Source organism: Chiloscyllium plagiosum, unplaced genomic scaffold (assembly GCF_037043375.1).
Source record: "Chiloscyllium plagiosum isolate Xiang-an unplaced genomic scaffold, Cpla_swu_hap1 HiC_scaffold_44, whole genome shotgun sequence".
Lineage (NCBI taxonomy): Eukaryota > Metazoa > Chordata > Chondrichthyes > Orectolobiformes > Hemiscylliidae > Chiloscyllium > Chiloscyllium plagiosum.
In genome coordinates this window covers 26,720,466-26,792,554 of record NW_028270182.1, presented here as the reverse complement: position 1 = coordinate 26,792,554, position 72,089 = coordinate 26,720,466, and the positions used below count along the sequence as shown (strand labels likewise).

Below are 72,089 nucleotides of genomic sequence, written 5' to 3'. Positions count from 1 at the left end.
GGCGGTCGATCCTTGTTGTGGTAGGAAGGGTGGGGTTCAAGCACAGAGGCTTGGGAAGTTGAGGAGAATCGGTGGAGCACCTTTCTGCAAGCTCTCCACCTCTTCGATGCTACCTGACCCTCTTCATATCTTAGTTTTGTCTGTACATCAGTCTGTCAGTGGCACGGTGGTTTAGTGTTTAGTACAGTACCAGGGACCAAGGTTCGTTTCCCACTTCGGCTGACTGCCAGTTTGGAATTTGCACATTCTCTCCATATCTGCCTGCAGTCCAACCATTTGCAGATTAGATGAAATAAGCATGCTAAATTGCCCAGATATTACGTTATTTTTCAGCAGCAAATGGGTCTGCTTGGATTACTCTTCGGAGGGTTGGTGTAGGACTTATTTTACCAAAAGATCTGTTTCCACACTCTCGTGATTCTAATACTAAAATTAGCCAAAGTGCCCTCAGTTCCTTCATCTCGATCGTTAGCTGTATAATGTGAAATTTGGTGCTCCCAACACTGAGTCTTGTGGAACAATTCTTGTCACTGACTGCCATCGTGAGAAGGCACATTTTACCTTTACTCTCTGCTAGCTTAAATCGATGCTAGCACGTTGCCACTGACACCATGAGTCCCCTTTCTAAATAACCTCCAGTGCAGCAATTGTCAAAGGACGTCTTGAGGTGCACTAAAATAATATCCATTGGCTCTCCTAATTTGCTCAGTACATCCTCAAAACATTTCAGTGTGTTTGTCAGGCATGACCGCCCCTTGATGAAACCATGCTAACTCTGTCCTATTTTAACATCTACATCCAAATATTCAGAAATCGCATTCTTCATGATGGATTTCAGAATCTTACCCACAACTGAGGTTAGGTTAATCAGTCTGTAATTTTCTGCCTTCTGCCTTAATCCCTTGTTAAACGGGGTGTCAAGTTAGCGATTTTCCAGGCCACTTTGCCCTTCCTGATTCTAGTCAATCCTGAAAGATCACAACTAACGCTTGCACTACACCTTCAGCTATCTCACTTACAAGGCTTGGGTGTAGTGCCGCTGGTCCAGATGATTTATCTGCATTCTGGCCATTCAGTTTTCTAAACCGTTCTCTTTGGTGATGACCACCATACTCTGTTCTTCCCCGCACTCTGTTGATTTTTCCGGAAATTAATCATGTCTTCCACTGTGAAGACTGATGCAAAGTTCCTCAGCCATTCCTTTGTTCCCCACCACGACCTCTCTGGCATAATTTCCATTATCTACTTTTGCCTCTCTTTTGTACTTTATATATCCAAGTGGCTAGCTTACCCCCTTATTTAATTTTCTCCCTCCTGAAACACTTGTGTTGCCCTTTGTTGGTCTTTATGAGCTTCCCAATACTCTGGTTTCACCCTGTCCTTCACCACATTATATACTTCTCTCCTTTGTTTTGATGCTATCCCTGACCTCCCTTGGCAGCCATGGTTGCCTCATCCTCCCTGTACCATGCCTCTTTATCCTTGCAATGTATCTCTGCTGTGTCTCCTAAATTACTCTTAGAGCCTCCTGCCATTGCTGTTCTACTATCTTTTCTGCTAGGCTACTCTCCCCGTCAATTCTACCCAGCTTCTCCCTTATGCCTCTGTAGTTGCCTTTATTCAACTGAAGTACTGTTGCCTCTTATTCCATCTTCTGCCTCTCTAATTGCAGTATAAATTCAACCATGTTATGATCGCTGCTTACGACCGCTTCCTTCAATTTAAGATCCCGTATCTAGTCTGCCTCTTCGCACACCACTAAATCCAGTATTGCCTGTTCCCTCGTGGATTGCACCACAAGCGACTCAAAAAAAATCTTGTAGACATTTCATGAATTTCTTTTCTTACAATCCACTACCAATCTGATTTTCCCAGTCCCCCTGAATATTGACATCGCCAATGATCACTGTAACCTTGCTTTTCCTACACATCTTTTCTATGTCCTGATATATCTGATGGCCCAGCTCCTCACTACTGTTTGGAGGCTTGTATAAGACTCCAATTATGGTTACTTTAACACTGTGCTTCCTCAATTTTACCCATGCAAATGCTACACCATCTGACCCTATGTTATTTCTTGCTATTGATTTAATTTCATTTCTTACTGATAAGGCAACTCCACCTCGTCAGCCCACCATCGTATCTTTTGGATAGGGTGCATATCCTTGAATGTTTAGCTCCCAATCCTGATTCACTTGCAGCCATGTATCCATGATGCCCATCACGTCATACCTGCCAATTTCGATCTGGGTCACGAATTCAATTACCCTATTCCTCATACTGCATGCATTCAGATATAACTCTGTCAGTCCTGTATTAACCATCCCTCCTCTCAATGTCATTCGTTCTCCAGTGTGATTGAAGTTTGTTTGTTAATTATTTCTAAATACTCTATCCTATTTATGTCTGTGATGGAAATTTTAATAATCCATCCTGAATTCTGCACTCTTACCTCCTCTTTTAATTCAGGTTTCTAATTACCCCTATAACTGATTCACGTTCCCCAATACCCACCACAACTCCTATTCCATTTACATCCCTGGCTACCGCCCTAGTTATGCATTTCATTCGGACTCTGGTCCCAGCATGGATCCGATAAAGGCTGTCCCATCAGAACAGGTCATTTCTTCCCCAGAAATGAAATGCATTTATTCAACACAAAATACGGGGTCAAAATGATTTTCTCGCAAACCAAAATATGAAATGTACAAAGAGATAAGATTGGTAAAATACACTCATGATATCGAGCTATATGAAGTGAAATGTGGATTACTAAACCATGGAAGTGGTGTGCAAACTTTTTCAGTCATTACTTGACCCACAGATGAGATGCTGATTTCCCCTCTGACAGTGATCCCCCTCATTGAGATTCTCTGGCCCAGTCTCTCGCACAGCGTCTCAGGGGGTTATCAGTTCCTGCTATTATTGACACAGTGTATTTAAATTAATCCACCTTCTCTCTGGAGTCGGTCAATTGGTCTATTGTATTCTGTTTAGCTGTCATCCACTCAACTCTGTAATATTACTGGAGATAAATGATCTGGGATCACAACCAGTGTCAGCATGGCGCTCAGAGGGCATGGCTCCCAAACAAAGGGCTTGCAGTTCAGGGGAAATGTTTATATAAAATTTCCATCTTCTGTCTGTTTCTCCTCACGCTGTCTCCTGATCTATCTCATTTCATCCCCGATTCACATCTCTTCATTTCTCACTCACTCTGTCATTTCGTTTTCTCTCCTCTCTGTTTATCTCCTTTCACATTCTTTCTCTCTATTTCATTCTCTCTCTCTCTCTCTCTCTCTCTCTCACTCTCTCACTCTCTCTCTCTCTCTCTCTGTCTATCTCCAATAACTCTCTCTGCTTTCAGACAGCATAGTTGGAGAGCTCGTGGGTGTACAAAAGACTGAATGGCTTCCATCTGTGCTCTATTAATTCTGAGGTTCTCTGACCCACAATAAAAATGTTATGTGCCTGTAGAGACAAGCTGATTCAGCGAAGGACACAATAAACAGTTGCCACACACAAAATGTGGATTTGCCTGGTAGCTACTCCTCGCAATTAACACTCCCTAGCTCCTGCCTGATACTGACATAACTTGCCTCACTCCAATTCCATAGCTTCTCAAAATATCCTGACTTATCCATGTTCTTAGCTATCTTCAAACTGAAGGAGTTTCCAAAATGATTCCACAATGCTGTCCCCATGCAATGTCAGTCACCTGTCCAGGCTCATTAGCCAACACGAGGTCCAGTATGACCCATCTGTAGTGGACAATGCACATACCGTTTCAAGTAACCCGCTTGGATGCACCAAACAAATTCTGCCCCATCTCAGCCATTGCTCTCAGGGAGTCCTAGTCAATATTGGGGATGTTGAAGTCACTCACTGTGACATCTCTGTTTTTATTACACCTTTCCATAACTGGCCCACACATTTGTTCTCAAAGTCTCGGTGGCTGTTGAAAGGGCTATAGTATAATCCGAACACAGTAATTGCATCAATCTTATTTTTGTGCTCTACTCATATTGCCTCAGTGGATGAGCCCTCCAGTACGACCTCTCTGAGTGCAAATGCAACATGATCCCTGATTATTAATACAGCTCCTCCACCTCTTTTACCTTCCTTTCTATCTCATCTTTCACAACAAAACCCTGGAACGTTGAACGCCCAGTCCTGTCCCTCTCCAAATTAAGTGCCTGTAATGGCTGCAACATAATGTTCCCATGTATTGAATCAGGATGTAAGCTCATCTGCCTTACCCATACTAATCATTGCGTTTACATAAACACACTTCGGCCCAATGCCATCAGATCTTGAGTCGATAGGATATACACAGGATGGACGGGATGGACCTTAATTGACAGCAATCTCAGATATGTGGATCATTGGGATTTGCAGGTCGGTAGGATGTTCGCAAGAAGAACGGGATGGACCTGAACTGGAGGCAATCTCCTGGCAGGCAGGTTTGCTGTTGTCAAACAGAAGGGTTTAAACTCGTGTGATCGTTGGGGGGAGGGGGAACAGTGGGAACCAGAGCAGTAGGGCGACAAGTACACGACTGAGGCGGGGTTGGTGACTAATCCCAGTACAGCTAAGGCCAACAACAAACAGACAGAGGTTACTGAACACAATGGGCCTGGCAGTCTGAAGTGCGCTGATTATAATGTGAGGAGTATGACAGGCAAGACGGATGAACTTGGAGCTTGGGTCAGTATATATAACTGTGATGTTAATATTATAGAGATTTGATTGAGAGAGGGACTCGGGAATTCCAATGATACACATATCGGAAGTGTTGCCTCCTCCACCAGTTCTTTGCCCATGTATTTAACTCTACTACCATCCTATTCCTAACCTCATTGGAACATTGAAGAGTCTTGTTGCATGAAATTTTAAATGTCATTTCAGCACAACTCCAGCAATTACGTTTTTCTTTAAAATGGACAGACTCAACAATAAATACTTAAGAGTGAGTTCATTAACTGGGAAAGAGGAGTCCTCTGAATCAGTCCAGTGATGACAGGATCTGTTATCTATCACCTCCACCAAACCTACTTGACAACGAACTCTATTTTTCCAGAGAGGCGAGGAGAGAATGAGGAGTGAAGTTAGGGCTACCGGGAGGTTTAGAGCTTAATTTATATTTGGGCAGTGGCTATACCAAGATACTACATGTATATCTCCCTAACGACCCCCCCATCCGCCCCCCCCCCCCCCCCCCCACTAACTGGAAGAAAAAGATCCTGTAAAGTAAGGCTTTTATTTCTTATCCATCTTTTTCATTTATTTAAGCGTATTGTTTGGTTTTAGTTAGTTCGTATAAAGTTAAGCTTACAATGGCAGGGGCCTCAAACCCGTGGCATGTGACTACTGCTTGATGTGAGACCTTAGGAACGTGTCTGACGTTCCTGACTCTTACACTTGTAAGAAATGTATCCAGCTCCAGCTGTTGTTTGACCGCATGACGGCTCTGGAGCTAAGGATTGACTCACTGTGGAGCATCTGCGATGCTGAGGAGGTAGTGGATAGCACGTTCAGTGAACTCGTCACAACGCAGGTTAGGATTGCTGAGCGAGACAGTGAATGTCTCCAGCTACCACATGATGCAGAAACAACACATGCCCCGACCCGCCATCGTATTGTATTTAGCTAGTGCTGAATTTGTTTTTTTTATTAATTTAACTGTTTTTATATCTCTGCTTATGCAACTTGTAAACAATAGATGAACAAAATTTAGAAGTCATGCTGACTCAGCCCTAATTTACGATGCACCTCCAAGCACTGCATTACAAGGGCCCAGTTCTTCAGCGAAATATCCCAGGCCAAGCCATCTCCAGCTGTTTCATCAATACCCTTCTCTCCATCATAAGTTCAAAAGTGGGAATATTCAATGACAATTGTGCAATTAATACCACCCACAATTCCTCAGTTGAAATTTAACATAGCACAATCAATTAGAGATTGGGCTACTTTAGATTTAGTCCTATACAATGAGAAAGTCTAATTAATAACGTTACTACAATGGACCCTGTGAGATCTGACAGTACCGTAGTTCATTCTGAAACTAGAAATTGGAATCTGAACAAAGGAAACTAAGAGGGTATGAGTGGCAAGTTGGCTGAGTTGGCAAGTTGGTGTCTTGGGCAAATCACTAAAAACATTGCCAGGAGACAGGCAATAGCTAGAATTTGAAAAGATGCATCATTAATAACATTATATATTCATCAAATGCCTAAAAACCTAATTGAAGAGATAAATCAACCATGGCTAATGAGGCTGGAACAATTGCAACATTTAAAATGCATCAGGATGGGTATATGATTTAAAAGGGTTTAGAGGGATATGGGCTGGATGCTGGCAAATGGGACGATATGAGATTGGGATATCTAGTTCGGCATGGACAAGATGGACCAAAGGGTCTGTTTCCGTGCTGTACATCTCTATGACTCTACTCTGCGGCCTCATTGTTAATAGTGGGCTCGAAAACCCGATTAGTGACCGATGTCAGGCTAACTGCCTTATGATTTCTTGTCTTTTGCCTCCCTTCCTTACTTGCACAGAGATTTTACATTCCGATTTTCCAGTTCTCTGTGACGCTCCCTGAGGACACTTATTTCTGAAAATCCACCACCACTGCCTCCACAATTTTCTCCCCTATTTCCTTCAGAATATTGGGTTGTTAGCCTTCCAGTCTGTGTGATTGATCCATCTTCAAACATTGCAGCTTCCACTGCACACTTCATCAGCACCGACCACTACACTCATCTCTCGCCCTTGACTGTCTGGAATGCTGTTAGTTGTCAACCATTGTAAGGACTGATGCAAAGCACCTATTCATTTCATCCTGCAATTCTTTGTCCTCCATTTCTCTGTAGCTGGCCTCGATTTCAAGTTGTCCAATGTTCACTTTTGCATCTCTTCCTGTTATAGATCTTAACTAAACTCTTGCAGTCTCTTTTCATATGGGGAGCTGGCTTATACGTTCCATATTTTCCACGGTATTGTTTATTTTAAATTATCCTCTGCTACTATAGAAAGGCTTCCCAGTCTTATCGGGACTGAGGGAGAGTATTCCAGGGAATTGACTGCAGAAGGCAACATGCAACTACACTAATCCTGTTAGCCATCGTTGGGTAGCTTGGTGACATTGCTCTGCTGCCTCATGGTGCCAGGGACTCGGGTTCAATTCCAATCTCTGGAGCATATCTGTGTGGCCTTTGTACAATCTCCTCATGTTTGCATTAGGAGCATTAACTCCTTTCATCTCTCCACTGTCTATCTCCGTGTTTATGCCATCGGCAGTATTTCTGTTTCAGGTCGATGAAGAAATGCGGCAAATTCAACCGATTTTCGTAAAAGCGACCCTGGTGTTCAGGATGCCCTGGGTGTTCAGGATACTTGCCTGGACACTTGTGTGAGTGCAATGTCACTGGTTCCCAAGCTATTCCTCTCAGTCCCTCGGTCCATCCATTACTGCGTGCAGCCTTTCGTCGAGCCACTCCTGAGACTCCTTAGAACTCATCGCTTGGCACTGGATGCTCCCTAAGCAGGGCTGTGGACACAAAGACACTGGGAACTTTGTGACCCACTAGGGTTGCTGTGTAAAGACCCTGCTATTGAAAGGAACAGAATAACTACAATCCAATTGATTCACAAAGCAGAGTAAACGGACTGATTGGCATCCAATGGCGTGGTCTTCATCCAAACCATGCTTGGACCAGAGTACTAGGGGATCGCACATCCAGGCTTGGAGACAGGGCTTTAAACTAAATAGGGCGAGTGTGGGCATGGTCAGATATTGGCGGAATTAGAAAACCCGAGTTATAGAGGATGTAAGAGTGCTGAACTCAGGAGAAGTTATTAAAATCTCCAACACAGACATAAATATGACAGAGTGTATGGAGAGTGTTAGCAATCAAACTTCAAGCACACTGGACAAACGAATGACAACGTGAAGAAGAACGATTAATACAGGATTGAAGATGTTATATCTGAATGTATGCAGTGGAAGGAATAGAGTAAATGAGCTAGTGACGCAGATCAGAATTGGCAGGTATGACGTGGCTGGCATCACGGAGACATGGCTGCAAGGGTATCAGGATTGTGAGCTGGATATTCAAGGATATACATCTTAATGAAAAGATAGGCAGGTGGGCGGAGATGTATGGTTGCCGTCAGATGATGGGGAATCTGTGTGGGTAGAATTGAGGTATCGAAATTGTGAAAAAAAACATAATTGGAGACTTGTACAGGCCTCCAAACAGTAGTCAGGAGCTGGGGCACAAGATTCACCAGAAGAGAGCAAAGATGTGTAGGAAAGGCAAAGTTAGAGTGATCATGGGGATGTTAAAAAGAAAGTTTGTTGAGAGTGAGGACGGGCTCAGCCCGTTGGAGGATGGTAGTGGTGTTTGGGTGCAGTTAAGGCCTTCGTTCCAGGAAGAGCAGAGAGTCCTGAGAACATCATAATGGGGCAGGGGTTGGGGAGGGATGTTGGTGGATGTGTAATGGGATGGTACGACCATGGGAAAGAGGAGGTCGATGGAACCTGCAAAATGGAAATTCTGAAAGTGGTATAAAGTGTCAGATGAATCACGGATGTAGATGGGCAAAGACTGGACCAGGAGGGATTATCGAGTCAAAGTAGGAAGAGATGAGTTGTTTGTAGCAGGTGCAGACTGAAGCAATGTGGCTCCCTGGGCTCCCTGGGCCACCCTGTTTGTGGATATATTGAGGAGATGGAAACGAACTGTGCTATCAGAGGTCCATCAGCTTGGGGCCATTGGCTGGGGTTGGGAGGGCAGTGTGGGGGTGGGGGAGGGCATCACCAGGAGAAATTAGATCAGTTATCGCAGTTGATACAATGTGCCATGGTGGGGAGCATGGTCTAAGAAAAGACTTGTTGTACGTTTTTTCTATCACTTGATTCTTGTTAAGATTGTGCAGCTATCCTGAATTTCTGTATTTCCATCAAGTGCAGACGACATCTTTTTTCTCGCCTAGTGCAGTGCCTCAACATTTCTTTTTTTTTTGCAATATGTGCAACAATGGACGTTTGTTCCAATAATTTGCTTCCAATTCAAGGAAAACGTGAGAATATGATTTGAACTCGGAAAGTCTGTCCATTAGGTGCAATTTAATTGAATCTTTACCCTCATCACATTCACTCTTTCAAACAAAAAATGAATGAATCCGTAAATTCCGCAGATATATTTTCAGCTCTGACGATCATTGGGAATGTTACAAAGGACATACTTCAGTGTCACGGAAAATACAAATGTTCCAGTGCAAAGTGCCAAATCCTGGTCCATCCTAAATTATTCACAAGCTTTATAAATAAAATATGCAGAGGTGGCAAAGCGTACGTAAAAGGAGAGTTCAGCGCTGTGTTCAAAATGCTATTTCTCGCTCCCTCATATAAGACCTTAACTATATCACTGTAAATTCCCCAAAATAAGAACAGCAAGAGACTGTCCCACTATTTCCATCGCTGTGAGCATCGTGTGGTGAGGAATACAAGTTCCAAGGTCACATAGCATCCTGGCTTGAATCAATATCATTGTCCATTTACTGTCACTTGTTCATAATCCTGTGGCTCTCTTTGAAACATAACAGTTAGTTTCCCTGCACCACGAGGATCACTGGGGCTCACTATTCTGAATGGAAATTAGACATAGGCAATAAATGCTGGTCTTGCTAACGTAATTCACCTTACAAGAGCAACTGACAGGAAACTGCTCTATTAAAGGCATCCATTCTAACCTATCTGATTTCTAACGCAGTTTTAATGAGGCTTTAACTTTGACCTAAGCATCTGATCTTTCTGTAACTCCATGAAACTTCCACAAGTGCTTTCACAGTGCTGATTAAAAATCACAAGTTGTGCTCATCATCCTGAAAAGGAGAGCCTTTGTCCGCTCGAGAATGCGTTCATTATTTGTCAGTATCTAAAGGCAATAGCAACGTAGAAACTAAGATCAGGAGTAGGTGATTGGACAACCTGATCTAAGTCTGCCATGTGATAAGATCATGGATGCTCTGACTGTGGCCAGAAACACACATTCTTTCTATGCCCTATAACTTTAATTCATAATTTATAGCCGATAAACTGTCTGACTGTGTCTTAAGAATATTCAATGTCTTACCTTGCATCCCTCTCTGGGAGGGAAGTTTCCACAGATGCAGATCACTTTGAGATGGTTAACACAATCACCAACTCCTTCACTGTGATATTCTCCAGTTTCCAGGAGTCCATCCATTTCTGGAAATCACTCGCACAAATTGAAATATTGTTTCAGCATTCACCTTGAATAGACTACTCAGAATATTATGGGTTCAAATGGGATCATGCGTCATTTGCCTAAACCCCAACTGATCCAAGGCCAATCTGACAATGTTTCCTCCAAAGATAAATGCTCCTCACAGGAATCAGTTGAGTGAATCTTCTCTGGACTGCTTTTCATGTCATTGGGCCCTCAGCTCTCCTGACGTCGTCTCACCGTACCCTGCAAAACTGTAGGAAATCTTCCCTACTCCTGAATGTATTGTCTTAAAAAGGTTTGAAGATTTATATTGCCTCCCTATGATGTGCACGCAATGTGTTGTTTTTTGTGATCCAGTTGCCTGATTCCTCTGTGCCTCAGCTTTGCAATCTCTCCATTGGATTAATACACTGTTTTTCCATTCAAACCTCCAATCTATTCAAACACAGACACATATTTCCTGCTATGCCCCATATACCAATATATCATTCACTTTACCCACTTTGAACTCTATATAATATTATGAAGTGGAGGTCAACATCCACCTGATAATTAAAAGCAATGCACCCAGCGAAGATCTCTCGCTTTATAATATGGTAAGAGAGTGTGACAAGTGATGTAACCCACCTCCGTTTTGACACCCAGTTTGTTATAAAGAAGTGGTTCAATGAAATGGAATCCTTTCACGCTTTCTGTAATTAACAATTACTATTTTCCTGTCTAGGGGTGAAACCGTGGCTCAGGGTCTAGCACTGCTGCCTAACAACGCTAAAGACCCAGGGTCGATTCCAGCCTCTATGTGGAGTTATCACATTCTACTCGTGTCTGGGTGGGCTTCTAACACGTGCTCCTGTTTCCTCTCACAATCCAAAGATGTGCAGGTTACTTGAATTGGGCATGCTAAGTTGCCAATAGTGTTCACGGATATGTAAGTTAGGTGTATTAGTCAGGGGTAAATATAGCTAACCTATAGTTAATAGGGTAGAGGAGTGCATCTGAGTGGTTTACTCTTTGGGAGGTCAGTGTGGTCCTTGTTCGTCTGAAGGGCCTGTTTCTCTACTCTAGGGATTCTATGATTCTAACTTTAACAGTGAACAAACCACCAACCAACTGAACAGTCTCTCTGTAACTAATTACTTATTCTGGAATAAAACAAGATTTTCCTGATATGCGGTTTCACTAATGCGGATTCCACTCATAAATCCATTATTAGTAAGAACAAAATTAAACTTAGTTTCTCAACGTTTATCCAGAATAGACTCTCTTGATATTTCTGTATCTTATTCCCTCGTCTTTCTCTGTCTGAAATGCCTTCTCAGTTGTTTTCTAGTTTCAAGAATATTTGCTCAGCGTGTTGTGCATCTTTATTGATGGATAGAGCTTTATAGGCAGAGCATGGAGATTTTTTCTGAAACCCCAATATTTCTTTCACAGATGTCACGTCCCTGATATCATTTTTCAGAGAGCAGTGGACTCTCCCCCTCTGTCCAATTGCCTCTTTGTTATATATATATATATATATATATATATATATATATATATATCTCCTTGACACAATAACTTCTTATTATATGATTGATTTCATATTGTTAATACTAAAACGGATCCTTAATCTCCAAGTGCCGTTTTAAGTTAATTGGCAGCATTTGAACTGTTGCCTGGGTAAAAATGCTGCTTGGGCCTGCTAACTGAACGGGTTTGATCCATTCTGTCAATTTGGGCACCTGCAAACTGCTGACCCACAGACATTCGTTCTTCTGTTTAATCACCGAAAAATACTTTCAAAGGTCATCATGATATTGCCCAAAATTTTGCAAGTTCGCCGTTTTTACGCACCAATTGACTAATATGCACACTGATACCTCCACCTCTATAATAATAGTCCGATCAAAAAATCCTAATTACGATTTTAAAATAAATCTTATTTCAAAACCAGCCAGCTGTCGATTCTTCTCCATATTCCTGTCTTCTTTTCTTATTCTTGGGGATTCTGCTTCCCAGGTCTTTGGCTGATAAAGGTACCTATAAGAGAGCAGATCTTTCTGCTGCCAGGCTGGACTTGTTGGCGGCTTGCTGCACTTTGCCGCTCTGGCAAACTGTTAAAAATGTTTGATATTTATACCCCAAAAGATTGAATTGTTTCATTGGTGTTAATATTGTCAAAACACTACAAACTTGATTAGCATTTGGCATTTTGACACATTATTTAAACTGATTGGCTGAATTTGATTTTGAATTTTTCTCATAGCAATCCAGATACAGCTAGCTGTTTAATCAAACATTACATTTTTAATTTTTCCAGTACTCTGGGCAGCCTTTCAACTCTCTTGAAGGTACGGTACACTTTAAAAAACATAACACTGTCCACCCTATCTAACCCTCTGATTATCTTATATAGATCAATTCAAACAGCTCTCAACCTTCTTCGCTCGAATGAAAACAGCGGCAACTACCTCAGACTTTCCTTCTAAGACCTTCCCTCCAAATCAGGCAACATCCTCGTAAATCTCTTTTGAACCCTTTCCAAACGCTCCACTTATCTGCAGCAAGCAGAATCATACGCAGTACTCCAAGTGTGGTCACACCGGAGTTTTGTGCACCTGCAGTATGATCGTGTGTCTCCAAAATTCTACCCCTCCTCCAATAAAAGCTAGCAGACTGTACGCCTTCTTAACAAGCCTATTAACCAGATTGGCATATTTCAGTGCTCTACGTACCTTGACACAGATATCTCTCTGCTCATCGATACTGCCAAGAGTTTTACCATTGTCCCAGTACTCTTTATTCCTTTTGCTCCTTCCAAAGTGAATCACCCCACACTCTTGTACGTTAAACTCAATTTGCCACCTGTTAGCCCAGCTCTGCAGTTTATCTATGTCCCTCTGTAACCTGCAACATCCTTCAGCACTATCCACACTTCACCAACCTTAGTATCACCATTAAATCTACTAACACATCATCTTATTCCCTCATCTAGGTAATTTATAAAACTGACAAACAGCAGTAATCCCAACAAGTTCCTCTGTAGGAACTACAGTTTGTGGTGTAGTCGGTGAAAACAGAAAGCATTACTTTTGTGCCTCTGCCATTTCTGAGTTTTTCATCGTTACCTTGTCGGTTTCATCCTGCACTTAGTTTCACTCTGCGCTTCTTTTTTATGTACCAGTGAAAGATACTGGTATCGGTATTTATGTTTCCGTTCATTTCCTGTCATAGCTTCTTTTAATGTTGTGTGTTAACCATTTGCTGCTTGTTTTTATTCATTTTCATTAATTCACAGGAAGACGGCATCGCTGCGTAGGCCAGAATTTATTGCCCATCCTTGATTTCCCAGAGGGCAGTTAGGGGTTATCTACATTGCGGTGGGTCTGGAGTCACATATCGGTCAGACTAGGTAAGGATGGCAGTTTCCTTCCCCGTTTACCTTAGTGAAACAGGTGAGCTTCTCCTGACAATCTACTCATGTTCACCATCAGTTTGTTAATCCCAAATTTGAATTCAAATTCCACCACCTGCCATGGCAGGATTCGAATGCAGCTGCCCAGAACATTATCTGGGTCTCTCGATGAACAGTTCAGCTATAATGCACTAGGCCACTGCCTTACCCAATCCCGCGGAGTGTGACTAACGTGTGCACTATGATTTGCCCGAGTTTTTTTTTCCCTTATGCTGTCATTGAATTCCTTATCTAGACATGGAATTGTTTTCTCTGTCATGCAATTCAACTTATCTCACGAATATACTTTAAATGAGAGATATTTAGTATCCCCTTAAGTATTTGCCAAATTTATTCATCTGTCCTGCCTTTGACTGTTCCCCCACCCCCCACCAAAACCTTCCTTAGGCCACTGTAGGTATTATTAACCAATACTAAGGCTCTCGTATGCGACTCTGTATTCACTCTTTGAATCTAAATTTGAAACTAAAGTATGTTGTGGTCATTCTTTCCAAGAGGATCCTTTCCTGCAAGATCGTTTTTCATTCATTCCTTACATCAAATCTAAAGTACCCTGCTCTCTGGGTGGCTCCCTGACATGTGCTCTCAGAAACAATCTTTCATATACTCTACAATTTGTACTTGGAGCCTACCCTTTGCCAAGTTGATTAATTGATTCAATATGCATGTTTATCCCACCGTTGTTAGCTTGTCACGAACCCTCATTATTTCCGACCTCAGAAGTACTTTGGGGAGACGGTGGCTGATAATTACTCTTCCAAAGAGGTTTCTTCAGTTGCTTTTTATTTGCACCTGGACTGATTTTCATTTTGTTCCCTCGTGCCAATTTCATTTCTTAATATAGCCTTGATATCATCATTAACCAATACACCAATTCCACCTCATTTACCTTCATGTCTATCCTTTCGGAATATCGAGTAACCATGGACAGTTCACTGTCCAGTCCTAATCTGCCTGTAACCATGTTTCAATCATCCTTACCAGGTCATACCCATTTATCTCTGTATCTATTGCCAGCTCATCAATTTTATTCCAAATGCTTTCTGGTTTTAGGCGTCAGGTTTTTAAATAAGTTTTTTTATTTGATTTTCCCCTTTGATATTTTCTTGAGTACGAGCTTCCTGATCTCACACACGTCACTCCTTCACGAACCCCACACATTCCATCTTCATTTGTTAATCTATGACACACGTCTCTATCATTTATTTCAACCTCCAACTCACATTTTGGACTGAGTTGATGCCTTCTCGCAGCATGGTCATGAGTCTGATTTCCTACTCACCTCTACCTTCTGCTCAGTTCTTGACCTGCTGTTTTGTTTCCCTGCCTCGTGGTTTATTACATTAAATCCACCAAATTTGCACGAGAAAACGTCTCCACTAGGATATTGGTGCTCGTCCAGTTAAGATGCAAACTCTCCATTTCTTAAAGCCACCACCTGTCCTGGAAGAGGGCCCACTGATCCAGAAATCTGAAACTGTCACCCCTGAACTAGCGAAATTAAAGGGCAACAGTGACAGAGGTGGCAAATGGGAGGAGTGGGAGACATTTCACAAGCTGATGCATACATAGTGGGCAAATAGCCTCCTTGTGTACATTAAAGTTCGTACTCTATCATATACAGATGCACGTCAAAGCCAGTATCAGAATATTTCCAGTTGTAAATGTTAGCAAAGATCTGATCAATTTGCTGCAGCATAACAAATTAAAATGCAAGCATTGCAAGGTCAGCTTGATGATGAAGTCTAATTAGTACTCAGCACACGAATATTTTAAATCATGTACCCCTACAAATAAAACATTTTTTTCCTTTGCTTTTCCACAAAACTCTTTGAAAATGCCTCATTGTTCAATCACACGGATGTGTGTTCATCGTTCTTTTTCGTATTTCACATTAAATACCATTCATTCTAAAAATTGCAAGGTTTCAAATTATTGTTCACTTCAATTTAAGAACACAAATCATTTATTCAAACTAATATTCTCTGTTCATGTTGAATTATTGTCATTTTTCAATTGTTTGTAATTAGCTGAAGTTTGCACGTTTAGTGAGAAATTAAGCTGATTGATGATATATAAATTTGTAAGAACGCTATTTCTATGTGATGGTTCAATCGTTTTCTCACTTTAAAAATTCAATCATTCAGAAGCCAACGACTTTCCAAATGTTGGAGCGACGATGTATTATTTTGAATAGTGACTATGAGTATGTAATTGTAGCGAGTTTTAAGAATATTTGTAGCTCAGGTTGAGGTTTTCGATATAGGCTTGCTCGTTGAGCTGGGTGGTTCATTTTCAGACTTTTTACCATTTTCGTCTTCAGTGGGCCTCAGGCGAACCAACTCTGAAAATTCCTGCTTTCTATTTATATGTTTGGGTTCCTTTGGATTGGTGATGTCATTTCCTGTGGTTATGTTACTTCCTGTGGAGAAGTTACGTCCTGTTCCTTATCTCAGGGGTGGTATTTGAGGTCTAATTCAATGAGTTTGTTGATAGAGTTCTAGTTGGAATGCCATGCTACTATGGATTCTCGTGCATAACTCTATTTGATTTGTTCTCGGATGGATGTGTTGTCCCAGTCGAAGTGGTGTCCTTCCTCATCCATATGTGAGGATACCAGTGAGAGAGGATGATGTCCTTTTGTGGTTAGTTGGTGTTCATGTATCCAAAAATATGTAATTGCGATCAGCACTACAGTCAGATAACATGTTCTTTGTTCGATATTAAATAAAATATACATTTTTTTATTTTTGTTAAATAAAATGTTGGCAGGAAAGTATATTTTAGTTCCATAAATATAATATCAACCTAATTGTTTTCAGAGATGATGCAATTATTGTTTGCTTGAATTATGATAATTCACATTTTTGTGAATCACAATTCACAAACATAGCAAATATCTGATTTTTTTAGATCAGCTTGCAATCATAACTTACATTGAAAAAAAATATTTTGAAATATTTGAATTCAGTCACAGCTGTCAGTGATACTGGATAATACATTGTTCTGCTCTTAAATCAATCCAGAGAGCTTCCACCTGGGTCAGGACAGTCATTCAATCATTATTTCACAACAAATTATTTCGACTCCATCTTCGATCTGAGCCTTGCTCGGGGGCAGAAGAATGGACCTCGAGTGTCAGAATCACATCGCACAAGTTATTTATGGTGATAGCATCTGGCCTGCTTCCCAGACTCCAAACATCTGATACCTCGACCAGGCACTGGGCGAAGACGTTAACAAGTTGACAGTATTCTGCAGCACTTTGTGTCTCGCAAAGAAACCTCTAAATCCGTGCCCAATAAATGTCACCTTCACATTCACCAGTATCAAAATAAAATTGTACATCTCTATAGATGGACAAAAGTTAATACATGGGTCACCCTACAGAATCTATCTGAAGAAAACAGCAGCAAATGGCAAGTCCAGCATCACGTTAATAACTGAACTTGACGTATTCTGTCTGGTGTAGGTCGTCACACACATGTTGTACTGATACTCAGGTGACTGTAAGAATGCACACCATAAGTGGACGTCTTGGCCTAACGCACCTACAAAGCTTCCTGATCTCACACATATCACTCCCTCCCACATTCAACAATTGGTAAGAATCCTCAAGCTATTTGAAGCATGAAACACAGAAAAGTACAGCACAGTGCAGACATATCGGCCCTTGACGTCCAGCCAACCTTTTAGCCTACTCTAAGGTCAGACTAGCCTACACGCCCTTCATTATGCTATCTTTCATTTGCCTATCCAATAGTCGCTTAATATATCCTCAATGCAGCTGACTCTACTGCAGTTTCCAGCCGAACATTCCACCCATCCACCATTCTCTGTCTAAGGAACCTAACTCTGATATCTCCACTAAACTTTTCTCCAATTACATTAAAGTTTTTCGCCCTCGTGATAGATATTTCCACCATGGGAAATAGTCTCTTGCTATCCACTCTATCTTTGACTCTCATCATTTTGTACACATCTGTCAAGTCATCTCTCATCCTTCTTTGCTCCAATGAGAACAGCTCGGAAAACCTCTTTGTTACCATCCTGATAAATCTCCTCAGCACCCTCATTAAAGGTTTCACATCCTTCCGACAATGACGCGAGCAGAACAGATCACAATATTCTAAGTGTGATCTCACCTGGGTTCCATAGAGCTGCAGCATAACCTCGTAGCTCTTAAACTCTATCCCCCTGCAAATGAAAACATCATACGCCTTCTGAACAACCTAATCAAACTGGGTGGCAACTCTGAGGGAGCTATGACATGGACGACAAGATCGCCCTGTTCCTCCACAATGCGAGGGTCCTGCATTTTTTCTGCATTAAAATTCGACCTTCCAAAATGAATTGCTTCACACATTTCCGTTTGAAGTCCATCTGCCACTTATCAGGCCCGTTCTGCATCCTGTCAATGTCCCATTGCAAACTACAACTGCCCTCCACACAATCCACAACTTCAACAATCTTTGTTACATCGACAGACTTACTAACCTAACCTTCCACTTCCGCATCCAAGTCAGTCATAAAAATAATAAACATCAGAGGTCTCAGAACTGATCCTAATGGAACACCACTGATCATTGAGCTCCAGACTGTATACTTCCCATTTACCACCAATTTCTGTCTTCTATGTGCCAGCCAGTTCTGTATCAAAACAGACCGGTTTCCTTGTATCCCATCTCTCCTTCCTTTCTGAATGAACCTGTCTTGAGGAATATCATCAAACGCTTTGTTAAAATCCATTGCTCCACCTTCTTCAATGTGTTTGATCCCATCCTAAAAGATTTTAATAAGTTTTGTGAGGCATGATCTGCTCCTCTCAAAGCCATGCTGACTATTTCTAATCAAACTATGATTTTTCAAGTAATCATAAATTAAGTCTCTCAGAAACCTCTCCAATACTTTGCCCAATACGGGTTTAAGTCTGACTGGTCTGTATATCTTAGGATAATCCCTAGTACTTTCCTTGAACATGGAGTAACATTTACCGCCCTCCAATCATATAGCACTACTCTAGTTGACAGTGAGGATGTAAAGATCATCGCTAAAGGCGCAGGAATCTCTTCCCTGTCTTCCTGTAGTAAACTCGGGTTTTGTCCGTCGGGCCCAAGGGCTTTATCAATTCTTGTTTTTGTACTTGAATCAATCAGTACTTCACCTCAAAATATCTACGCCCTCTCCAAACAAATGATTGACTGCTTTCCATATCCGGACTATATACAGTGCTGCCTTCTGGAACACGTATGATTCCCAATATCCTGTCAATCATGAAATGAAAAACATGGGAAGGCATCAATGCCTTCCTGATGATGGGCTGATGCCCAAATCTTTGACTCTCCTGTTCCCCAGATGCTGCCCAACTGGTTGTGCTTTACCAGAGCCACACGTTTCGATTCTGATCCCACGTACCTGCAGATCTCACTTTCTCCATTAATTAGAGCTGTCCCATCTGCACACTGGACAGGGAATTAATCAGCAGACACTCATTGCATGTGGAGCTGACTGGTTAGTTCTGGAATGTTGCATTTGATGAATATATTTATTAAAAGAGAAATTACAATTCAACAAATATTCATTCATTCCCAGATTAACAGTTTTGTTCGTGAATGGGGCACCTTGAGAACAAACAATGAATGACTGAAGAACTCCGTATTATAGAGTATTCCGGGTTTTATATTACAGGCTGGATGTCCTTTACCTCAATGCTGGGAATATTGTCCGACAAACAGATATGATAAGGGAACAAGGTGAAATGGGGAAGTGTGACATTTTTGCCATCACAGGGATGTGTTTGAGGGAGCTCAGGGCTGACACCTCAATATCCAGTGGCACAAGATCTATAGGCACGACAGGAGAGGTGGTAAAATCGGAAGTGTTTTTGCATTATTATTTATGGAGTCAGTTACTGCAGTAAGAAGGATCTTATATTGAGGCTTGGTGGTTAGACTCAGGATCATAACCATGACAGAAACACCGCTGGGGATATATTGTAGAGTCCCAGATAAAATAAAGTACAGGAACTGATATAAAACCAATTTCCTGAGGTTTGTCAATAGGATCATTAACAATAGGATCATTATATTCAGGCATTTTGATTCCAAACATTCATTCGGGCAGTGATAAATTTTTAGAGAGGACGGATGCCATGAAAATTATTCCACAGAGCTTCTTATATCAATTGGGAGAGCATGAAAGGACCAGTGGCCATGACTCGTATGTTTTGAGTTTGCTAAGGAAAAGACACGAAAATGTTTGAAAAATAAGAGCTTTTTAGATTTGGGAGACCGATTTTATGAAAAAATATGACAGGATCTGACCAAAGTGCAGTTGCTTCTGGGTGAAACTGTAGCAGAACAGCGTGGGGCGGGGGGGTTGGGGGATCACTTGGTCAAAATGGAATTGACGACAGTGTTGGACCAGCATGTTACACCCCAGATAAAATTTAGGAAAACAAGCCAAGAGAACCTGGAGATGTCGACGCAAATTTCGAACGGAATTAAAATGGATAGAGAAGCCTAAAGCTGTTACAAAGTGAGCAGGTCAATGCAGGTCCGAAAAGAATATAGAAAGTGGAGAGTAAATTAAAAAGTCAGTAGAAGAGCAGAAGTGGAGGCGGGGAATTAAAACATTAGAGGGTAAGATTAGCAAGAATTTAAAGACATTCTTTCGGTTTATTAAGGTGAAGAGGATAACGTGGGAGAAACAGGGGAGTGTTAGGAACCAAGGGGCCCTAATACACGGAGCCAGAGAATATGTTAAACACGGACTTTCTTTCGGTCTTTAGATTGAAGAAAGAGTTCCTGAATTCAGAGACCGTGTGATCCTTGAGTGAATCGATACAGAAGCTGACGAAGAATTGTAAGTTTAAGCGGGATAGAGAGTGGGCACATTCACAGATCTGGATGAGCTGTACCTTAGGCTGACGCGAATGATGAGTGAGGAGATTACAGTCTCTTAACCTTTCATTTTTGTTTTGCCTCTGGCCAGAGAGAAGGTGTGATAGGACAGGATAATACCTAATATTGGTACAACCTTGAGAGTGCTAAGAATACCGTATGGAGTTAAATACCACCATGTCTAACATCAGTGAGAGGGGAAAAATGCAGAAAATTCTGTGGGCTGTTGAGGCTGGCTCATGAAATATATTCAGGGTAGAGGCAGACTGAGTTTTATACAAGGTTTATGGGGAAAATGCAGATAAGTGGAATGGGGGAATTCCAAAATAGATCTCACCTAATTGAGTGGAAAAACAGATTCAGTGAGTGCAGCGACATACTATTGTTTCTATGTAGAATTGTATCATTTTTACAATAGCCTTGTATTCACTGGAACATCAACCTCTCTCGCTTTGGAGTGAGACACAGTTTGGAATGCAGTCGACAGATTCATGGAATTCAAAAATGCAGTACTATTAGACAAAAAGTACCAAGGAACTGTGACAATGCGAATGGCTGTCGGGATGAAGATTAGCATCAGCGCAGTCAGCACTACCAAAAGGAAGACCTCAGTAAGACACCGTCCAGGGCCAAGCAGTGACCTTGGCTGGAGAGCAGGTAGTCAGTGGCCAGGTGTTAAGGAGTGCCGAATGACGAAGTGCTACATCACTGCAGTGTCTCCCTCCTTCTCTAACCAAAACTAAATGTGAAGGGGTAGAGAGAGACACATGCTATTGGTAGCAGAGTAAGTAGTAATGTTTGGCTCAAGAGGCTTTGGAAATCGGAAGCTCAGCAAAAACTACAGGTAAGCTCAAGTAAAGTCCTTTCAACTTTAGTTTTGCAGCAGTGGTGATAGCAATTAGGACAGTTGCACGTTCCTCCTACGGAATGTGGGACCTCAGGTAAATTTCCACTGTCCCTGAAGTCTACACGTGTGGAAAGTGAACCCAGCTGCAACTCCTGGGAGACCGTGTTCGGGAGCTGGAGCTGAATGCATTCAGGATCATCCGAGATGCTGAGAACTTCATAATTAAGAGCTTTCTTGTTGTGGTCACACCCGAGAACCGCAAAAATCATGACTGAAATATCCCAGTCCCACGTTAAGATCCATGCCATGAGTTCATCAGGTTTACCTGTCAGTCCTGTTGCATTTCAATTAAGAAACATTAATCCAACAGGAAGTCCTTGCTTCCTGCTGTTTTCAAGACATAAATGAGGTGGGCGACGACCTGGAATGGCGAATGGAGTAGGCAGGGAGTGCAGGAATCCCCTGTGGCCATTCCCGTCAAAAACAAATACACCGTTTTGAATACTGTTCAGTGGAATGACGGTTCAGGGAAAAGCAGCAGTAGTCAGGCGAGAATTCTTTCAATGTCTCAGATCAGTTCCTATCCCGAGAACATCACAGTCAATGTCCCGTCCTCTACTCGGTCCGACAGTTCACACTTTTTCATTCTCCTCTGATTCCATTTGCCAAACAGTTTCTCAAGATTTACAAAGCTGGAGCTTAAATTATATGGTTTGCTTCCCAAACATTTTTCCAACTGTCAACTGACAATATTTTCACAGTATCTCTTCACAATCCACTGGCTTGCACCATGTCCAGGGATGAGAAGTCTCGTTTGGTGGAGAGATTCCCGAGGCAGGTGAGTTTCATTTTGGAACAAAGATGGTTAAGTGGCAATTTCCTGCGGTTGTTTGTAATGATGGGAGAGGGGGCGGTGGGGAATGAGCACTTTGACGAGCAGGAGGAAGTGTTGCCACTCACCAGAGTCAGAGACAGGGATGAAAGGAATCTAATGAAAAGCAGCACTTCTGCTCAGGACGTCCAATAACAACTGCAGAAACCCGATGTGTCGAGCAGTGTATCTGGAAAGAGAAACAGAGATAATGTTTTAAATATGGAACATTTCTGATGAAGAACTCGAGTTTCCCAAGTCTAATCAAATTACAGACCTGGTTTGCAATATAGGTTTTCTGAACTTTGAGCGCAAAATTGCACCAGCAGGAAAGCATTCATAACGTCGGTAGCAGGATTCGAATCTACTTGGGGAAACCGCAATAGATGGCTGCTTCATCGCCTTAACCACCCGGCCATGAGTACAGACCACCGTTCGTGCTTGACCATTGACCAAATCAGCCGTGATCTCATTGAAAGCTGCCGTTGACTTGAGCTAAATCCTTCCATCTCCTTTCATACCTTTGCTGTTATTTGTAAGGTGAGAGACACCAATGTAAAAGAAGAAAAGCACAAAGGTAGGAAAAGATATTTGCAGCCAAATTGAGTCAAAATTATTTATTGAAAGAAAAATCACATTGGCAATTTGCCATATCTCTTTGCGAACATGACCAGCAGAGGTAAGCAAGGGAGCTATTGGTCTGAGTATTCTTGGACCTGAAACAAACAAAAGTTAGTGACATATCATTTCTTTTTCTGGCGAACGAAATGGTCTTTCCTGATGGTTAAAATGAAAGAGATGGTTCCCAATAAAAGACAGAGATTAATTCGCATCTAGATATATTTCAATGTGACACAATTCATTTTCAGTCCCTAATTACCCCAGAGATGGAGGGGGTGAGTTACTTTTCTTCACTCTTCAACTCCTCAGCACGGAGGTACAAACATGAAACCGCTAGAGATGGAGTTCTTGAATTGGGAACCAGAGACACTGAAGAAACTAGGCAAAAGTGAGGGCTGTAGATGCTGGAAACCTGACTTTAGATCAGAGTGATGCTGGAAAAGCACTGTAGGTCAGGCAGCATCCGAGGAGCAGGAAAGTCGACGTTTCTGTTGCCAGTCATGCTCCGTTGCACAAACAATTTTCGTTTTTGGCTCAGATTTCCAGCACCTGCAGCTATTTATTTTATGTTAACGTTCATAATGTTTTGGACAAAACCAATGACCTGCCAGCATCGGAAAATCGGCAGAAGTACTGGTACACCGATATGTTTGCTGAACAATACAGCCATTCCATGAGCGGGAATACGATCCGGGCCACGGTGCTGAGAATACCGAATCCTCACAAGTAAATAACAAGACAATGCGATAGATACTATCGTATTTGGTGTAAATAAAACACCCTTTCTGAACATTTTCGTTGAAGATTTTTTTCAACTTGTCTTCAAAGATTTCCAAAGTGGGAAAAGGCCATTCCGCCCGTGTGCATTGCGACTAATTGGAGAGCCATCTATTCTAGTCGCAGTTTCGAACTTTGGCCCAAAGTCTCGTGTGTTCTAATGTTTTGAGGTCAAATGTCAATGAGGTTATCCTAAGTTCTTACATGGCACAACAATGGGGCAGAAGTATGACACTTCCAGAACGAAATGTAACTCTTTTGAGGAACTCATGCACATTTTCACCCACAGAGGGAGACACACCAGAAGATACCCCCAAAATGTCGAAGGTGTCCATTGTGGAGAGCTGGAATTTGAAATGGGCAAAAGGACAAATGCAAGCTTTACATGCGGAAGCACAGAGGCGACGTCCCGAGAGCGTCAACGTAGACCACGGTTAAAGCAAAACATTCCCCACGAGCCAGGTAGGACTCGAACCTACAATCTTCTGATCCGAAGTCAGACGCATTATCCATTACACCACTGGCCCAAGAGATAAGCCAAGTGTTGGCAGAATGTCGATATGTAATTCCATGGACTTTCACGGAATCAGAATCAAAAAGGTGAACAAGCACCGAAGATAATCACCAACATTGCTTCACTTCGAAGTTTCCAATTTGTGAAGCAGTGCCTTTCACTGGCAAAGGAGAAACATTTGTCCTCAGCTGCCTGCTTCAGAGTCGCCTCTTTCTCTGCTGGAAGTTTCCATCGTTTTATTCACAGTCACGACGCGATTTCATGATCCACTCCAGTGAAAAAGTGTCATGTTGTCGTCCAAGCAAGACCTTGCAGATACTCAGCGAGAAACCTCTGGTCATTTCGAGCTCAGGATGTGGAATTAGACGAGATGCGTGACACCTTTTATTGGCGCCGCCACTTCACTGCAAATTAGCGGCTCATAACGAGCCGTTGTTAGCATCAGCTTGATTTGTACCTTCCTGCAGTGCATTTGCTAAACAACATCAGATAGCTCCCATCCGGCCCAGCTGACTTATCCATTTTCACATTCTGCAATATTTCTAATATCTCTTCCTTGTGAACCTCAATCTCTTCTCGTCTAGACGCAAGAAGCTCTGCATCTTCCTCGCCAACATTTTCATTTTCTATAGCGAACACTGTCGAAAAATATTTATTTAGTGCTTCCCCTATCTCCTCTGACTCCACACACAACTTCCCACTATTATCCTTGATTGTCCCAAATTTAACTCTCGTCATTCTTTTATTCCTGACATACCTATGGAAAGCCTTAGGGTTAACCCTGAACTTATGTGCCAACAACTTCTCATGTCTCCTCCTGGCACTTCTCGGCTCTCTTTTTAGGTCTTTCCTGATATCGTTGGAACCCTCGAGCGCTCTAACTGAGTTTTCACATTTTGTCCTAACATAAGACTTCTTATTCTTCTTGACCAGGGATTCCAATTCCTTAGTAAACCACGGCCCACGCGTTCTATATCTTCCTCCCTGCCTGACAGGTGCATACTTATCTAGGACATACAGGAGCTTTTCCTTGAATAAGCTCCACATTTTAATGTGCTCACACCCTGCAGTTTCCTACCCCATTCTACGCTTCCTAAATCTTACCTCATTGCATCGTAATTTCTCTTCCACCAGCTGTAACTCTTGCTTCGTGGAGTACTCCTATCCCTTTCAATCACGAAAATAAACCTGAGAGAATTGTGATCGCTGTCTCCAAAATGCTCACCTACTTCCTAATCTAAAACCTGGCCATGCTCGTTACCCAGTACTAAATCGAAAGTGGCTTCGTCCCTTGAAGGCATGTCTACGTACTGTGTCAGGAAGCCCTCCTGCATACACTGGGCAAAAACTGACCCATCTATAGTACTCGTACTGTAGTGATCCCAGTCAATATTTGGATATTGTCTTGAGTGTTCCAGAGCTTTTCATTGTCACAGAGTCCAGATGAAGTTTGCATTCCTCACGTACGTGAGCGAGAATTCTTTCAATGTCTCAGATCAGTTCCTGTCCCGAGAACATCAGAGTCAATGTCCCGTCCTCTACTCGGTTCTACAGTTCACACTTCTTCATCCTCCTCTGATTCCATTTCCCAAAGAGTTTATCAAGATTTCCAAGGCTGGAGCCTACATTATATGGTTTGCTTCCTAAACATTTTTTCAAACTCCCAACTGACAATATTTTCACAGTATCTCTTCACAATCCTCTGGCTTGCACCATGTCCAGGGATGAGAAGTCCCGTTTGGTGGAGAGATTCCCGAGGCTGGTGAGTTTCATTTTGGAACAAAGATGGTTAAGTGGCAATTTCCTGCGGTTGTTTGTAATGATGGGAGAGGGAGCGGTGGGGAATGAGCACTTTGACGAGCAGGACGAAGTGTTGCCATTGACCCGAGTCAGAGAACAGTGGACAGGGAGGAAAGGAATCTAATGAAAAGCAGCACTTCTGCTCAGGACGTCCAATAACAACTGCAGAAACCCGATGTGTCGAGCAGTGTATCTGGAAAGAGAAACAGAGATAATGTTTTAAATATGGAACATTTCTGATGAAGAACTCGAGTTTCCCAAGTCTAATCAAATTACAGGCCTGGTTTGCAAAATAGGTTTTCGGAACTTTGAGCGAAAATTGTACCAGCACGAAAGCATTCATAACGTAGTCAGCAGGATTCAAAACTACGTGGGGAAACCGCAATGGATTTCTAATGCATCGCCTTAACCACTCGGGCATGACTACAGACAGCTCAGGCGCGTTGAGCATTGACCAAATCAGCCGTGATCTCATTGAAAGCTGCCGTTGACTTGATGAGCTAAATGCTTCCATCTCCTTTCATACATTTGCTGTCATTTGTAAGGTGCGAGGCACCAATGTAAAAGAAGAAAAGGACAAAGGTAGGAAAAGATATTTGCAGCCAAACTGAGTCAAAATTATTTATTGAAAGAAAAATCACACTTGGCAATTTGCTAGATCTCTTTGCGAACATGACCAGCAGTGGTAAGCAAGGGAGCTATTGATCTGAGTATTCTTGGACCTGAAGCAAATGGGTGCTCCGGTTTCCTCCCACAATCCATACATGTGCAGGTTAGGTGAATCCGAAGGTTAATGACATATTCATTTCTTTTTCCGGCGAACGAAATGGTCTTTCCTGATAGTTACAATGAAAGAGATGGTTCCCAATAAAAGACAGAGATTAATTCGCATCTGGATATCTTTCAATGTGACACGATTCATTTTCAGTCCCTAATTACCCCAGAGATGTAGGGGGTGAGTTACTTTTCTTCACTCTTCAACTCCTCAGCACGGAGGTACAAACATGAAACCGCTAGAGATGGAGTTCTTGAATTGGGAACCAGAGACACTGAAGAAACTAGGCAAAAGTGAGGACTGTAGATGCTGGAAACCTGACTTTAGATCAGAGTGATGCTGGAAAAGCACAGCAGGTCAGGCAGCATCCGAGGAGCAGGAAAGTCGACGTGTCTCTTGCCAGTCTTGCTCCGTTGCACAAACAATTTTCGTTTTAACAGAGATAATGTTTTAAGTATGGAACTTTTCTGATGAAGAACTCGAGTTCCAAAGTGTAATTAAATTACCGTCCTCGTTTGCAAAATAGGTTTTATGAAATTTGAGCGAAAATTCGCTCAGCAGCAAATCATTCATAACGTAGGCAGCAGGATTCATACGTACGCGGAGAAACCCCAATGGATTTTTAACCTATCACCTTAACCACTCGGCCATGAGTACTGACTAAAAAGCAGAGTTGAGCATTAACCAAATCAGCTGAGATCTCATTGAAAGCTGTTGCTGACTTGATGGGCTAAATGTTTCCATCTCCTCTCCCACATCTGCTGTCAATTGTAAGGTGCGAGACACCAATGTAAAAGAAAAAAAGCACAAAGTTAGGAAAAGATATTTGCAGCCAGACTGAGTCAAAATTATTGATTGAAAGGAAAATAACACTTGGCAATTTGCTTGATCTCTTTGCAAACATGACTAGCAGAGGAAAGCAAGGGAGCTATTGATCTGAGTGTTCTTGGACATGAAACAATCAAAGGTTAGTGACATATTCATTTCTTTTTCTGGCGAAGGAACTGGTCTTTCCAGATGCTCACAATGAAAGAGATTTTTCCCAATAAAAGACGGCAAATAAATCCCATCTAACGCTGACACCATCGTGAGCGCTGCTGTTTCACAATGCCAAAGTGTCAGGGTCAATTCCCGCCTCAAGCAACTGAATGTGTGGAGTTTGCACATTCTCCCCGTGGCTACATGCACCTGCTCTGGTTTTCTCCCACAGTCCAAAAATGTACCGGTTAGGTGAAATGGCCATGCTAAATTGACAGGGTGAATGGAGAGGAATGCATTTGGGCTGGGTCGGGTCGGAATTGCTGGGCCAAAGGCCCTGTTTCCACATTGTGAGTATTCTAATCTACAGTAATCAATGGCCAAGGTATGGCGCACGTTGTTCGATGGGGCATATATGACTTTTCGATTGTTTTTCATCAAAGTTTCTTTACAATTCAAACGGGAGTGGAAGAAGGGGAATTAATCTCTCCCATAATTCTTGCCTTCTTTTATCATTCACAGGCGGTATTTTTCCTGTTCGTTTTTTTTTACACTGTGGTTAATGTTAGTGTTCTTGTAAGCTACACCGGCTGGTTTCCTCTTTCCTCAATGTTCCTCATCTCTACCCAAACACATTTTCCATCCTTATCTCCTGAATCAAAGTAATCTCTAACCATTGCATAATTGCCACGGAAACTGGGCTTTTTACACGCCTGTGTATGTCATGTTCCAATATTAATTGATCGTTTACTGTGTTGCAATTGCGCATGAGAAGAAGAAAACAGAAGAGAGGCAGGTGGTCCTGAGTTTCAAACGCACGTAATTGCAGCTAAAACGCAGATTAATGCACACGATGCGATCACGAAACCATGCACCGAACCGTCAGGAAGCACACAATAAGTACAATGCTGGATATCATGTCAGGAACAGGACCAGAAACACAACAGAAATACGTCTCTTGGATACTATTTTGGACGTATTTCTCAATGAGCTATCGTGTTTTACATATGTTCCATCGAGAGTTACCTCGCACAAGGAAGTAACCAGTGCTGCAGTCATATAATCCGAGTCCCAAGTCCCGGAGTCAGAGACACTCAGTGCCCTGTGTGTACCTACAAGGAACAGCTGTACATGGGGTTTACAGGGTAACTGAACTGCATGAATGCAGCTCGATGGTCGTCTGTCTGCTTATCCTCTATAGTGTTCTGTGCAGTCCCTGTGTGCAATCTTGTCAACTACGTTTGTCTGGCACAAGATGGGCATTGGTCACTTGTCTCTGAGAGAGGCTGTTGGTTTATGTGTTGTCATAATTCCGAGTGTCAGGAGGAATCTGGTTGTCAGTTCCCAGAAACTTACTTTAATAAATTGAAGCGTGCTTTGTAACTTGCCGCGTGGCATATCCTCGTTGCGAAGTTCGTATACTGTGATTCACGTTGCGGGACTATCCAATTTTGGCAAAGAATTTGTGTGGCAGTCACGAGTTGCCTCGACCAGCTATCCCTAGTAGCAACACGGACAAATGACAAGAACTAGAAATTCGATTAGAGCAGCAAAGGTTTAATGTGACAGGGCAAACAGATGGCAGCCAGATGATTTCTAGGTGTAGGGCAATCACCCAAGAAACCTTTTCATGTGAATATCTGTGCATCAGTAGTATCTGGGACCCAAGTAGTCTATGTTGGTTATTCATATTCCAGACAACTTGTGTTGTTCCCCGTTTACTCTGAAAGTGAATAGACATAGTTATTTCACCGTTATTTCTAAAGAAGATCCTGCATTGAATCTGTTCGCTGTTTTTTTGATGCTGTGGCGAAAAGGTGGGCAATCGCGATGTGAAACGTTGCTATACTTTCATTTCATTCATTACTGTCCTGGTGAGGGAGATAGGTGATTGGCTCTCTCGATCAGATGGGGGCACCAGGGCATTGATAGCCATAATTTAATCACGGATATAATTGGAAATGTTCACTTTTAATGGTTCGTTGTTGTTCTGTTTTGTTTTATGATACTTGAGCACTTTCTGGGACTTGGCAATAAACTAAATCTCCAGTAGGTTTAGAATTGCCTCGCGCGTTATTTGTGTGAGCAGTTTATATCAGAGACGATTCACAGTGCATCACAGACAGCACTTAAGCTTCGGTCTGTCTGATCATGGTACTGCCTTTTCAGTTCTGACTCTGTTCCACATTAAGAGCTGTCAGTTTTTGGATTCGCTGGAGAGCAAAGTGGGTAATGCGATATGGGAGGTATTTTTCTTTCGCCAAAATCTTTGATGGCAAACTTGGGAAAGTGTCAAGAAGAATGGTCATTGGAAGCAAATATCCGGAAAACCTTCATCTCTGGATCGGTTGGGCCCATCCACCCTCCAAACAAAATAGCCAAACTCGCTGACTGAGGAACAAACATCATACGTTTTTTGCAAATGGTGTATTCAAACCGTTGCCGGTGACTGGAGCATCTCAAAGTTGCCGAGCATGGAAACAAATTCCGCGATCCAACTTGCCTTTGCTGAATAGATAACCGAAATTAATCCATACATATCTGCCAAATTTGTGCCGTATCTCTCCGAGGTCTTCCTGTCTATACACCCATTCAGATGCCTTTGAAATACTGTGTGTGCACCAGACTCTGCCACTAAATGTGGCAATTCATTCCACCCACACAAATATTCTGTGTGAAAAACATGTGTCCTTCACATCCCTTTTAAAATTTTTCATCTCTCACATTAAACGTTTGTTATGTAGATTTGAACTCGCGTGTCTTGTGAAAAAGTGCTCCCTGACTATTTCCTCTGTCTGTCTTCCTCATTATTTTATCTGCTTCTGTGAGGCCATATCTAAGCCCTGAAGCTCCTGGGAATCGGACGAAGCTTATTCAGTTTCGTTCTCATGTCCAAGCAGTGCAAACCTTGCAAATCCTTGGAAAGGTTTTCTAAACTTACACTTGCAAGAAGTGTGTACAGCTGCAGCACTTGTTTGACCGCGTGGTCACTCTGGAACTGCGGGTGGACTCACTGTGGAGCATCAGCAATTCTGGAGAGTTATGTTGCCTCCCAGGTGCTCAAGTCAGGGATGTCGCCCATCGGCTGAAGAGCATTCGAAAAGGGGATCGTGAACAGCCAGTTGTCTTGGTGCATACAGGCACCAACGAAAAAAAAACGAGACGAGAACCTTCAGGGAAAATTCAGGGAGCTCGGAGAGAAAGTAAAGAGGAGGACCTCAAAGGCAGTAATCTCATGATTACTGCCGGTGCCATGTGACTACCAGCATAGAAATGAATAATAAAAGGCACGATGAACACGTGACTTTAGGAATTGTGCTGCAGGGCGGGTTTCAGATTTGTTGGATTTTGCGAACAGTTCTGGGGAATGTGGGACTATAAGAAAATTGACGATCTACATCTGAACCAGACGGGAACGAATATATTTTCGGGAGGTTTTGCTACTGCTGTTGGGGACGTTTAATACTAATGTGGCAGGGGGCTGGGAACCACAAGATTAAACAAGTCGGCAGTGTGGTGGAAACTGGAAACACTCAGAATCTGGAAGATGACATTAAAAAAGGGAAGGGTAAGCAGAGAGCAGATGAATGCAAAAGAACTGGTGGCCTGAAATGCATCTACTTTAATGCATGGAGTATAGACAGATGAACTTCGGGCATAGGTTGGTGCCTGGGAATATGACGTTATTGCGATCACAGAGATTTAGTTGAAGGAAGGGCATGGTTGGCAACCAATTGTTCTAGGATATAGACGCTTCAGACGGGACAGGGAGGGAAGTAAAAGGGGAAGGAGTTGCATTGCTGGTCAGGGATGATATCATGGCTGTGCGAAAGGAGGACACCATGTAGGGCTTGGGTCGTGAGACACTATGGATGGAGCAGTGAAATAAGAAGGGTGAGGTTAGATTTTTGGGGCTGTAATACAGTTAATAGTTAAACAGACCATGGAAAGACGTAGAGGCAATAATTTAGTGTTGATTGGTGTTTTCCCAACATTGACCGGGATACTCTTATCGTTAGAGGTCTGGATGGGGATACCATTTGTAAGAAGCCTCTAGGTGAGTTTTCTGGAGCGGCATATCAATAGTCCGATGAGGGAATAGGCCATATTGGAACTGATATTGGGCAATAAGCCAGGGCTGGTGATAGCAGTTGCCGTGGGTGATTTCTTCGGGAAGTGTCCAATATTCTGTAAGTTTTAAAATACTCATTGACAAAGACGAGAGTGGTCCTGAGGAAAGAGTACTAAACTGGGCCAAAGCTAAATATATCAAAATTATGCAGGAGGTCGGAAATGTGGATTGGACACAGCTATTTGTAGGAAAGTCCATAGTTCATATGTGGCAGGCTTTCAAAGATAGGTTAAATATAGTGCAGGATAGGCTTATCCCGTTGAAGGCAAAGGATTTGGAAGGCAATATTCGTGAACAGTTGATGACAGGACAATTGTACGACTCGCTAAGAGGAACAGGGAAGCACACATAACGCCTCAGCAGCCAAGAACATAATGGTATCTGGAGGAACATGGGAAGAGTAGGACAAGTCTTAAACGAGGAATCAAGGGGGTTAAAAGGGGTCATGAAACAACTTCGCGTGGGCACAATTAAGAAGAATCCTAAAGCCTATTATTCATATATAAGAAGCAAGCGGGTAACCAGAGAAAGGATTGGCCCACTAAAGGAAAATGAAGGAAGGCTGTATGTCGAATCTGAGAGAGTGGGTATGATTCTGAATGATTATTTTGCATCAGTGTTCACTGAGGAGAGGAACATGATGAATGTTGAGTCTAGAGTAAAACATTTGATTAGTCTGGATCATGTTGCCATAAGTAGGGAAGCTGTGTTGGGCAGGCTAGGGGTAATTAATGTGGACAAATCCCCAGGAACGGATGGGATCTATCCCTGGTTCCTGAGTGAGGTGAGAGAAGAAATAGCTGGGGCCCTGACAGATATCTTCGAGGCATCCTTCATCACAGGTGAGGTTCTGGCCGACTGGAACGTAACTCATATTGTCCCCTGTACAAGAAGGATAGTAGGGATATTCCGGATGACTACAGAACAATGGGCCTAACATCAGTGTTGGGAAAGTTGCTGGAGAAGGTACTGAGGGATAGGATCTATTCATATTTAGAAAATAACGTGCATATCAGTGAGAGGCACAGAGTTTTTCGGGGAAGTGCCCAAGTTGATAGATGAAGGAAAGGCTGTTGATGTCATATACATGCACTACAGTATGGAGTTAGATAAGGTTCCCCATGATAACCAAATACAGAACGTAAAGTAACATGGTGTGCAGGGTGTTCTAGACAGGTGGATAAAGAATTAGTTGAGCAATAAGAGACAGAGAATGGCAGTTGAATGGAGTTTCTGGAAATGGAGAAAGATGACCAGTAGTGCTCCACAGGGGTCAGTGTTGTGGCCACTGTTGTTTGTGATATACATAAATGATCTGGAAGAGAGCACTGTTGGAATGATCAGAAAGTTTGTAGATGACACGAAGATTTCTGGACGAGCAGAAAGTATAAGTGACTGTTAAAGAATACAGGAGCATATAGATATACTGGAAAGTTGGGCGGAAAAGTGGCAGCTGGAGTTCAAAACAAACAAATATGAGGTGACGCATTTCGGTCAGTCTAATTATAGATGAGGTTAAACAATGAACGGAAGAGCTTTGGGAAAAAAAGTTGATGGACAGAGAGATCTGTGAGTGCACGTCCATTATATACTGAAGGTTGTTGCACAGGTGGATAGAGTGGTCAAGCAGGCATTTTGTATGCTTGGCTTCATTGGGTGGGGTATTGAATAAAATAGCTGGCAAGTCATGATAATATTGAACAATACATTGGTCTGGCCACACTTAGAACACTGTGTAAATTCCTGGTCGCCACATTACCAAAAGGACGCTTTGGAGAGGGCGTGTAAAAGGTTTAAGTGGATGTAGCCTCGTATGGAAGGTGCAATCTAGGAAGAGAGGTTGAGTAGGTTAGGTTTGTTTTCATTAGAAAAAAAAGAGTTTGAGGAGGACCTTTTTGAGGTTTACAAAATCATGAAGGGTACAGACAGGGTAGATAGAGAAAAGTTTTATTTCCCAGGTTGAAGGATTAAATAACGAGAGGTCACGCTTTCAAGGTGAGAGGTGAAAAGTTTAAGGGGGATACACGTGGCAACTACTTGACACAGCGGGTGATGGGTGACTGGAACGCGTTCCCAGCAGAGACGGGAGCGGTAATCACGGTAGATACATTTAAGATGCGTCTGGACAGATGCATGAGTAGGTGGGGAGCAGAGGGATACAGATGCTTAGGAATTGGGTGACAGGTTTAAACAGTAGATTTGGATCGGCTCAGGCTTGAATGGATGAAGGGCCTGTTCCTTGTCTGTACATTTTCTTTGGTCTTTCTTCTTAAATTACGCCAATTTCGTTACAGAATTTGCGAGGTCTAAGTGCCTGAAGTGAATCGATGCGGAAAGACTAGTCATAACAAATCTGAGTGTGTGGTAGCGTGGTCGAGCGGTCTAATATGCTGGATTTTAAGCTTCAGTTTCTATCGAATCGTGGCTTCAAATACCAGCATTTTAAGTGTGCTCCTATGTGGCGATGTATGTGAGAGAACTGCGCATGTGTGGATGCCTTTTAATTTGAGTGTTTGCAGCTCCTCAGTGAGCTTACCCTCTCGGTGATAAAATCAGCGACTATCTCTGAAAACAATGCAAGTTCCGGCTGTCCGACGTATCCTCATATCCCGTCGATAACTTTGCTTTTGGATATCTGCGTTGCCAGTTTCTGTATCTCAAATGGTCGGCACAATTGGCTGAAATGTTGGTGGTTCGAGCCCACCCAGGGAATAAGTCACAAATATTTCAGCACAAGCATTTACCCCAACCATGTATTGACATTGGAACCGGGAAAACTCATCCATGATTCACCCCATGTCCGCAGGGAGTGAGACGTTTACACGCAGCAGAATACGACATCACTTTCTCCAAGCTCCCGATGCCAACAGAAAGCGGCGACTGCAGCTTCAATCAGCGACTTTCTGCCAAGCCATGGGAAACAACTCGTGGAAACTCCTTCCTTAGTAACAGCTCTTTCCGTGTGAAAGGAGCAAAACTTTCACTTTAAATTGGAAAGGGCTTCAGGACATTGGAATGTTGCTCCAGTTCTTGGAACATGTTATAAACAAAACTCCTGACTTGAAAATAAGAAGTGGTAAAGGTTTTAGGTAGAAAGAACAAATAAAGTGTTGATTGAGACGACTCTGTCTCGTCAGCAGATGGGAAATGCCCAATACTGTAAACGGAAATGATTGGGTTTCCTTAGGTAATTTCCCGACTGATTTACTGTCTGTCAGAGTGATTGGAAATTACATCAGCGACATAAAGCTGAGGGTAAAAATATGAAGATATTAAGGTTGTACCTTAAATCCCGGGACAAGTGCTGAATAGATTGTAATGCTTTGAAGGAATAACTGAAGTGAAAGGTGTGAATGATATTTTTGTGATTAGGAGGAATGAACTGGATCCTAACAAATTGCTGATGAATTATGCTCGCAATGTAATAGCAAAACTAATCCACAGTGCACCGTGCTTGGTTAGCTCAGTCGGTGCAGTGTGAGATGCTTAATCTGAGGGTGGTGGGTGCAAGCCTCACAATGGGCGCTTTCACCGCTTAATACAATTCCGGCTCTTCATTCCACGTGCAGTATTGCAACCCATCGCAGGGGAATGTGCTTGCTGCTTTCATTGTCCACCTGCTTTTGATCACACGTCGGTTTCTGAGTGAACACTGTTTCCACTTTACTGGAGGCGCCAGAGACAACTTTATCAGTGCAGCCGAAAATACAATGAATGATGTCCGTTTCAAAACGTGAGGTTCCAAACCAACCGTGCACCACCCAAAGTTTTCAAAAGCACGGAAAGCGAATGGCCACTTGCTAGGGGTCTGACAGAGACGGATCAATATCGCATGGGTCCTGAACGAATTTTCAGTGATTCAGATTGTTCTGATGGAAACCGAAGGGAACTCTCCCTCAACGTTTTGCAATTGTTCTTCTTGTGTTTAACGTAATGAACAGTACATTGTAAGTAACGAGGGTCGAAGTGCGGCAGGATCGTGAGGTTTCAGTGTGGGACATAGACACAGTAAGTCAAATATCCCCAGAGCACGGGAGAGCTGTTTGGTCCAGGATCACTGCCATCTTCTGTTTCTAAACCAACAAATTAAATTACTGGAAAATCTCAGCAGGTCTGGTAGCATCTTGGAAATATAAATCGATTTAAGATTTCGGGACTAGTGTCACTTCTTTTCCATGTCTATCTCCACCTGCTTTTACACACTCTTCCTTTTTATTGAATGTATCCTGACTTCCAACTTTATATTCAGCTTCTCTTTTATTACTTCCTCTCCAACCATTTTCCCAGTCTCCAATTTTGTATCAGAACTGTTCCATCTTTCACATTGCCCAGGACTTCGAACTGAACAAATAACTCTGTTTCTATTTCCTTAGATTGCAGATGGCCAGAGACTGGAAGGCAGTGTTGTTCCGAAAACGCATCCATGATTCACCCCGAGTCCACAGGGAGCAAGACGTGTACACGCAGCAGAATACGACACCATGTTCTCCAATCCCCCGATGCCAACTGAAAGCTGCCACTGCAGCTTCAATCAGGGCTTCCTGCCAAACCCTGGGACACAGCTCGTGGAAACTCCTTTCTCATTAACTGCTCTTTCCGTGGGAAAGGAACAAAGCTTCCATTTTAAATTGGAAACTGATTCAGGAGATTGGAAGGTTGTTACCGTTCTTGGAACGTGTTATAAACAAAACTCCTGTCTTGAAAATAAGAAGTGGTAACGTTTTAGGCAGGAAGAACAAAGAAAATGTTGATTTTGAGTACTCTGTCTCGTCAGCAGATGGGAAATTCCCAATACTGTAAACAGAAATGATTGGGTTTCCTAAGGTAATTTTCCGACTGATTTACTGTCTGCCAGAGTGACTGGAAATCACTTCATATGAAAATATTCGGGTTGAATCTTAAATGCCGGGACCAGTGTTAAATAGATTGTAATGTTTTGAAGAAATAACAAAAGTGAAAGATGTGAATTATGTTATTTGTGATTGGGAGGAATGAGCTGGATCTTTGCAAATTGCTGTGCCAGGTGAATTATGCTCAGAATGAAATAGCAATCTAATTCATCGTGTCCCAACCCTGGATATCTCAGTTCGGTGCAATGTGAGTTGTTTAATCAGAGAGTCGTGCGTCAAAGCCCCATAATAGTCGTTTTCACTGTTTAATAGAGTTCCAGCTCTTCGTTCCACATGCAGAATTGCGAGCTAACGCTGGTGGAGCATTCTTGTTGCTTTCGCTGATACATATGTCCTCCTGCTTTGATCACATGTCAGTTACTGAGTGAAAACTGCCTGCACTTTACTGGAAGCGCCAGATACAACTTTATCAGTGCAGCTGAAAATACTATGAATGATGCCCATTTCAAAACATGAGATTCCACTTCATCCGTGCACCAACCAAAGTGTTCAAAGACACAGAACGCGAATGGCCATTTGTTAGTGGTCTGACAGAAATGGCTTCATGTCTCATGGGTCCTGAACAAAAATTAACTGATTCAGAATGTGCTGATGGAACAGAACGGAGCTCTCGCTGTACATTTTGCAATTGTTCTTGTTGTGTGCTCATGTAAGTTTATGTAATGAACAGTTTAGTGCCAATAACGAGGATGGGGGTGGGGAAGGATTCTGAGGTTTCAGTGTGGGACAGACGTGATCTGTTCGAACGGGTAAGTCAAATATTCGAAGAACATGGGAGAGCTGATTGGTCCAGGATCACTCCCATCTTCTGTTTCAGAATCAACAAATGAAATTGCTGGAAAATCTCAGCAGGTCCGGTTGCATCTTGAAAATAAAAACCGAATGAGATTTCGGGACTGGTGACACTTCTTTTTCCATCTCCATGTCCCTCTGCCTTTCTACAAACTTCCTTTTTATTGAATATGTCCTGACTTCAAACTTTATATTCAGCTTCACTTCTATTGCTTCCTCTCCAAACATTTTCCCTGTCTCTAAAATTGTATCATGCTTGATCTATCTCTCACTTTGCCCAGGACTTCCAACTGAACAAATAACTCTGTTTCTATTTCCTTAGATACCAGATGGCCAGAGATTGGAAGACATAGGAGCGGTTAGCACTTTCAGATCTTGGCTAATATCGTTCTTAAACCCATTCTCCAGTCCTCTACCTGAACACTTACTCCCCAGTCTTAGGATCCAGTCTTTTTCCCAGAGTGGGTCCTAATCCGTCCCAAAACCCTCCACATGTGTTGGCAGCTGTTACACCGTGTCTACGTGTCATCAATCTCAGTTTCCGTGATTCTCAGCAAACACGAACTGTTCTGAGCAGCTCGATCGGGTCTCTGGCCCCACTGTGATCCTGCGGGGGAGCAGTTATCATCTTCATCTCCTACGGAAAGGATCGGCGCTTCAAAAAAAAGGACAGAAAGAAAGATAGGCTTATTGTGTCAAGATATGTGGAGGTAATTGCTTTCTGACCTGGTCAGTAAACCTTACTCTGTATATCCCCGGCAAATTCTCGCTGACGTGGTGAAAGGGAATACAAGTCCAATTAATTGCCATCTACGCTTTTATTCGATATGTATTCTTCCTTGTACTGAATATGCAGGGATGTTTCCAGCACTGATGGTCACCACTTCTAAGAGTGCATGCCGCAGGCCCTGATCTTTTCTGGAGAGTAGCTGTATCAGTTTGTGCGAAAGTGGCCCAGTACAAAGCTTAGAAGAAATATTGTTGTTCCCTCTTTCCGGACGACAGTCTTTCATATCATGATCGACGGGGTTTTATTGCATTCTCATCAGCAAACCTTGTTTTGAATTTACTCGCCCAATACTACTGTAGCGGTGAAAATAATATAATTCCGAATACCTGCTGCGTGAAATTCATTTTCAAATTTCTATTCGCAGTGGTCCTTCATATGTGGTTGATATCTATATCACTGCTGGCCATCCTGTTTAAGAGTGCCGTTACATATGTTCCTCTGTCTTGGCGCTGCAGGGAAAATTGTCTGCGCCTTTTCAACCAATATTTCATGGATATTTCAACATGGTATTCTTTATTTTTCCAATCATGTCCTCTTTAAGGACACAGTTACCGGGCACTGATCCTTTCTGTAACAACAGCACCACATTTGCTTGACATGCGAAGGTGGCCTGGATCAGTAACAAGGAGAGCATTCATTTCCTTCTGTCACAGCGAACACTGGATTCATGATGTTAGTTTCTGTCAAATGCATCCGAAAATGTGCTCTGAAAGCTTCATTTGAACGCTGTCTGGCGTTTCTCAACGTGTGTCAACCAAAACCAGAAATCCTCAATCATAGTTTGGAGCAGTTCACATATCCGAGTTTCGAAGCAGCAGACACGGATACAGTTCATTCAGTCAACTACAGGAATGAAAAGATTTACAGGCACAGATGAACTATCGACTCTTGTTCTCATACTGTTACTAATATTACCGTGTGGCCTGAAGTCTAAACCATGTTGTAACTGAAAACGAGGAAATCACATTCAGGCTGCCGAATGACACAATATGTATTGTGTTTTCTTGTTCTCACAGAGTTCCAGGAAAGTATGACAGCGAGGGAAAGGAATGCAAGTCAAGTGCAGCTCTGGTGAAACACCTTCTGTCTGATTCAGTCATCAACAAGAAACGTGAATGCGACTAAAGCGGGAAACTTTTTCACAACTCGAACAAAGAGCAATCACGAACAGTGACCACCTCTTTGACATTTCAGATCGCCTTTGACCTTCCCTGAATATGTTTAGAAACTAATTTTTGTACACCTCAAAGTGAGAAGTGTTTGATTTACCGACAATAAGTGAGTCGCATGTCCTTGATTGCCACATAGGTTTCCAACTCAGCTTGCAGCCAGGTGGCAGTTTCAAATGGCTCTGCTGGATAATGCACTATTATGGACAAAGAAAAGTAAAGTTGGAACTCTTATTGGCTCTGGGTTTCGAATAATCTTGCTACGTGTTCTGCCATTCTCGGATTCCAGTGCTAAACCAGTTTTTCAGTTCATCCGAGATGCAGGAGAGTCGGCATTTCTGGCAGGAGCAGAATTCATAATCTCCAGTGATCACTTGATCTGAGGAGAGAAAATGAACAAAGTTTCACACAGCGGTAATCGGAATTGCATTCCGTTTCAGCATGTTAGCAGGTATGGGCTAGCAAATTCAAAGCCAGATTTGCTGATGAGAACAACAAGCACGACCGCTCAGATAGAGTAATTCCTTCCCACCGCTTATTCTGCAGAACTAGTGCAGTTGCTGTGAGTATGCTGCAGGGTATCATCAGGTACATGCTCTTGGGTTTCCGGTTTTGGCGTGTGTGCTCGCGTGGCTGAGCAACCTGAGACTCTGATTTCAGATTCCACTTCTTAAGAAGGCTTGTGTTTGCATCCCTGCGCGGCCACGTGTGCTAATGGATTAAGCTGGCAACGTTTTGCAGGGATGAGTTTTGTTAAAGTTGAACAGAAAAAAAAGCAGTCTTCTAATCCGGATGTGATGTGGCACAGCAGAAAACAACCAACATGTTAGTGCCCATGTTTTCCCCTTCTGCTGCAGTTGTCACGTTCCCCTCCAGCTCGAAAGGCCACCAGCATAATATGCGACTCAAAAACATGCTGCGCCAATCTTTCATATTCCAGACAATTTGCATTTTTCACCGTTTCTCTGAAAGTGAATGGAGATATTTATTTCCCTGTTTATGTGAATTTAGGTTCTACATTGAATATGCTCGCAGTTTTTTGTTGTTGTTGCGAAAAAGGACGGAAATTGCGATATAAAACTTGGTTACATTTCCCTAATTTCCTTAATTTCTGTCCTGATGAGAGAGGCTAGTGATTGGTCCTCTCGATCCGGTGGAGACATCAGCCCAATTGTTAACCTCATCTAATCGAGACTGTAACTGGTAATCTTCACTTTTCATGGTTCATTGTTAGTCAGTTCTGAATCATGTTACTTGAGCACTTTCCTGGAGGTATTGGTGCACTAAGGCGCCAGTACGTTGAAAGCACCATTTGAAATTGCCTCGCTGCAATTTGTGTGAGCAGCTCATGACCCAGACGACTCGCTCTGCCTCACAGACAGCATTCATGAGTCCGTGAGTCTGAAAATAGGTTCTCTTTGTCAGTTCTGCTTCTGTTCATGAGATGTCAGGTTTTGGTTTCGCTGGAGAGCTGCGCAGGCAACATGATTTGTGAGGTATTTTCCGCAGCCAAAACCTCCCACTGAGAAGTTGGGAATGTGTCAAGAAGAATTGTCATTGGCAGCCTAAGACCATGAAAAATGATTCGTTGCTGGTTTTAACCGAAGCAGCCTGTGGGAGTTATCTCAAATGGGAGAGTACTCGCTTTGCATGCGAGAGATTGCGGAGTTGCGAGCTGCATTCTCCATCCCCTTTTAGGGCGGCACCGCGGCTCAGTGGTTAGCACTGCTGCCTCACAGCACAAGTGTTCCACGTTTGATTCCTGTGCATAGTTTGCACATTCTCCCTGCGTCTGTTTGGGTTTCTTCCCACACTCCAACGACGTGCAGGGCAGGTGAATTTGACATGCTAATTTGCCCATAATGATCAGTGCTTTAGTTCGAGGGAAATTGGTCTGGGTGGGTTACTCTTTGGAGGGTCGGTGTGGACTAGTTGCGCTGAAGGGCCTGTTTCCATACTGTAGGGAATCTAATCTAACCATCTTCCAGAAAACTAGCCCAACGCACTGACCAAGTGATGAGTGCCTAGTCAAACTGGTGATCGCCACTGCAGCATCTCAGAGGGGCTGAGCCCGTAAACAAACGCACTATTTGCCAAATTTTCACGTTTATTCTTTTACAACTTTCCTGTCTGTATACAGATCCATATGCCTTTGAAATGTTGAGAGTATACCAGACTCCACCACTAAATTCCCGACTCAGGCGACTGACTGTGTGGAGTTTGCACATTCTCCCCGTGTCTGCGTGGGTTTCCTCCGGGTGCTCCGGTTTCCTCCCACAGTCCAAAGATGTGCGGGTCAGGTGAATTGGCCATGCTAAATTGCCCGTAGTGTTAGGTTAAAGGGGTAAAGGTAGGGGTATGGGTGGGTTGCGCTTCGGCGGGTCGGTGTGGACTTGTTGGGCCGAAGGGCCTGTTTCCACACTGTAAGTAATCTAATCTAATCTAATCTAATCTAAATCTGACAATTCATTCCAAACACGCAAACCTTTCTGTGTGAAAAAAAAACAATGTCCTTCAGATCCCTTTTAAATTTTACCACTCTCCCCTTAAAACATTCTTCCCTTGTTGTGAACCTGCCTGCCTTGGGAAGAAATATTCATTGACCATTTACTCTACCGTCTCCTTCATATTGATATAAACCTCTGTAAGCCCATCCCTCAGCCCTCAAGCTCCAGGGAAAATTTTCACATCCTATTCAGCTTTACGCGACAGTCCAAACACTGCATGCCTTGCAACATCCTCATAAATATTATCAAACTTACGCCAAGTTCGCCATTGAAAGTGCGTGTGGGTAAGTGCCTGAAGTGAGGCGATGCTGAAACACTAATCATGAAAAACGTGGTTGCGAGGGTTTGTGTGGCAGCGTGGCAGAGGTGTCGAAGGAGCTGTCTTTAAACTATAACCTCGATCCAGTCATTGATTTGAATTCCCACCACGACCAGAACCACAGGTCAACTCTGTTTTTTATGAAAGACCTATAAACAGTGAGATGTCAGGATTTGATCCCATATTCAGCTGTTTTTTCACAGGAACTTTCACTAACTAAGGCTGAGGGACTGCCCAAGCTCAACGATTCAAAACTATGCGTGCATTTACTTGACTATTCGAACACAGGAACTCGGACTCATTTTTTGTGTGTTTCACAGGTACTCGGTGTAAATTTAAAACAGCCTCTGCTTATGCAGAAGAGTTCAAAGCTGGATATTCTCCACTGAAAATGCACAGGAAGAGGCAATCTCTTATTGCTTTTGTTGTAAACTGATAACTTAGATTGATTAAACTGACAGGATAACGCGGATCTATCCATCCTCTTGGGCACCTTTAACCGCGTTAATATCCGCAAAGGTAAACTCACACTAAGAGGAATGGGCTCATTGTGGTGAATTGTTAAGGAGTGGTGTGTGAATCAGAGTGAATAGTGGTCAGTAAATACTGACACTGACATTAAATGTTGCAACACCAGCTCCTCACTCACTTTATGTCTCATGCCTCCCTGTCATCATTGCCTTTCACATTTTCCTCTCGTCCGTTCCACTTCTCAATTTATTCCCGACCGTTTGCAAGTGTTCCCTTAGAAACTGCAGCTTTAGGAAACGTATTACTGGGATAAAGTCAATTCTCAATGTGATGGGATGCACCGTCAATTCCTAATTACTCGAGAGTTTGCGATTTTGAGTTACTCCGCATAATCCTGGATGGCCTCAGTAGTGGGGTACAGGCATGATGCCATGAGGCAAGGATTTAGATCTAGTGACATTGAAGGAACAGCGAAATATTTTCAACTGGGAAGCGCGAGAACCTTGGAGACGTAATTGCAGTGATAGCTTTCGCTTGTATTTGCTGCCATTGTCCTTCCAGACAGATGCTGATCGATCACTGAATTGTTCTGGCAGGATCTGTGTGTGTGTGTTCTGTGTGCAGCCAGGATTTAGTTTTCATTCGGATAATTCACAAGAAGAGAATTAACTGGGAATTAAAGCCTGTTCTGGGAAATGCAAACTCAGACTCGAATGCAGGGATGTCCATTGATACTGCAGTAGCCTTTGGTGTACAAACTCTAGTGCCTGCTCTTCACGTCATTATCGTCTTCGCCAGCAGTGTTTCTCTCTCCAAGTTTCCAAGTCGGTTCATATTATCACCCTTGGTTTCAATGTGAAGAAGGCAACGCTGTGATAATCTGATGTTGTTCAGCAGATATACTGCAGCAAGTTAAGTAAAGACTGATGCTAACACGAGCTCGTTTTGCGCTGCGCTGATGTGTTGGCAGTAAGAAAGGCATCGTTCAACTCGCCTCATTCCGGATGACGGGATCGAAATGACCAGTGGTTTCTCGCTGAATTAGTTCAGGCTCTGGAATGTAATAAACTTCAAATATGAAAGTACAATGAAAGGAAATGGTTCACAGAGTGCGGAATTCCAAGTGAAACAGTGACGATGATTATGTTTGCTGATTTTTCACCTTGCGAATGCTATTTCCCTGATGTGGACGTTTACATTACCTAGAGACAAACTGTCACAGCCAATCCTGGTCTTTGGGTCAGTGACGGAATTGGTAACACGCCTGACGTCGAGTTAGGGGATTGTCGGTTCGCGTTTAAAATCACGAGGATGCAGCGTGCTAGTCCATTCCTGTTGTCTGTCAGGAACGGAAGGAAATGGGTTTTCGAATTTACAGTTTCTTTCGTCCACTTCAAATCTAGCTCAGAGCAACGTCTCTCATTGTCTGTAGAACTGGCTTTGGTTTAACCAAAAGCTGCCTTTTGGCGGTTGAACTTGCATGTTGGAGCGGACAGCTGAAGTGAAGCACAAGGAGCTGATCAAATCCTGAGAACTCTGCCACTCTCGGGGAATGTGTCTCTTTCTGTGGGAGACACGACGTGGGTAATAACACAGTGTGACTATGTCAAACTTCAATCCCATTGTGGTGTCATCTAAGATGAAAGCGAGAACCTCACTGCTATTTGCACTGGAAACATCATAACACATAAGGTTATGGACCAAAGCTGAAAACTGAGAATAGAATAGATGAATGTCTTTAAACCAGACTGCACCATGGGCCAAATGGGCTTTTCCATTCTGCAAAACTTGAAGACGAGTAGAAAACAATCTGCAGTGAAACTGATCAGAAATGAAAGGGAAAAGCCATTTCATTGAGAATAAGTGCAAGAGCGTCTGTTCATTTCGTGTAATCTCGTAGTTAGGATTTGGAACTCGAACTGCCATGGCATTAGTTCTATTTTCGGACAGGGAATGAATGTTTTATTGTGCAAGTATATCGTGGTAGCAGTATTTCTGACCACTGGTCCGAACCTGGTAATGCTTGGTTTTGTGCCAGGTTATCAAAAATCAAAAAGATGCAGGTTTTGGAAATCTGAACTAAAAACGAGAATTGATAGAGAAACCCGCTACACCTGGCAACATCTGTGGAGAGAAACAGACTTATTTTTAGACGGACAGGAAACAGGTTAGTTATAGATTTCTAGATTATACTGTTTGGGAAATGATAATTTTACCTGTCGAATCAGGATATTTATGAAAATCACTCTTGAGCTTACAAACGTCGAATTTACAATCTTAAAAGGATTTAATCAGCTGTCATGCTACTTTCATTTTCCTGAGCTGGTAGAAGGCTATGTTTTAATGGTTACATTTCCTTTTGCTTTCTGTTATTTAGCAGTCACGCCGAATGGAGAATTGTTTCTTTTAGTGTCTGCCTCAATATGTGTCTTTGTTTTTTCTATATTTGTCTCTGTACCCTCCTGGGCCTTTTTCACATTCTCCGACTCTCTGGATGTCCATATCCCTCATTTCCCATTTCTGCTCTTGAAAATGCCTGACATTCAGAGACAGCTTGAGATTCGAACTGCTGAGAGGTTCTCTGACGCCTGGCTGGAGTCGGTCGAAGTAGTCTCACATTCTCTGGATAATGGGTCTGTCACTTCGACCTGAGGCAAGGAGACATTTCTTCCTCAAAATCTAAAGACCCTTTCGAAGTTAAAGTTGAATTCCTTATCCAACAGAAAAAGAAAGTAATTACATGATAGCTGAAGAAGAACAAGGATGCATTTACTGTTGGTGTACAACAAATGAATGGTGACAGCAGAGAATGAGGGTGATCATGTCGTGGTGTCAGTGCGATCACCACATCATTCCCCGGGAATGAGGCTGTCTCTCCTGCCTCACCACTTAATTTCCACAAAACTGGGAATGAAGGAATGAGAATAAGAGGATGAGAAGCAGAAGTGCTTGTGGAACTGCGGGAAGAATCTCCAGGTTAAAATAGTAGTTAAAAAGAGCAACATACACTACTGGATTTAAAGCTGGAAAATGAAGCCGGATCGAGAAATCAGGATATACAGCAATTCAAACAGGACACTGAGTTCCTCGATCAGCAACACAATACTTGCGAGAAATAACGAGATTTCAATACAATGAGCAGGCACCAGTGTGATGGGAGCTGCTTTCACCAGCTCATCCACGGCGCCAAGTTAAAAGCCAGATTTGTCGTCCATATGTGCAATGTCTGAACCACTTGATCACAAGAATTCAAAAACGCGTTTCCTGTATTAGAGTTGCTCAGTATGAATGGCAATCAAACTCTGCTTGTGCAAATACAGACATTTCAATGCTGAGCATGCCCCACTGAAAAGGCACAGAAAAAGACAGTATCCTCTTGCATTGGCATCCAACAGATATTTTCACCTGTTGAAACTGACAGAATAAAGAGGATGTGCTCATCTCCTCTCGCGTCCCATTAACCACGTTAATACACACGCAGGGATTTTCAAACCAAGATGAACAGGCTCATTGTTGTGAATTGACAGCAGTGGTGTGTGAGCCATTGCGAACAGTGAGAAATAAATGCTGAACCAATAGCACTGACACTGAGCCTTGCACCATCAGCTCCACACTCACATCTTGTGTCATGTCTCCTCGGCATCAGTGCATTTGACTTTAATTATTCTACCTTGCACCTCTCCTCAAATTATTCCCGACCGCTTGCAGTGTCGAATTAGTACATGCAATTATTAGAAATGCATTTCTGGGACACAGTTGTCTTTCAATGACATAAGATTCACCTCCCATCGCGAAATATACCAAAGATGTAGGGGACGAGTTTCTTTTGTTAATTCCTCAAATCCTTAGTATGGAGGTACTGACAAGAATGTAACTCAACGAGGAAATTATGGCCTGACCGCACTCTGTTAATGTAACTCACCCAGGGAAGAGTAGACTGACGCCACTCTGTCAATGTTAGTCATCCAGGGAAGAGCAGACTGACCCAACACTTAATATGTAACTCACCCAGCAAATGGCAGACTGACACCACTCAGTCAGTATAATTTCCCCAAGAAAGAGCAGACTGATGCCACTCTGTCAACGTAACTCACTCAGAGAAGAGCAGGCTGTACCCAATTTCTCTCTGTCACTCATCCAGGAAAGAGCAGGCTGATCTGAAACACAAGCAGTGAGACGAGCCTGACCCCACTCTGTCAAAGTAACTCACTCAGAGAAGAGAAGACTTATTCCATTCTGTCTATGTGAATCATCCAGCGAAGACAGTAATAAAACCATACTTGCTGTTAAACTCAGACAGAGAAGAGCAGACTGTCACGACTCTGAGAAAGTAACACGCCCGAGGAGGAGCAGACTGACACCAATCTCTTAACGTAGCTCACCCAGGGAAGAACGGACTGAGTGCACTCTGTGATATTACTCACTCAGAAAGGAGCAGACTGACCCCATTCTGTTACTATGACTCTCCCAGGGAAGAGCAGATGAAGCCCAATCTGTCAATGTGACTCAATCAGGGAAGAGCACTCTGACCTCACGCCATCACTTTAACACATCTTGGAAATTGCAGACTGACCGCATTCTGTCATTGCAACTCACCCAGGAAAGAGCAGACTGACGCCAATCTGTCAATACAACTCACCCAGGGAAGAGCAGACTGATCCCACACTGTCCAAATAACTCACTCCGTGAAAAGCAGACTGACGCCACTCTGCCAATGTAACTCGCACAGGAAAGAGTAGACTGACGTCACTCTGTCAATGTAACTCACTGAGGGAAGAGCAAACTGACGCCACTCAGTCAGTGTTACTCACCCAGGGAAAGGCAGAATGACCCCACACTCTCAGCGTAACTCAGCAGACTGATCCCACACGGTCAAAAGAAGTCATTCACTGAAGAGCAGTCTGACCCCACTCTATAAATGTAATTCACTCAGGGAAGAGCAGACTGATCCCATTCTGTCTATGGCACTCACCCAATGAATAAACACTAACCCCACTCTACCAATGTAACTCGCCAGGGAGGAGCAGACGAAAGCCAGACTGTCAACATAAATTATCTAGGGAAGAGAATACTGAACCCGCTCTTTCTGTTTCACTCAGGCAGGGAAGAGCAGACTGTCAAAACTCTGTGAAAGAAATTCGCCCAGGGAAGGGCAGATTGACCCTACTGTATCTACGTGACTGACACAGGTAGGAGCAACTAACCAAACTCTGTCAATGTATCTCCCTCAGGGAAGAATACCCTGACCCCTCTCTGTCCATGTAGCACACCCAAGAAACAGCAGACTAACCCCACTCTGTCTATTTAAGTTCAGAAAAATCCTCTGAATTACGTCCTATCCAGACACTTTCCACATCATTGTCTCTGTAACCGTGTGCATTCAATGGCGATTCCAAATAACATGCAAATGTTTAGAATGTGGCAGCAAACCAGAGCGACCACACAGAAATTGGGCGAATGTGCAAACTTCCATCAGGCAGTCATCTAAGCCTGTAATGGAAACCAAACCCGACAGCAGTCGTGATTATAAAATGGCAGAACAGAAACTTAGTAAAAAAAAAATGCGTCCCTGTGTGTTGCAACGATGCTGAGTATTAATTAAGCCCCCTCCATGTCGTTAAGTTCCATTTTCATCACTGCCAACCTTCTTCAAAGCAAAGCACGCACTTGCTTTTTTCAGACTTCCTATATCCAGCTTTCATCCCGCTTTTTACCTAATCATATTTCTGACTTTACAAACTACGTCATAACAGGTTGACAACTGCAGAATGAGCTTTGTTCCCTTCTCCACTGATGTTGATGGTAGTAATCCGGCATATTCGAGTAGGACTTGATGCACTTGCGGGTGGTGTATTCGCGGTATTTTGGCTTCTTTTTTTTTTCATTTTCGGTCTACTATTTCGAGTTCATTGCGCAGACTTCTGAAGAAGACTTTTTGGAGTCGAAATGGTAACTGTGTTTTCTCTCGAAAGACAGACGTAGCTTTATTTCTGTTCTCTTATAAATTGATCTTCTTCTGATCTTTGCAAGTGAAATAGGGTGCATTACTATTACTCGGTTTTAGTTTCAAAATCAAGAGAAACGTGAAGGAGAGAATATCAAAGAACACAAAGTTCTGAGTCGTTAACATAATTTTTGCAGCAATGGTGGACATGAAGGTCATATTAAGATAACGGTTCAAGAACATTTAGTCTGTGGAATTGGTCTGTGACTTTAGTTCCAAATATATGTTTCCGTTCTTCGAGGACATCTTTTTGACTCCCAGAAAGCATTGATTGTTTTATGTATTCACTTTGTTTCGCGACATCTGTCTTCTGGTTGACCAGGGACAACTTGAATTTGCGTCTGCATTGAATAAGATTTCGCTCTTTCTTTTGAGAAGGAAATCTGTGCATTATGTACCACTGACCATGCTGATGGCTAAGAAGTTCAAAATGAATTATGGTTTATAGATCGTGAGCAAGAATGAAGTGATCCACTTGCAAAAAGATGTCACCACGCCCTATTCCTACATCCGATGAACGGTCCATTGGCAGAGTCTGCAGACAGGAAATATCGAAGTGACTAGTCCTTTGTTCAGTTTGATTTGATACCAATGGTAGTGCTGTTTTGGTGCAGAAATGTGTCAACAACTCTGACGTTAGAGTCAATATTTAAGTCACATCTACTCCATGGTGTGTCTTCTTATATCGGAACGTGCTGACATGAAATCATCTAACTCTGATAGCAAAGGTTTTTTCATTAAACTGGGAGTATGTTTAACTAAGCAATTCAGACAGCCAGGATGAATAACCGGCATTTGGTTCTTCAAGCTGAGCTCTCCACACCAACTGCTCCAACGAAGGCCGTGGATAAGATCCCCATCGATTATTTTGATCATTTTAGCCTCAACAACAACCAATTGTTCTGAACAACGCTAAACTACAAGCAGAGGGCTAAGTCCGATTTTCATCGTTAATTTTCCATTTCAGTTCTTAATGCACAGTTTCTGACGAATGTGGACAGCAGAAGACCGTTAACATTCAATTTCTAATATTTCCAGAAAATTCTACTCTGCTGATATCGCCTTGCCTTTTTACATCGCAAGCCAGGAACCTGGATCAGTCGAGTTCCTTTCCACACATGGAGTTGTTTTTTTTCTAATTCATTGACTGCTGATATAATAGATTATTGACCTTGAGAGTCAGCTGTAAATTAGGTTGAACTTTCTCAGCTTGACTTTCAACGGATCCTAAAAAAAAAAATTCATCACCTGCAGGGAAATGTATTGCATTGCTTCTTGTTTTGCTGAATTCCACCCCCCGAACATCCAAATTTCACGATAGTTCGACAAATATGTTGAAACTGATTCGTGTTGGACGTGGGTGGCTTTTTGTGTCTCGACATATAATTTATTCAATTAGATGATTGGGTCAGTCTTGAAATTACTTCGGATTCTTCACAGTTGAAAATTTACTTTCGATTGAATGCAAAGCTCATGCTCTACGAAATCCAAATCCTGCAAAGGAATTAATGACTTTTAAAAGATTCTGCGCTGTGAACAGGATTCGAAGCTGCGCAGGGAGACCCCATTGGATTTCAAATCCAACACTTCAATCTCTCGGCCATTACAGGTGCGGCAACCTTGTCAATTTTCATAGTAAAAAAGCTGAATTCATTTGTTGGAAGAACAAATTGTCAAGACCCAAAGATTACGCCAAATACTTTGCAGAGACCTAGACGAACGTTCCCTTAGCAGATTGACAGGCTTTCACCGCAACCTTGATTCGGACACAGCTGAAGTTGTGGGAATGATTCTTCGTCGAATTATAGAGTCACTGGTGTACACCACACGAAGAGATGATCATTGTCCCACAGCGTCCGATCGATTTTGACTCAATTGCTCATCATCTGGTGCCAAAGTAGATATGCTGTTGTTTTTTAATATTCATCGAAATGTGGTATTAGAAATATTGATTCTGTCCATAAGCACTAGCTACATTCGTAAAATAAATGTCGGAATTAGAAAGAATGCAGAACCAATTCACAGGAATGGATCCAGCAAATAATCCGTAAGATCTGACATCAAGTAATGAACTTGTGAGCACAAGAGAGGAAGATTGACCGAAGATTTGGAACTTGAAATCGTCTTGACGGAATTATTTGCAAAGTTTTTGCGGTTGTTCTAGAGTCATCAAGTCCTTGAACAATACAACACGGAAATTTGCTCTTCTTTCCAACTTGACCATGGTGGACAGTTATCCTATATTAATAGGTCCCATTGGCCAACATTTGGCCCACATCCCTCTAAACCTTGTTACTCTATATCCATCCAGATGCCATTCAATGTTACAGTTGTACCAGTCTCCAACAACTTCGCTGGCAGCTCATTCTGGACACGACTGAAAAAGTTGGCCCTGACGTCCTTTTTAAATCCTTACCCATTAATTTTAAACCGATGTTTTCTAAATTTTGACTTCCTCACCAGCCGGAAAACAACTTGACGAGTCAACCTATCCATGTCCCTTATGATTTAATAAATAGCAACGATTTGACGTTATCATACTTGTCAGGAGGGAAATGTGTGGAGATTATTTGTCGAAGGTTTGAAGTAGAAAGTTTGATGTACAGATTCTTAGAAATACATCTTGGAGAAGTTTTTAATAAGTCATTGCAGTCTAGTAGCAGTTGTAGAAGTCTGTCTTGAAAGCTGCAGAAGGATTTCAGAGCACGAGAACGAAGCATTATTTCCAATGTATGGTGGCTCAGTTCGACCGTACTTGGACTACTGTATGAAGAATTATAATCCTCAATTTAGGAAAGATACTAATGTCATATGAGGAATACCACGAATGGTGATTAGCCTTGATATCATGATTGAACGTTAGTCCTGTGAATTGAAATTGGGCAAATCCGGCCTTAAGAGTTTCAAAACAAGCGATGTAATCTCATTGAGAGTTGCAAAATATTTGAAGAGATAAACAGGGTGGTGCAATTAAATTTTGTTCCCTCATTGGTGAATCTAGATGCAGGAGAGAACAATATTAAAATGAAGCATTGTGATTTATGACCAGGATGAGAACTATTGATTTTTGTCTTAGCCTTGAGAAGTATCACTATTCAGCACTACAGTGAGCCTTGGATATTTGGTCTTTGAATGCATCACTATCAACCTGACCCGCCGACACTTACTGCATCACTATAGACCTGACCCCTTACACTTACCGCCTTAATGTCAGCATGAACCCCTCAAATTTACTGCATCACTATCCATCTGGCGCCCTCACATTTTCTGCGCTACTTTCACTTCGAGACCCTCATTTTGACTGCGTCACTATCAGCCTGACTGCCAAGCACTTACTTTGTCACTATCAGTCACGCCCTTACACTTCCTATGTTACTATCACCCTGACTCCTTACACTTACTGTGTCACTATCAGCCTGACTCCATCACACTTATTATGTAAGTATCGGACTGACGCCTCACACATACTGTGTCACTACAACACTGCCTCCTCAAACTTACTATGTCACTATCACCTTGACCCTCTAACGTTTACTGCGTCACAATCACACTGACCACCTCACAACTACTGCTTCACTATGAGCTTCAACACTCACACTTACAGCGCCACTATCAGCCTGACTCACTCACACTTATCATCTGACAATCAGCATTACTCTCTCATATTTTTTTCAGAATTATTAGGCTGAGGCACTCACACTGAGAGCGTCACTAACGGACTGACCCCTTCATGCTATCTGCGTTGGTATCTCTCTGATCCCCTCAGAATTACTGCGTCACAATCACTCTGACCCCCTCATACTGAATGCGTCACTATCTCTCTGGCACCCTCATATTTCCTGCATCACTCACATCCTGACACATGCGCACCTACTGCATCCCTATCAGCCAACCCCACTCACTAACGGCGTCACACTCTCTCTAACCTGCTCACACTTAATGCGTCACCATCACCTTGACATTCTCTCACTTAGTGCATCAATATCAGCCTGACCCCTTCACGCTTAATGCATCACTACCAAACTGATCCCTTCAAATGTACTGTGTCACTATCAGACTGACCCACTCATACTTACAGCATCACTATCACCTTGACCCCCCCAAACTTAGTGCGTCCAGATCACCCTGAACCTTTCACTTTTCTTGCGTTACCTTCAGCCAGACCCTGCACACTATCACTCTGACCTCCTCATACTTGCTGCATCACTATAACTCTATCCCACTCACACCGTGAGTGCCACTATCACCCTGACAACTCATACTCACTGCACCACTATTATCCTGACCCCATCACAATTAGTATATCATTATCAGCCTGACCCCTTACACTTACTGTGTCACAATCAAACTGTCCCCTCACATTTCCTGTGCCACTCTCAATCTGACACCTTCAAAGTGTCTGCATCACACGTCACACTTATCGCATTGGTGTCTACCTGAAACCTCACACTTATTGCGTCACTATCATCCTGAGCGGCTCACACTTACTGCGTCACTAGCACACCAACACTCTCACCTTTACTGCGTCACTATTGGCCTGACACCTCACACGTACTGCATCACTATTAGCCTGACCCGCTCACACGTTTTGCGACACTACTACCCTGACCTCCTCACATTTTCTGTGTCGCTATCAGCCTGAGCCCCTCACTATCACGATGACCAAGCTCACAATTACAGCATTACTGTCGACCTGACCCCCTCACACTTTTCTCTGTCATTATCACCCTGACCTTCTCACACGTAATGCGTCACTGTCACACTGAGACACTCACATTTTCTGCATCGTTATCAGCCAGACCCGCCGGCACACAGCATCACTATCAACCTGCCCCCTCACACTTGCATGCCTCAATATCAGCGTGAACCCCTCACACTTACTGCATCACTGTCCATCTGCCATCCTCACACTTACTGCACCAGTTTCACCTTGACATCCTCATTTTTACTGCGTCACTATCAGCCTGACAGCCACACAAATATTGCGTTACTATCAGTGACGCCCTTGCACTTCCTATGTTAATATCACCCTCACTCCTAAAACCTACTGCGTCACTATCAGCCTGCCTCTATCACACTTTTTGTGTCAGTATCAGACTGACGCCTCACGCTTACCATGTTACTAAAACTCTGCCCCATCACACTGACTGTGCCACTATCAGCCTGACCCCTCAGACGTACTGTATCACTATCACCCTGACCCACTCACACTTTTTGTATCAGTTTCAGTGTGACGCCTCGCACTTAATGTGTAACGAAAACTCTCCCCCTCACACTGACTGGGTCACTATCAGCCTGACCCCTTCATACTTACTGCGTCAATATCAGTCTGACCCCTCAGACTTACTGCGTCACTCTCACTCTGATCCTCTCTCATTTAATGCGTCACTCTCACCCTGACCTCCTCACATTTACTCTGTCACTATCACCCTGACCAACTCACACAGTCATTGACATTTTCACCTTGCCGGCCTTTGTTTTACTGCGTCACCATGAGCCTAACCGCCACACATTAATGCGTCACTTTCAGTCACGCCCTCAGACTTCCCATATTACTATCACCCTGAATCCTTACACTTATTGTGTCACTATCAGTCTGACCCCTCACACTTACTGTGTCAATATCAGCCTGACTCCATCACATTTATTGTGTCATTATCAGACTGACGCCTAACTCTTATCTTGTTACTAGAACACTGCCCCGTCACATTGACTGTGTCACTATCAGCCTGACCCCCTCACACTTACTGCTTCACAATCGCAATGCCCCTCTCTCACTTACGACGTCATTTACACCCTGACACCCCACACTTGCTGCGGCACTATCACACTGAGAGCCAAACACTTAGTGCCACTGTCATCCAGACCCTTATACTTACTGCGTCACTATCACACTGGTATTTCACACCCACTGTGTCACTATTATCCTGAGCCACTTACACCTATTGCGTCACTATCACTTTGACCCCAACACACTAACTGCACCAATATCAGCCTGACCATCTCACACATACTGCGTCACTACCAGGCTGACTCCCTCACATATACTGCGTCACGATGAGACTGACCCACTCATGCTTACTGCGTCACTATCACCCTGACTCCCCACTCTTACTGCATCAAGATCATTGTGCTCCCATACACTTACAGCGTAACTATCATCCTGACAACGTCACACTTACTGCGTCAAGAGCAGCATGATCCCCTCAAACTTAATGCGTCACTATCAGCTTCAACACTCACATTTACTGCGTCACTTCGAGCACTACCCCTGCACACTTACTACATCCCTATCCGCCTTAGCATCTCGCATTTACTTCATCACTATCAGCCTGAGACACTCACACTGACAGCTTTACTACAACCTGGCCGTGTGAGTGCATCTACATCACTGTCACCCAGACCCCTTGCCCATACGGCGTCACTATAAGCCTGGCCCCTCAAATGTTCTGCGTCACTATCACACTGACATCTCACACTCACTGCGTCACTATCACCCTGACCCCTCACAATTACTGCATCACTACAACCTGACCCCCTGAAAGCATCTGCGTCACTGTCACCCTGACCCCATCACACTTGCCATGTCACCATCACAATGACACATTCACACAGTCTGCTTCTCTGTCATCCTGACACCTCACACTCACTGGATCACTACCATCCTCCCCCTCATACTGACATGTCACTATCATCCAGAGCCGCTCACACTTATTGCGTTCCTATCATCTTCTCCCAACACACTTACTGCGTCACTATCAGCCTGACACTCGCACACTTCCCGCATCACTATCAGCCTGACTCCTCACAATTTCACCGTGTCTATCAGTCTGACTCCTCACATTTCCTGCATCACTATCACCCTGTCACTTAACACTTACTGGCCAGTATTAGCCTGACACCCTCAACTTACTGCATCATTAGCAGCCTGAACACTCACACTTACTCCGTCACCATCACGCTGACCCCCTCACACTCACTGCGTCACGATCACCCTGTCCCCTCTCACTTCCTGCATTAGGATCACTCTGACTCACGGACACATCGTGCATCACTATCAGCCTGACCCCTCACACAAACTGTGACACTATCAGCCTGACCCCACCACACTTGCTGCGTCTCTATCAGCCTGACCCCCTCACACCTACTGCTTCACTATCAGACTGACCACTCACACTTACCGCATCCCTAACAGCCTGACACCTCACACTTACTGCGTCACTATTCCTCTAATACCTCACTTTTATTGGCCACTATCAGCCTGACGCTCTCAACTTACTGTGTCACTTCCAGCCTGAACGCACAAACTTACTCCCTCACTATCACCCTGACTGTCTCACACTCACTGCGTCAGTCTCTGCCTGACGCCATCACACTTACTGCGTCACTATCATCCTGTCCCGTCCCACTTTATGCGTCGGAATCAGCCTGACACAGTAACACTTACTGCATCAGTATCAGCCTGATCTCCTTCCAATTACTGCGTCACTATCAGCCTGATAACTCACTCTTACTGCGTCACTGTCACACTGACCCCTCACACGAAGTGCTTCACTATCACCCTGACCACCTCACACTTACTGCGTCACTATTGGTCTGATCCCACAGACTTACTGCATCACTATCACTCTGACCCCCCTCACTGCGCAACTATCGGCCTGATCCACTCACACAGTCTGCGTCACTACCACGCTGACACCTCACCCTCATTGTGTCACTATCATCCTCACTCCATCACACTTATTGAGTCACTGTCAGCCTGATCCCCTGTAATGGAAAATTATCATTTATTGTGAAATCTGTGAAAGTATGGTTGAAACAAAGAAGTATGGACCTAATTTGCAAAAAGACAGAAAAAATGTAAAGTTCAACATATTTTACAGCTGGCTCTCAAGGCCAATAATCTACTATATCAGCAGTCAATGAATTAGAAAAAGCAACTCCATGTGTGGAAAGGAACTCGACTGATCCAGGTTTCTGGCTTGAGGTGTGATAAGGCAAGGCGATATATAGTATAAAGGGAATATGTAAAAACCGTCAGGCGTCCATTTTATGAGGCGTCTTGCAAATGTGTCGGGTACACTCTGCAAATTTCAAAAATAAACTTTTTCTTTGCTCTTGGTAGCATTTGCGTTGAGTCGATTGAAATTCCACGGCAGTAAACTAGGGGGCTCGCCTGGGACCCTGCGACTGGGTAAGATTTTGAAGATTCCCAGGAGGTGTACGCGCCACTGCCTTGAATGTCTTTCACTTGATCTCCAGCGCTGAATTGGCCCCTTTGCGTGAGAGGACTGGGGATAAGTGGATCGCCCCAGAGTCGCGTTCCGACTCGAATAGGATCGGGTTAAGAGTTGTGGCTAAAGTAATCCGACATAGAGACTCGTTCGAAGAGAATAAATGAACCAGGAAGAGGGACCAGTGAACTCTCGCGCGGTATTCGAGTAAAACTCAAGGGAAAGGATTGCCGTCTCTCGAGAGTTTAAGAGATAGCAAGATTAACGGTGGTTTGACACTTGGAGCCACCATGGGCAGCGTTGGAGTCGCCAAAGCTGTACCGGTTACGTGGGTTCTTGGTTTGTGAAAACTAAGGCAATGAGGCGGTCGCGCCCAATGAGAGGGGACCTCCGGAGGTAAGAGCAAGTTATATTTGCGAAGAGAAGATTATGGCATCGTGTGTGAGAGAGAGAGAGAGAGAGAGAGAGATAGACAGATATACAGGCAGAGAGACAGACAGAGAGAGATGAACACTTTTCCAATATCCATGAAAATCGGCTCCAGCAAGAGCGAACAAAAAGAGGGTCGACAGACAACTCGGAACGGTCAAGAAAAATACAATATATGCTAAATAATTATGGCCCAGTTTCTGTAAAGCAGTTAAAAATGTAAATCAAGGAACGTGTTTTTCTGGAGGAAGAAAGTTTTAGGAACATGCAGTTGCAAATGTTGAGGTTACCGGTGGTGGAGAGAGAGAGAAGGAGAAACGGAAGGGTAAAATAGAACCTGTGAATTGGAGTGCTTATAACATGTTGAAGGCTGAGCCTGATTTCAGGGAAAGGACATCTCGAATAAAAGATAGATCAAATACACGTACAAACACCAGCGCACATGCACACACACACACAGAAAACAACCTAATGAAGCTGTACAGTGTCTTAAGACTGGATCAGATCCTGACCTTAATGGGTGCCCTCGAAGAGCTACAGCCCCCCTACGAGATCCACTTCACGAAGATTCCAAGTCAACAGTCGCCGCCTCAGGGTCTGCTGAATCACCAATAGCATATCGTACCCACAATCAATTGAAAAGAATCCCTAAAGAAGTCGAGACAATGTCCCAGTACCTTAAGCACCTCACGAAAGTCGATAACGTCTATTGTGGACTGATACCACCCAAGGACATAACGACGGCAGAGATCACACCATATGAGGCACACCTGAGGAGCAGCTTCATCAATGGAATGAAGTACGAAAAAACAAAATAGGTAACAATATACGTGTATTACCTGGGACACGGGAAAGCAGAATTAGATAGAACAATACGTGATACATGCTGAAAAATTGCTGGCTCAAGAGAACAATAACCGGAAATTAAAGATGGAACAGCAATCACATAAACCTCAGCTTATTATGATGCAAATGGTCGTTCAGTCGTTGGAGGGAGGAACTGCGGTAAAAGAGAGAGGCACAGGTGGAGTTCGCAAAAGAGGAAGGGATCATGGAAGTGCGCTTGCAGAAATAGATCTGGCTGGTGCTTTGTTTGCGGAGCAATGGACCACTGGTCGAGACAGTGCCCGCACAGACAGCCTCAATCGGTCCTGGAGGCTGGACAGCATGGTGACTGACAAGGGACGACTGAGGTTGAGGTGGGCAGGCCACAAGGTACAGGTAAACCTCTTTCCTTTATACTTGGCAAAGAAGAATCTCTTAGGCTAATCACTTCTACTAACCTAACGGGCACTGAGATGTGTCCCACCTCTATATTGAACATTGAGATTGCAAAGTGTGGACAATATGATCAATATAACAATGATGCGTATATGTCGATGCCTACCTCTATGTTATATGTGGAAGGTACACCAGTTACCTTTTTGGTAGATACATGGCCAGCACATTCACTCCTCAAATCAAGACGGTTCAGAGAGTAGACGCCAGTAAAGATGAGTGGAATGTTCCTGAAATCAATGGAGGCATCAGGCGTCATGATATGAGAGAGTTTTCCCGCACACATATTGTGTGAAATCAGTAATGTGTAAAAATTCTAATTCTCAATTTTGTTAGCGGAATTCTGTCCTTTACATTTGATGGCTCGGGATCTCATAGTGAGACTGGGGTTGTCTTTGCTCAGTACTCCGACGGGTTTGCAGGTAATTCAAAGGGAAGATTCGCAAGTGTAAACTGCAAAATACAACCCACGACCCCTGGTGTATGTCTCTGAGTGGCGATTAAGCCAGAGAGCAATGAGTTCATTGAGCAATTCACTCACCCTGGAAGCAGGTAACCATATTAATCCTATTAACACCGATTTTTTTTGCGGGAATATGCTGCACTGCACAGCACACATACACCACGATGGCCGTGAGGAACCGTAAGAGAAGTATTGGTTCAGGAGATTGGTTAAACCAGGTCAGTTGTTATTGTGCGAATTTTATTGAAGGGATGGCAGATGTGCAGTCAGTGTGAACTTATGTCAAGTACCTGTGACGGCAAGTAAACTCTATATTTTTGATGTGGAAGGCTACGCTTCTCGCGTGTTACTGGCGAAGGTGTCCAGTGACTGGTGGTAGGATTTGGGGCCATGGGTACTAAAGGCATAAAGAACGAAATGTTGGGTGTTCTGGGACGATGTGGGGATGTGGTTTAATGCAGATGGGCGGATATATAGGAATAAATTAATTTGTCCAACTCAGGCAACAGATCATTCGAGGTAACCCCCGCGAGCCCTGAAGAGCTGAGAAGGCTGGCCTGGCGTTTCCCTAAGATAAACTTCTCAGACCCAAGGTTAATAACGGTCCCTACTGAATTATGCGTAAAAGGAAAACATGATTTGGGGATTATACGAGGTTGTGAACCAATACGAGTAACCACAAAGTCGGAGTATCGCCCTTGCAGGGCACAATACCAGTTAAAACCCGGTCCCTTAAAGGTAGTTACTAGAGTCTTTCAATCGTTCCCAAAGGCTGGAGAGGTACTCCCCTATGTAAACTCACCGGTGAGAACTCCCATTTTTCTGATCAAAAAGGCAAAAATTCCAAGTGAACCGGAGGAATGCAGGTTTGTTCAAGACCAACAGGCAGTCAATAACAGTGTTGTCCCGCGCGCATCAAATGTTCCCAAACCCTATACTGTATTAGTTCAATTTAGACCGGACAGTAAATGGTTCCCTGCTGTGGATTTAGCAAATACATTCGTTAGTTTAACGATGCATCCAGATAGTCAATTCTGGTTCGCTTTTTCATTCAAAGGGAATTCTTATGAGTTCACACCACTTTGTCAATGTTACTGTGAGTCACCCACCATATATAATGAGGCTCTAGCAGGAGTCTGGAGACTCTTGTTTTGACCCCTGGGTCTGCGCTTCTGCAATCGGCAGACGATTGCTTAATAGTAGCACCGACAGAGGAACAATGTGAGAAGGATTCATTTGCATTGCACGAGGGAAGGGCACAAAGCCAGTCTCGCAAAGCTTCGATTTATGCAATAACAGGTGACGTTCTTCAGTCAATTAATATCTGAACAAGGGAAGGCCATGGGTCAAGACAGATTGCAAGTAATTCAGCAAATTCCAAGGCCTCACATGAAGAAACAATTGCTATCCTTTTTGGGCATACACTCCTACTGAAGAACGTTTATCCCACATTACACAAATCTTGAGGCGCCCTGAAGTGACATGGCCCATGGAATAGGATAGCAGAACCAAGGTCCGTTGCAATGGATCCCAGCGGCCGAGTTGAATTGAAAAAGACGTTTCAAAGTATACCTACACTGGGGATTCCGAATCCAAACAAGCCTTCTGTCAGACGGTAGATGAGAAACATGGCTGCATGACATCTGTATTGTTGCAGGATCATGGGGGAAAATTCAGGCTGGCAGCTTATTTTTCGGCGAAGCTAGACCTCGTAGCGGCAGGATTGCGTAAATACCTGCGAGCTGTGGTTGCAGCTGAAAAGGCTGTTGCAGTGTCCAGGGATATAATCTGCTATGGCGACTTAACCAAACTGATCGCACATGCAGTATCCTTACTGCTTTCCGAGCAAAAGACAGCACATACGTCGGCAGCGCATTGACTCAGATACAATACTGTGTTTATGGAAAAGCCTAACATTGCAATAAAACGATGTAACGTCCTTAATGCTGCAAATCCTCTCACGAGAGAAGAAGACGGAGACCCACATGATTGTATCGCTGTAATTAATGAAATGTGCTGCCTAGACAAGACTTTCAGAATTCACCACTTCAGAATCTAAATATGGCGTTCTTTGTGTGGATGGGTCAGCATTCTGGAGCAAGGAGATAGGCCAGAATTTTATTGGGCATGCTGTAGTAACTACCCATGAGGTATTCAAAGCGGAATCACTCGCTTCTCAACTGTCAGCGCAAGCAGCGGAGCTGATTGCCTTGACTGAGGCATGTAAATTGGCTAAGGGAAATACAGCGAATATTTAACTGATAGCAGATACGCATTCGGAGTTGCACATGATGTTGGAACCCTGTGGAAATACAGGAACTTCTTGACCTTCACCGGAAAGCCCATCACACACCGTGATCAGATTTCTGATCTCTTGGAAGTGGTCGTATTGCCTAAGTCAATCGCTGTGTGTAAATATGATGCCCACGCGAAAAATAACGATTCCGTTTCTCAAGGAAATGCAAGGGCAGACTCAATAGCAAGGACGGCAGCCAAGCAGCCGGTAAATTATCAGTTTGACATGGGAATGACAAAAATCTTTACCCAAACAGCAGACATATGGGAGTCACAGTCGAAGTCCAGGCTTGAAGACACGTTTGAGTGGGAAAAAGCAGAGTGCAGTTTGAGGTAAGGGGTATGGTGTGGCCCCAATGTTAAACCTTTTCTACCATGATCATTATTTCCATTCTATGCCAAACTAACACACGGTAAGGAACATGTGTCAAAAGAGGGGAGATATGACAGCATTTCAGCACAGTGGTACACTGAGGAATTTACTCATTAGTTCCAGAAATATTGTGAACGATGTGTTATCTGTACCACAATAATGTGGGGAGGGGAATACAGATGAGTCATATAGCACTTCCGAAACCCCAAAACCAATTTGAACATTTACAACTGCATTTTACCGAACTAACACCCTGCGAAGGAAAAAAGGTATTGTCTGGTAATAGTTGATATGTTTTCCAAATGTGTGCAAGCGTTCCCCACGGCAAAATAGAATGCCAGTGCCGTAACCAAAGTTTTCCTAACTCAAATATTTCCGAGATGGAGCATCCCTGAGAGGCTTAGTAGTCCCAAGGTTTGTGAAGGTTTATAGCTCCGGTTGAGGCTTAGGGTGTAGGTTTGCTCGCTGAGCTGTACGTTTGTTATCCAGACGTTTCATGACCTGGCTAGGTAACATCATCAGTGGCGACCTCCAAGAGAAGCGAAGATGTTGTATCCTGCTTTGTATTTATATGTATGTCCTGGATGGGATTCCTGGGGTTTGTTGTGATGTCATTTCCTATTCGTTTTCTGAGGGGTTGACAGATGGTAAATCGATCTATGTGTTTGCTTATGGCGTTGTGATTGGAGTGCGAGGCCTCTCGGAATTCTCTGGTGTGTCTGCATATACAGCAAACCGACAAATACTGACCGAATACTTACCTGTTCCAGCAACCATCCCAACACGCAAAAGGGAAGCTGTATCAGAACACTATTCCAACGAACCGCCACACATTTCAGCACAGCCGTACTTTGGAAAACAGAGGAGAACCACCTATAAAACGTATTCAAGAAGAACGGATACTTAAAAAAATGCAGTCCACAGATTTCTCAGGAACAAACCACGACAAGTAGACCTAACACAGCCAGAAACCCTATCGACCTTTCCATACATCAATGAAGTCTCAGAAGTGGCAGCCAGACTACTAAGACTCCTCGGAATCCAACCAACAGTGTCAAACAAAACTAACAAATTTAAAAGACCCAGTACAACCCATGGACAAAACCAACGTCATCTATAAAATTCCATGCAAGGACTGCCACAAACACTACGGAGGACAAACAGGAAGAAAGTTAGCCACCAGGATACAGAACACCAGGTAGCCACAAAAAGACACGAACCTCTCTCCCTCGTAGCTCTTCACACGGATGAAACAAAAACACCATTTCGACTGGGACAACACATCTGTCCTGGAACAGGCTAAGCAAAGACATGCCAGAGAATTCCTTGTGGCCTAGCACTCCAACCTCAACGCCATAAAAAAGACATATCTAGATAGCACCTATCAACCCCTCAGAAAACGAACATGAAATGGCATCACCACAAACCCCAGGAACCCCATCCTGGACAAACATATTACTAGAAAGCAGGAGACAACAGCTTCTCTTCACTTGCAGTTCGTCACTGATGATGTTACCTAGAACATAAAACATAGAAAAATACAGCGCAGTACAGGCCCTTTGGCCCTCGATGTTGCGCCGATCCAAGCCCACCTAACCTACACTAGCCCACTAACCCCCATATGGCAGGTAATGAAACGTCTGGATACCAAACCTACAGCTCAGCGAGCAAACCTACACTCTCGGCGTAGTAGTGACAGTGGGACACCATTTGTCCATAATGCCCTCTCGCAGATTAGTGAGTATTTGGGAATAAACATGAGATAACACTGTGCCTACCACTAAACGAGGGGTAGGGCAGTGGAAAGAGAAAATTCTACCATAAAAAATAAATTGAAAAAATGCTGTGAGGATCTAGGGATGACATGGACAAAGGCACTTCCAATTGTACTAATGTGTATGAGATCTAGGAGGAGAGGGAGAGCTAATCTTAGCCCCTTTGAGATTTTTTTTGTTAGGCCGCCAATCACAGGAATTGTCCCGAGACGTAAGGGAAGCCAGATGACAGGCCCCTGTGAGGATGAGATGTTGTGTGACTGCATGAAGCTCTCTACACTTCTTTCCCAAATACAGAATCAAGTGAAGACAGCACTACCCTAATCATCAGAAGGAAAGATGTACGATCTATAACCTAGATCCTGAATAGTGGCGAAAGACTTCAGGAGGGAGAACAGGAAGGTGAGGAGGTGGCTGGGACCGTTTCAAGTACGCCTTACAGCACAGATAGCTGTTAAGATCGCCGGAACAGCCACGTGGATACACGCCAGCCATTACAAACTTGCAGCTGGGACTGACGAGACATCGCACAACACCAAAACCAATTTAGAGCAAGTATTTATTAGAAGACTTAAGCAAATGTGGGGCTGCCCCAGTTCACAGTGTTGGCAAGCGCACTGGTAGGACTATTCATAAGGGCAGGGGCATCTGGGATGCAGCAGCTGACGGTAATCTTAACTGATAGGACGAAGTGGATCTTTACATGCGACCCATAGCCGTTCAGTAACAAGGACGACTATAAATTCGATAATTAAGATTTATGCAGGAATCCATGCCACACCGGTGACTGGTACTTAGGAGTAGCCACCACGGCAAAAGGGGCACCTGATATGGGAAATCGATATTCTATGATCATAGTAAGACTCAGAAGAGCAATGAGGGAGGCTCGTGGTGTGGAATAGATAGATCCTTCTCCGACATCTGTAGACAGGTGAATATACTGGTTTAGTCGCCCCACCCCCGCCCTCCGAGATGCAGTGCAGAATGTACTGCAGACATTAGGAGCACTGGGGCATGGCAACCAATCAAACCAGATCATGGACCTAACCCCAAGCCGGGCAAAGGTCATTAATGACACACCCGAACTCGAAGGGAGACGGCCGTGACTAGAGAGCGAATTTAAAGCAGGAGGGGAATTTGCCTGCTGGAGCTCAATGGTGTAAATGCGACGCCAGTAAGTTGGGAGCTGCGAAGGGCCATTACTAGATGTGAAGGGAACAGAGCATGTGCTTTGGTCATAAGACAAAACGTGAGATTACAGATTGGCTACACTTGTTGGATATGTTTGCACACAGCCCAAAGGTAGTCTGCCCAGCAAATTACTGAGAGCCTGGCGAGAAATGCCAGCTGTCTGCTTCCACGTGAGTCGACTAGCCTGACCCTGACAGTGGGGGGCAATTTGGGCAAGTCTCGTGTCACCTCCCGGACTCCAGGCTAACTACAGCCCCAAGCCTGACACGCTACCGACCACAGCATTCCAGATAGTGGATTGCAGGGGAGAAACGTGTATTTGCACCAATCGGGGGAGACTCCTTTTGGGTATCTCCCAGTGTACCTTGATGCTGTACTTGAACAATGACTCTTATACAGCAACATACACAAATGATACGACCATAAACATTGCTTGCTCCTTTATCAATGGTCAGACCATGAGGCACAGTGGTGAGCATTGCTGCCTCACAGCGCCAGAGACCCCGGTTTAATTCCCGCCTCAGGTGACTGACAGTGTGCAGTTTGCACATTCTCCCTGTGTCTGCGTGAGTTTCCTCCCACGGTCACCAAGATGTGCAGGTCGGGTGAATGGGCCATGCTAAATTGCCTGTAGTGTTAGGTGTTAGGTAAATGTATGAGTGGGTTGCGCTTCGGCTGGTGTGTGTAGACTTGTTGGGCGGAAAAGCCTGTTTCCACACTGTAAGTAATCTAATCTAATCGAATCATGATGGCAGGTATAATATGGGCAGGTGTCGAGAAAGAGTACCACTACTCCCCCGGGGAGAAAGGGGTGCTGCTACACCGCGATACTGTCCACCCAACACAACAGTGTTCGCCCGAAAAGGCAGCAATTGCCGAACTCGAAGGGGCATCCCTCTGCATTGGAATGGGTACACACTCGCAGAACATCCTCGCATATGGTGTATTCGCAAATGAGACGGAGGAAGGCCTAGCCCTCATTAACACGGAATTAATGGCGGTTAGGTAGCAGTGACACAAAATCGATTAGTACTAGACATCCTGACGGCCGAGACAGGGGGCGTCTGCAAAACGTTAGGTACCTCATGCTGTATTAATGTTCCTGATGAGTCCCAAAATATTACTGGTTTAATAAATGGTATGAAGGCAGCTAAATGACCGCCTCCACGAACAGATGCATCCTGCTCCCGATGGCTCACGTCCCATATGGAGGATGGGGGTAATGGACCCATATCATTCTACTAGTTGTAGGACTGGTCTTACTCATTCTGCTTTGAATAAGCCCCTAGTTGTGTACCTGCCTACACACTTGCTTATGAATGCAGTAGGATACGAAATGTTAAACTATCAGTGGCCCCAAAGAAGGAAGATCCGATTGCTTGTCCGCACCCTACAGCGACGTTGACGAATGTGATGTGTGAAGATGGGCTGTGTATCGGGCAAACCAGGGAAATGGAAAAACTACCACAAAGCTTTGTTAGAGTAAGGTGGTGTCTGAGGAAATGCCTGGTGTTCATAAATTATTTTTGTTATATAGCTATCTGGCTTTTTTTTTGGTTGTTGTCCTTGTTGTAAAATGACAAAAATTTGGAAAATGCAATGGAAAATTGACAAAATTAACATTTACTGTGAATTCTGTCAAAGAATGATTTGCAAAATTTAATACTTCGCTGAAATATGCAAATACTTTGCTGAATTCTGCATCGAGGAGTCAGCTTGTCTTTGTGGAACTTTGTAAACATTTCACCTGGCCTTGCGAGCAGCCGAGTTCAGAAAAAAGCTTCGGAAAACATAAAGACAATTATGTCCAAGGCATGGGAATGAGAAAATATGAGCTCGAATGTTACCCAACATTTGTCCTTCAGCATGTGATCAGAATAGTTTAAAACGAACATAAGGCACTTTTGCCAATTATATTGGCCGCCCTGCATGCAGAGGTTGAAAAATAAAGCCTTTCCTTTGATCTTGCTAGCAGTTGATTCGAGTCGATTAAATTTCCACGACAGGCGTCAGGGTGTCAGGGTGACAGGGTGTCAGGCAGTGGGCGAATTGTTGGATATCAGTAAATGGGAGAATTGTTGGACAGTGCCATTACATTGGAAAATTAGTACAAATTGCCTATTCATTAAAGAATTTGAGCAGAAAACCTCTAATTGGAAGAATAGGGGAATGGAATCATTGAGAAGGAAAATTTTGCAAGCAGCAGTAAAGTCGCGATTCGAGTCCGCCCACCAAGAAATGAAAAAAAAAACTTTGGAGTAGGGAATCCATACGTGGAGGAAGTGTATCAGGAAACAACACAATGGGACAATTGACGCAGGGCATCAATAATGGGAGATTTGGTGCCGATGTCACGAAAGTAGAGAATTGGTGGAAGACGTGGGAGAACTGGTGCTGAATAATATTAAATGTGGTGAAGGTGCAGTTGCTGACGAAAAGAAGATTCGTGCAGGATTCGAAAATGATAGAATGGTGCACGGATATGAAGCTGTATTTGGGACAATTGTTGCACGAACCACAAAATGGAAAAATTGCACAGTGGAACTTTAACAGCGAATTGGGATATGGCACCACTAACTCAGAGAGTCAGATTGGCGTTCCCTACACTGGGAGAATTTGGTTTGGGCATCAATGAACATGAGAATTGTTTCAGGGCAATTTAATTCGAGAATTCGTGTGGGGTGCTTAAAGCATGCAGATTTGGAACAGAGAATATTTAAATGGGAGAACACGGGCAGGAATCAGTAAGTCGGAGAAATGTTGTAACGTGCAGGAAAGTGGCCATTCGATGCAGGGCGACATTAATGAAAAAACTTTGAGCAGTAAACCATTATGTGGAAGATGTATGTCAGGAAAACAGCAAAACAGGAGAGTTGGGGCAAGGCAATACTCAATGGGAGAGTTTCTTCAGATCATGACGAAAGGGTGGATTAGTGCAGGATTGGCAAGTTGAGAATTTGATGCAGTAAACGCCAAAATTGGAGAATTACAGTAGTGGACCACGACATGGGAGAATCATTGCAGCTAAATAGTTAATGGAAGAAGTGGTGCGGAGTGGACCTAAATTAGATATTTGGTGCAAGTCACCATGAAAACATAGAATTAGATTAGGGCACTCTTAAATGCGAGATTTGAACTTGGGTATCCGAAAATGAGAGAATCATACTGGGATATGAGCAAATGGCAGAATTAGTATCATTATATGAAAAAGCAGGAGAATTTAGTGTCGGAGTATGTGGAAATGGGAGAATAAGTATAGGGGTATGAGTAAATGGGATAATCCGTAAGTGGGAGATGACAAAATTGGTGGGAGTGCCAAAATATCAGAGAATTAGAGTGACCACGTCTAAGTAGGTGAATCGGGGCAGGGAATCAGTGTAAAGGAGAAATGTTGGAAGCAACAGCAAAATAGGTATTCGGGTCAGAGCACCACGAAATTAAAATAAAAACTGAGCAGGGCACCCATACGTGCAAGAGGTGTACAGGGAATAACCGAAGGGAATGAATTGATACAGAGCATCAAAAATTGGAGAATTCACGCAGGTGCTGTTAAATTCGAAGTGGGAGAACTGGGTCTGGATAATATTAAATGGAAGAGTTGATGCTTTTCCAGAATTTGTGCAGGATTGATAAATGGGAGAACGTGTGCAGCGTAGTGAAACACTGAATATAATGATGGAGAATCGCTGCATAGAAACAGACACTCTGTCCAACTTGTGAATCCCTAATATTTATGAATTTAACAGTGCACCAATGAATGGAACAATAATTGCAAGGAATGACGAAATGGAACCATAGCCAAGTGTTTATCTCAGTAAGAACATTTGGAACAGGGGGTCAGATAATGGGGGAAACGGTTCGGTACAGCAGCGAATGGGAGATTTGATTAGGGCAGGAGTAAATCGGAGATTTGGTGCAGTGCAGCAGTAAATGGAGCAGGATATACTGCATGGGAGAATTAAAAGAGGGAACCCATAAATGGGAGAATGCAACTAGGGCACTCCGCCGGTTCTCAGATAATATCACAGCTCTGAATGATTTGGAGATGCCAGTGTTGGACTGGGGTGAACAAAGTTAAAAATCACACAACACCAGGTTATAGTCCAATAGGATTAATTGGAAGCACACTAGCTTTCCGAACGTCGCGATTTTTAACACAGCTCTGAATGTTTGACAAGTCACTCGCTCAGGACTCAATCGCAGACAATACGGCACGTCCTCATCACTGACCCTCCTAAAACGAAGCATTGCCCCGCTCCAAACCTCCAAGCATCTCAGAATACTTCAGTACTGCTCCCCCGAACTGCAGTGAAAAGAGCCACTGGCTGTGTCTTAACTCTTTGTTAATAGTTCAGTTCCGCAGTTGCAAAGTGCAACAAGACCAGAAACTAGGGATTTCATACTATTGGAGTGTGAGATCAGAGGAAGTACAAAAGCGCCGTCAAACGGCCAGTATCGTGTGAGTAGGCCCGCGCTTTCAGATGGCCAGAACTGAGGAAGTGCACTATTCCATCAGAATGTCAGCCTGTGGCAGTGCCTCACGATCAAAGATCGGCCTGAGACAACGCAGCACCGCCAGAGGGTCAGCGTAAGGCAGTGCCACACGGTCAGATGGTCAGCATGAGGCAGTGCCTCTTTGTCAGAGGGTGGGTCTGAGAGGGCCTCAACGTCAGATGAAGTGCCTCAGTGTCAAAGGGGCAGTGTAGCATTAAACGGGAACATTGGTGCAGTGTAGCACTGAATGGGAGACTTGGGCAGTGCAGCACTAAATGGGAGAATGTGGGTAGTGTAGCTCTGAACGGGAGAATTGGAGAACTGTCACTCGAAATGGGAAAACACGGCGAGCTCAAAACCAAAAGGGAGAAATGGGGCAGAGAATGTTGAATAAGAGAATTGGACTGGGGCACCAGTAAATGTGAAAATTGTACAGGGCAATATTGAGTGGAGAACCCCTTCCAGATATCAGGAAATGGGAGAAATGCTATTGTACAACACTGAACTGGAGAATTAGTGCAGGGCATCATGTAAATGACCGAATTGGTGCAAGACACTAATATCTTCGAGACTTGCAGCAAATTGATGAACAGAGGCACCGAATCAGGAAATCGGATAAATGCTAAGGGTTATGATGGAGATTAACTAAAGGAAAAAACGGACCGTCTGGATTCAATTTTAATAAGTTTAAAATCACACAACACCAGGTTATAGTCCAACAGGTTTACTTGGAAGCACGCTAGTTTTCGGACCGACGCTCCTTCATCAGGTGATTGTGGAGGGCTCGATCGTAACACAGAATTTAAAGCAAAAATTTGCAGTGTGATGTAACTGAAATTATACATTGAAGAATTGATTGTCTGTTAAGCCTTTCATCTGTTGGAATACAGTGATAATTTGAATTCTTTCATGTGTAAATCACAAAACCCTTTTTTTAAAGTTGCATTCTCGGGTTAGCTGTTAACAATCGTGATAGCTAGACAATATTAGAGAATTGGTGCAGGAAGTGGGAGAAATGGTGCTGGATCATACTCAATGCAGCTGGAGTGCAGTTGCTGACAGAAAGAAGATTTCTGCAGGATTCGAAAACGGGACAATGGTGCACGGAAGTGACGCTGTATTTGGGAAAATTGTTGTACGAACCACGAGAATGGAAAAACTGTGCAGTGGAAGGTTGACAGCGAATTGGAGTATGGCACCACTAACTCAGCGAGTCACAGTACAGCACCACTCGCTAGGAGAATTTCGTTTGATTATCAATGCATATGATAATTGTTTCGAGTAACATTGAATGGGAGAATTGGTGTGGGGTACTCACAGCATAGAGTATGGGAACAGAGCATGTGTAATGGGAGAACACGGGCAGGGAATAAGTAGGTCAGATATATGTTATAAAGAGCAGGAAAGTGGAGATTCGATTCTGGCAACACTAAATGAATAGAATTTGAGCATGGCACGATTATGTGGAAGATGTATATAAGGAAGTAACCAAATGGGAGACTTGGGACAAGACAATACTCAATGGGAGAGTTTGTGCAGTTCATCATTAAAGTCAGGATTTGTTCAAGTTTGCCAATTTGGAGATTTTATGCAGAAAAAAAAACAAAATTGGAGAACTCTGGCAGTGGACCACCACATGGAAGAATCATTGCAGAGAAATAGTTAATGAAAAAAATGGTGCAGGATGGAACTAAGTCAGAAAATTCGTGAAAGGCACATTTAAATGCAAACATGAGCGTAGGGCACCCTTAAGAGGGATATCTGGACGAGGGCAACAGGAAGTTAGATTATTTGTATCGGGATATGAGGAAATGGGAGAATTATTATTGGCGGTTTTAGGAAGTGGGAGACATAGTGTTGGGGTGTGAGGAAGTGGGATGATTAGTGTAGGGATATGCATAAATGTATGAATTGGTGGGCATCAGTAAATAGGGAGATTAGAACATTGGTGGGAGTGCCAATACGTGAGAGAAATGGAGCAGAGCTCATCAAAATGCAAAATCGGTACCGGGATTCAGTGAAAAATAGGGCTGTCTCTATGACTCTCTATGACTCTCAGTTTCTTGAAACTCTATCTTTGTGACGCTGTTCCAATTCTTCTCTCCAAGTAGTGCAGTATGGGCAGATAGGGAGAACCTGTTTGCGTATCAAAAAGGAAACTTAATGAGTGGGTATTGATCCAAAGTGATGAATAAGTGAAGCAAGAATGATGTGACTTTTCACACAGTGTGGAGTTTGCACATTCTCCCTGTGTCTGCGTGCGTTTTCTCCGGGTGCTCCGGTTTCCTCCCACAGTCCAAAGATGTGCAGGTCAGGTGAGTTGGCCATGCTAAATTGCCCGCAGTGTTCGGTAAGGGGTAAATGTAGGGGTATGGGTGGATTGCGCTTCGGCGGGTCAGTGTGGACTTGTTGGGCCCAAGGGCCTGTTTCCACACTGTAATCTAATCTAATCGTTTTCATCGGATTAGGGAATTGAGGAGTACAGCGCATCAGAATATGGTTAGAGGGGAAAAAATAAAAGGGAACCCGAGGGACAACTTTTTTTCATAGAGGGTGGTGCGCATATGGAATGAGCTGACAGCAGTAGTAGTTGATTACAGATAAATTAACAGTATTTAAAAGGCATTTGGACAAATACGTGGATAGGAAAGGATTACAAGGA

General features: G+C 43.4%; 1 non-coding gene across 1 annotated transcript; it reads right to left on the bottom strand.

Moving 5' to 3' along the window:
* Positions 1 to 24,188: 24,188 nt before the first annotated feature.
* Positions 24,189 to 24,261, bottom strand: trnar-ucg (transfer RNA arginine (anticodon UCG)). Its single transcript has one exon. It is a non-coding gene; the product is annotated as a tRNA-Arg (tRNA).
* Positions 24,262 to 72,089: the final 47,828 nt, after the last annotated feature.